The sequence below is a fragment of the Plectropomus leopardus genome, chromosome 1, assembly GCF_008729295.1.
Source record: "Plectropomus leopardus isolate mb chromosome 1, YSFRI_Pleo_2.0, whole genome shotgun sequence".
Lineage (NCBI taxonomy): Eukaryota > Metazoa > Chordata > Actinopteri > Perciformes > Serranidae > Plectropomus > Plectropomus leopardus.
This window is the reverse complement of record NC_056463.1, coordinates 11,173,203-11,225,995: the sequence shown is the minus strand read 5'-3', so window position 1 is coordinate 11,225,995 and position 52,793 is coordinate 11,173,203. Positions and strand designations below refer to the sequence as shown.

The 52,793-nt window shown below is 38.6% G+C and overlaps 5 protein-coding genes across 8 annotated transcripts; 2 read left to right on the top strand and 3 right to left on the bottom strand.

Annotated features, from left to right (window-relative positions):
* Positions 1 to 238: 238 nt before the first annotated feature.
* phka2 (phosphorylase kinase, alpha 2 (liver)) lies at positions 239 to 18,323 on the bottom strand. 3 transcript variants are annotated; one of them, XM_042492396.1, is made up of 33 exons: positions 18,032 to 18,323; positions 17,810 to 17,899; positions 15,661 to 15,819; positions 14,503 to 14,550; positions 13,812 to 13,980; positions 13,484 to 13,566; positions 12,847 to 12,927; positions 12,644 to 12,742; positions 12,412 to 12,558; positions 12,230 to 12,283; positions 11,856 to 11,978; positions 11,646 to 11,741; positions 10,816 to 10,923; positions 10,496 to 10,574; positions 9,924 to 10,058; positions 9,728 to 9,837; positions 9,275 to 9,419; positions 8,849 to 8,927; positions 8,536 to 8,690; positions 8,285 to 8,455; positions 7,468 to 7,571; positions 7,245 to 7,381; positions 6,982 to 7,144; positions 5,168 to 5,247; positions 4,992 to 5,070; positions 4,790 to 4,919; positions 4,609 to 4,710; positions 3,773 to 3,891; positions 3,612 to 3,635; positions 3,035 to 3,088; positions 1,249 to 1,482; positions 978 to 1,178; positions 239 to 896 (listed from the first exon to the last, which is right to left on the bottom strand). In XM_042492396.1, the coding sequence occupies exons 2-33, from the start codon at positions 17,885 to 17,887 to the stop codon at positions 723 to 725; spliced, it is 3,720 nt and encodes a 1,239-aa protein (XP_042348330.1). In that variant the 5' UTR covers positions 17,888 to 17,899; positions 18,032 to 18,323; the 3' UTR covers positions 239 to 722. The 3 variants fall into 3 exon arrangements, with proteins under 3 accessions (XP_042348330.1, XP_042348347.1, XP_042348339.1); XM_042492413.1 differs by lacking the exon at positions 3,035 to 3,088; XM_042492405.1 differs by lacking the exon at positions 3,612 to 3,635.
* Positions 18,324 to 19,771: 1,448 nt separating this feature from the next.
* Positions 19,772 to 27,583, top strand: LOC121947387 (AP-1 complex subunit sigma-2-like). The gene is made up of 5 exons (XM_042492424.1): positions 19,772 to 19,922; positions 20,961 to 21,139; positions 23,070 to 23,178; positions 23,910 to 24,047; positions 25,555 to 27,583. Exons 2-5 carry the CDS (start codon positions 20,961 to 20,963, stop codon positions 25,600 to 25,602), a joined length of 474 nt encoding a protein of 157 aa, XP_042348358.1. The 5' UTR covers positions 19,772 to 19,922; the 3' UTR covers positions 25,603 to 27,583.
* A 375-nt stretch (positions 27,584 to 27,958) lies between these two features.
* zrsr2 (zinc finger (CCCH type), RNA-binding motif and serine/arginine rich 2) lies at positions 27,959 to 33,303 on the bottom strand. Its single transcript, XM_042492383.1, has 11 exons — positions 33,170 to 33,303; positions 32,202 to 32,278; positions 32,030 to 32,114; positions 31,807 to 31,915; positions 31,336 to 31,422; positions 30,861 to 30,899; positions 30,481 to 30,611; positions 30,119 to 30,332; positions 29,702 to 29,757; positions 29,476 to 29,585; positions 27,959 to 29,182 (listed from the first exon to the last, which is right to left on the bottom strand). Exons 1-11 carry the CDS (start codon positions 33,208 to 33,210, stop codon positions 28,287 to 28,289), a joined length of 1,845 nt encoding a protein of 614 aa, XP_042348317.1. The 5' UTR covers positions 33,211 to 33,303; the 3' UTR covers positions 27,959 to 28,286.
* Positions 33,304 to 34,667: 1,364 nt separating this feature from the next.
* On the bottom strand, positions 34,668 to 41,271 carry LOC121945310 (transmembrane 6 superfamily member 1-like). Of its 2 annotated transcripts, none has more exons than XM_042489434.1 (10): positions 41,022 to 41,271; positions 40,730 to 40,833; positions 40,482 to 40,579; positions 40,293 to 40,396; positions 39,183 to 39,265; positions 38,296 to 38,408; positions 37,687 to 37,791; positions 37,508 to 37,600; positions 37,296 to 37,415; positions 34,668 to 34,999 (listed from the first exon to the last, which is right to left on the bottom strand). In XM_042489434.1, exons 1-10 carry the CDS (start codon positions 41,111 to 41,113, stop codon positions 34,808 to 34,810), a joined length of 1,104 nt encoding a protein of 367 aa, XP_042345368.1. In that variant the 5' UTR covers positions 41,114 to 41,271; the 3' UTR covers positions 34,668 to 34,807. The 2 variants fall into 2 exon arrangements, with proteins under 2 accessions (XP_042345368.1, XP_042345374.1); XM_042489440.1 differs by having other exon boundaries at positions 40,730 to 40,798; positions 41,022 to 41,104.
* A 1,299-nt stretch (positions 41,272 to 42,570) lies between these two features.
* Positions 42,571 to 52,340, top strand: LOC121947355 (BTB/POZ domain-containing protein 1-like). The gene is given in 9 exon segments (XM_042492371.1): positions 42,571 to 43,154; positions 45,981 to 46,137; positions 49,078 to 49,183; positions 49,274 to 49,471; positions 49,618 to 49,810; positions 49,912 to 49,957; positions 49,959 to 50,000; positions 51,338 to 51,484; positions 52,122 to 52,340. Coding segments are annotated over 9 exon segments (1,464 nt in total). The 5' UTR covers positions 42,571 to 42,738; the 3' UTR covers positions 52,281 to 52,340.
* The last annotated feature ends 453 nt before the right edge of the window (positions 52,341 to 52,793 follow it).

Below are 52,793 nucleotides of genomic sequence, written 5' to 3'. Positions count from 1 at the left end.
CTGGAAGCTATCAGAGATAATAACAATAATAATGATAATATAGTGAAGTTAATAAAAACTTTTAATTTGTGGCTGAAAAAAAAGTGATTTTACGGTTCAAGTTAATTTTATGACTTATATTTGATTTTTTTCACCGCATATTTACAGTCAGTGATTACAGTCAAACAATATATTATTATTAAATAAAATAATAAAAATTACTAAAGAAAATCTAAAAATACAAAAGTAACAGGCAGGAAATAAAAGTACAAATGGCTGACTTCCGGTAAATAATAATTTTTGTGCACAAATTTTCAAAATGTTTTCTCTGATAACCACCAGGTTCTTCAGAATTAAAATGTATGACAAATTCAATCATGAGACAGATAATTGTTTATAATTTCACACACAACACCAAGAGCACGGAGATGTGCATATATCTTGTTAAGCATGTTAGTAAGTCCTGAAAATGCACATTTGAGAAGCATGTTTAGGTAATAAATAACTTCACAGTCAAGACTGACAAAAAGAAAAAAATAACATAATTCTTATAAAGTGGTTTGAAATCAGCTGCCAAGGCTACGATGTTACATCAGTGTATGAGAGCTACAGAGATTATTGGAGGGTAAATACTCACGAGCACCACGTGAATGTTATGAGCTGATAATGAACGGCTTTCCTGCCTTTGGTCAGATGATCCTTTAGTTTTAAAACCCATCTCTTCAGGTGTTTAGTTTGCTTTTTCACTGCATCAGGCAGCTGGTGCTTGGCAGGAAGTCCTGGAGGTAAGTGACGGCCGCCTTCGACAGGTAAGTCATGGTGCCATAGCTGCCACTGGGGGCGCTATCGTAGAAAAAGTTGCAGATTCCGGTCGCTGGGTCCTTCTCGAGGAAATAATCACTGGCACTGAGGGACTTCTGTAGAGGCAGAAGAGAGTAAACCCACATGCATAAACACAGCCTTTCCAAAAAAAAAAAGTAAATCTTGCCCTCAGCTACCTGGTCGTTAAGGAATAGATCATTGGCCAGATGTAGGATGTGGTCCACGTGGATAATGCCACCGATGCTGTCCACGTCCACATCAGCTACCAGGCCGATAACCATCACAGTCTCCACTAGCAGCTGCCGGTACTCTGGCTGAGGGACGTGGTTCAGGACAGACTCCACCTGCACTGCAAACTTGATCTCTCCCTCTGTCATCTACACGGAAAAACCAGAGTTAAACACACACGCAAGAAGTCCAAGGTCAAGCAAGTCCGCAAGATGCTACCTCTCTGGTGGTAGATGACGGCAGCACATAGCCATCGATGGACAGGCCGTGGCACTTCTGCAGGATCTTCCACACCTTCTGGTAGAAACCCATCGGCACTCTGTTGATAGCTCCATCCAGCCTGCGTCTCCTCAGCCACTGGCCTTGCCTGTCCTCCCAGTGCAGCTGTCCATCTCCTGGACCAGTGCCCACTGGGGACAGGATCCCGCTCGGGGTGGAGGGGCTGCTGCAGCGCTGTGGTGAGAAAACAGGAAGATACAGTAAGAATATATTAAATAAACCACTTTACTGATTTCAGACCTTATCTCCATGTACTTTAAGGCTCAAGTAGGCAGTTTAATGTGGATCATTGGGCAAAAATCCCATTATCAGGGTTCCCATGGTCATGGAATACCTGGAAAAGTCATAGAATTTCACAATTACATTTTCCAGGCCTTGAAAAGTCATGGGTTTTTAGAATAATTGAAAGTTTTGGTAAAGTTATGGGATTTTGTTGTGTGTAATAAAATTGTTACAGTAATCTTCTGTGGACAATCTCCCACATAATGAAACATGACAGAAAATTTGTTCTGCAGCTGTAAACGCAATGCAGCTCTGATATGCGCTGATGTATAATAGCGATCGTTTACCATCACGTACTTAAATTTATTTTCTCCCTGCGTTTAGCATTCCCTCCATGTATGGAATTAAACATTACAGGCAAGTAAGGTTAGAGAAAAAAATGGTACCTTGAAAATTTTTGAAATTTCACCTATGAAAATGAGTGGGAACCCTGCATTAGAGGCTTAAAATAAATTTATTATTCATTTTTATTAATATCAATGTCAATTTCTGTTTCATTTGTTAGCAGGGCAAGGAGGGACTGAGTGAATAAGCTGCTTGTAACTCTACAATAAAACAGGATTAAATAAATCTCTATGTTAAACACTGTGAACAGTGCACTGACAAGAGTAATAGCATATACATGTTTGTTATACTGTAACATATGTATACATGTAAATAAGGTTGAAACATTTACCATAGAGATCGTCTTTCTCTTCACACACACAAAGTGACAGGTTTAACACTTAAGCTATACTATCCATGCAGTCATTCATGCATATTGATATCATGCTCTTACCACTTGGCAACAAGACACTTCAGCGAAGCATTACAAGACAGTAAATGTATTAAAGGATTAGGCTGGTGTACTGTATGTTTTAAGTTGTTAGTGGCAAAAACTAATGAATTTAACTCTTTACTAAGGGAACATTATTTAGGGTTCCTAAGACCAATTTACAATAGTCAAAATCGAATTAAAAAAACAACCTGACTATGTGGGTTGGGGAGACTTTTGGTAACTTTTTTTAAGTTACCAATTATTTTGAGCTTTTACAATGGAAGTCAGAAAACAAAATCATTCACAAAATTCTGTATCCCATGTTTTGGCATGTTCAGACTTCTGAAAGATCAACTTAAGACATTTTCATACCAATTAAGGCCATATTTTTATATTAACAAATGTAATGCCTTTTAACACTTTTTAAGGCTCTTCGGTAACCCTGATAATAAGAGGTTTTGATCTGATTAGGGCATTTGTTCTCAATAATAAAAACATAAAATATGCCAGCCTTATCTTTAAATGCAGTGAGACACATGGAATCTTTTAGTGTCTACAGAAAATACAAATCTGATTAAGAAATGCTTTTCGGGTGAGTTTGCTCTGTTTGCACATATATTCAAACTACAGCAGCCCTGCGGAGGACAAACCAAGTTAATTTAAAGCAGATGAGGTGAAATGGTTTACCGTGGAGCGAGGAGAAGTGACATTGCTACTCAAGGAAACACCACCGCTGAGGATCTAAACATGGATATGGATGACAGATGACAAAGAACAGTTTATATGGTTCACATGGTTCTCACACATGATGATACTGCAGCCACACGGAGCACAATGCTACTGAAGATGTTTGATCTGTAAAGTGCAATTCAGAAATATTCTTGTGGGAAAGAATGACCTGTGGACCGAAAGACCATTTGAAAAAACACAAGATGCCACTCCATGCTATCACAAAATAACCCATGAGTGTGTGTTACTTGAATGCAGCTTAATTAATGTCTGGATAAATTCAAGAGCTCATGCATTTGTAGAAATGTTACTCATAATGTAATACTCTTCTGCAAAGACAAGACAGACAAGTGCTGTGCGACACCTGGAAAAGTTATGTTCTTCCACTGAAATGTGATGAAGATGATGAGAGTCGTTCCAGCTATGGAGGACGCTGTGGTTCACACAATGTTAAGAGCCGGCGAGGTTTGTGAGTAGGATTTAGCTGCTTAGACTAACGTAAGAAACATGCTAAATATTGTCAAACCCAACCCACACTGAGAGGACGAGAGTCATCCAGCTGCAACCAAAAGCAAGAACACTGTTAGATAGATAGATAGATAGATAGATAGACAAAAAGATGGATTAGATAATTCTGCATCCTATTTAGAAAGATGTACCCTGATTATCATCCATATTTCCATTTATGCTTCCCACCTGTTTTATCTCACTCTTCAGCTTGTGTATTCCTGAGCGTTCGGTCTTGGTGGCTCCGGTGTGACCGAGTTCGTGGATGGAGATGGCAGGACTGGTGGCTGTTGACTGGATTGGGCGCACTGATGAACAGTGACAAAAACAAACAGAAAAAGCCAATGAAGGCTTAACCTATAGTCTGGTTATTGGTGCCAACATTTTTTGTCCGGATTAAAGAACAACACGGCTGAGCAGAACTAATGCGGCGATCTGCTGTACTTTGAACTTGGAAAAAAATAACCTCCAACACAGAAAAGAGCAATGTAAAGGTCATTCACGTCAAAATTGCAAGCACAAAGCTCCATCTAGCCCGAATTCGCCAACATACACACACATACCGTCAGAGCAACATTACAGTGCATGCAGTGAGCTAAGCAGAATGACATTTTCTATCTATTATCTATATTACTTTATGTAGTACTTCATGTCCTGTTTGTGTTGTGAAACATGCTGTAACAACATTGTAGCTGATGTTTTCATTCAGATGATTTTTGTATGACGTTTTTGTGAGCTTGTGTACCTCTTTCAGTCCACAGCAAAACAAATGCACACAACAACTTCATGCTACTAACTGTGCCCCCCCGAGGTGTTCCCAGGCCAGACGAGATATGTAATCCCTCCAGCGTGTTCTAGGTCTGGAGGGATTACATATCTGCTCTGAAATAATAATTTTAAAAAAGTAATTTCTCAGTCAAACTAAGGCTGTAACACACATCCTTAAATAAACACTCACATTTACTGTAAAGACTGTAGCACACTTTCATACTGTACATGAGACACTGAAAAAGCGAAACACTCACTGCTCCTCTCAACTCCAAACTCTTTGCCACTGAGGATGTGATGCAGCAGGTTTTTCATGCCAAAAGGACTCAGGCTCATCAAGCTCTCAGACGCCTCCTCCCCTACAAAGATGACACTGTTTTTATTTTCACTGTGCAGTGTAGCTTGTTTATGTATTACAGTGTTTTGCAGTTTTCCTACCGGAGCAGTGCAGACTGCGTGCCAGCTCAGTGGCCATCACTTGCATGATGAGTCCTATCCTGAGCCGCAGCATGTCCCCAAACAGAGCAGGCTGGGAGCGCACGTACATGGCGAGATAGACCATGATTTCCTGTATGACAAACACACAGCTGTCAGGTTAGGGTCTGAAAAACTCCTGAGGCATCCAGATGGTTAGAGTTACCTGTGTGAGTACAGCCACACTGATGTCCTGACCGCTGGCCTCGTAGATTAGAGTGTTCAGCTCCTCGGGAGGAAGTGGACTGAAAAGAAACAGTGAGGAGGAAGAGTTGGTTTATTATGTGGAAATGAATAAAGCCTAAATGTGGGCAAAAATTCTCTAAGGAAACACCAGCTCACACTGTGATGACTTGTTCTCTGGGCTCAGGAGGCAGACCTACAGTCAGCTGCTTGTGATGGGAAATCAGATCTGTGCAGGCCTGAGGAATACACAAATCCAGATTTTATGAGAATGAAATTATTAAAAGTATTGATAACACTTTCTATGAAGATGCTAAGATTTGACTTGTATTGAATTATAAGTCTCAAGTGTCTTATTGATGCTCTGGACTAATTATTAAGTGTACCAATAGGGCTTATAATACATTATGACTATACTTAGCTAAACAATCAACTGTAGTCAGGACTCATAGTGTGCGACAGAAAGCAAAGAGTATATTAACTTCCTCTGGACATGTTCTTGCAGGCAAATTTTCTCTGTTGCCCCCAGGCCATCGTTATGTTTTACCTGCTTGTAAGACTAACCGCCATCTTTTATTCCCTCGACAATTTGTCTTTTAAATTCTCTGTAAATATTTTTTAATTGATTGTATTTATTTTATTGATAATAAAACCATTTTTTTCTAGTTTAGATTCCTTTATTCCACGGAACTCCTTGTAATATTTTTATTTTTACTTAGTACTAATCTGTTTATGTGTCTACAAGTTTCTGTATGTGTGCAGAGCAAGCTGTGTTATAAACTGAATTTATGCTGTAGTAGCTCATGCAGTATCATAAGCTATCACCATATCAGTTAAGTAAAGAAGAAATTAATGCATATATAATAATGTATGCTTCATCAAAACATTTCATTGTTGTTGGTAAGAAAAGAATAACGCGTTCTTCATGTATTTTTTGAAAAAATGCTGCAACAAAAGGGATCTGACATGATCCTTGGGATTCAGTTATATGTGGACTTTGTTTGGGGGTTTCATGTTTCTCATGTTCTGTTTCCTGTTTTATTTTGTAGTATCACTCCTTGTGTGTCTTGTCTAGTAGTACTTCCTGTCTTTGTGTGTTTTCCCGCCTTAGTGTTTCCCTAATTAGTTTCACCTGTCCCTCACTAGTTGAACAGGACTCACCTGTTCTCACTTTCCCATATGGTTTTCCTGTGTCCTTAGTTCCTCCTACCTTTGTCTGTTTCCCTCCTGTTTTCTGTCACACCTGTCTTGTATCATTCTCGTTTGTCCTTTCCTGCTACCAGTCACCCCTGCACACCTGTTCTGTCTTGTTTGCCTTGTGTTCCCTGCCACACCTTGATTGTTAGTCAGTCCCTCCGTTTTCCTCCTTTTACCTGTGTCCTCCTACCCCAGCTGTGTGTCATTCTCCTCATTAGTTCCCTGTGTATATATACCTGTGTTTCCCTTTGCTCCTTGTCATTTTTGTCTGCTATCCTCCCTGTTGTCTGTGTTTGCTGTTTTCTCCTTTCCTGAGTTCCATCTTTTGCTCCTTGCTGGTTTCTGTTAGTTTTTGATTTGTGTTTCATTTGGACTTTCTGGTTTAGTTGTCTGCTTGTTTTTTGGACATTTTCATTTGAACCCCGTTGCCCTTTTTGTACTGCATTTGGGTCGTCATCTGAACTCATCCATGGCATGATAAGAATGTAATACCCACCATACACTACAATAATTTGAAAATACTTAAAAATACTAAAGTCTGACCCCCTCTAGTATCAAAACGCTATTTGTCATAAGTCACAGGGTTATTAGTGGCAGACTGTAAGATTTTGCAAAGACCGGGTATCTTGCAGGGTCACTATTTGTAACATTGTGTCACAGACAACTGTGTCAAGTAAAGGGCCATGTCCAATGGTTGGTCAAAGGTCGGTTTTGTGTAAGGTCTAACATTTTAGGGCTATCTCAAGCCAACTGTATGTTGCTGACTTCTCACTGACCTCAGCGAGGACCTCCACTCTCTTGCGTAGTATCCCAGAGATGTATCTGATGAGTCCCCACTCTTTGCAGGCTCCAGCTTGTACATATAGCTCCTCCAGCAGGGAACGCACACTGACCCCGCCCTGCCCGGGACCTGACAACTCCACCAGCCAATCAGCTCCTCTGGGCATCAGTAGAAAACACAGCAAAGATCATTATAAAAAGTTTTTTTAAAAAAAAAAAAGACACTGTGACTCAATGCTGTCAATCTTTATATCCATACTTCATGACATAAAGGATGTAGAGTATATCGGCTTGGTCCTGCAGAGTCGGACACTCTTTCAGCTGCCTCACCAAAGCTGCAAAATCCATGTTGCCCTGAGAGTCTCGAGGCAGGTGCAGATCAGCAGCACTGTGGGGCTTGTGAAGGATGTCAGTGTTAGTCGAATACACTTCACAACAATATGAAGTCACAAGAGAAACACGGCTCTGCTGCACCTGCATACCTTGTGCTGCTTTGCATGTTGAGGATGAGGAGGGACTTCAAGTAGGTTAAGAGCTTTGCGGCGTTTGCTCTTAACAGGAGTCACAGGGAGATACATGGAAGACTCTGAAACATAAATTAAAATAACATGTTACAATGTGAAAGAGGACTTTTTGAGATGCCAGTTATCTTCCGTTTTGGTGCACTTAGTTTAACAGGATCATTATATTCCTTATGGCTGAATCCAATTCTCCAGACTTCACTGCACTTGCAGACGCGTGAACTTTGTGGCCGCACTTACAGGAAGTCTACAAGTACTGAGGGCTGTCCAAATTAACTATTCATCTGGTCCACTAGGGGCATCAAGCAGACTTTGTGCACACTTCCAGAGACTTAACCCGACTTTACAGGTTTAATTACCCAAAATTCATATAAATATTGACATGATGCTCTCATTTTTTTCCAAGTGCTGACAAAAAAACTAAAACAAACGTCCGATAAATTATTGTATGAAACGTTACTTGAATTTGACCCCATCATATGTTGTAGCATTTTGTTATGTCACAAAAAAACCTATACATTGGATTTTTATTTTGTTATCTCCTGCGAAAGATGAGCAGAAAGAATATGACAGCAGCGATCACTGTGGACTTGAAAGTAGTCACTCAAATGTTTCCATGGCAACACGTGAAACAGACTTGAGGCCTGTCTATCAGCGACTTGTCCTCGCAGACTTAACATGACGAAAAAGAACATATCAAAGTACGTATGACTTAAGTCTGCAAGAGCTCAGTCCACAAGTCCAGAAGGTGGACATTTGGATTCAGCCCACGACTCACTGGGGATGTTCAGGCCCTGGACCTGAGCCATGAAAGACAGGATGTCTCTGGTGGTGTGTTCAGCACTGAACACGTGGTGCTGCCCTGTCTGGATGGGAGGAAGATGGCACTTAGTGGTGGTGCTGTGAAGCAGCTGGGTGAGGTACTGGTCGAACATGTCTTTTGAGCTGTCTGGAGTTAAAAACATACACTCTGTTACTTACAGCTCATAATATGACTGAAAGCTAAATACACTTTTCATCAGTAACTACCTGAGGGCCCATAGGAGTTATATTGCTCTCCATATTCATCATCATCATCATCATCATCATCCTCAGGTAAGCTGTCATCATTCTCTTCATCCAGGAAGCTGAGGTGAGTATGGAAGGAAGTGGTCTGGACACTGGAGAGGTCTGACATCTGCACTCTGTCTTAGCAGTCACCAAAAAATACCCGCACATGCAAGAGAAGTCACATATGCTGTTATGTTACAGACATTTCAACACAAAACAGTCAGAGACACAGAAAAAAACAGACTTTTAACAGTATTTACAGTAAAAACTGGATGTTTTTTTTTTTACAGACCTCGCTCCAGCAAAGTAGCCATCCTGTAGCTTCCTGAGGGTTGATAGGATACACGGATCAATCACATCTCCATCTTCAACTGGACATAAGAAGTAAATAAATGCTGTCATGCATGGTAAAATAACAAAATAGCAGCATGGAAATTGAGAGCATGCACATTTAAGATCACAACTACATCCTTAGAAACAAAATATAAACTGAAAACTAGATTACAAAGTTTGCAGTGGTGTAACTTTTAATTATTCATTGTTCCACCTTTATTATATCTAGATTATCCCTCAGTCTTGTTTTGGATGAGATTTCTGCAAGCTGCTGGGATATAAAATGCTATTTAAAACTGAAAGCCAGAAGGTTTCACACATCAAAACTTCCATAATCAAAGAAAATCTGCAAGACTGATTTGCTCTGGGTTGAGAGTCTTGTTACCCAGCATGCTGCGGGTGATGGGGAAGGTGAGTGTGGGCCGTCCTGTCATCCTCCAGCAGGAGGAGAGATAGGCCAGCTCTGTCCGTAACATTTCCACAATCATCTGGTTGTCCAGAGCCAGGTAGAAATGATGCTGATCCAGAAACTGGTGGACAAAAAAGAGGGAAACAAACAGACAGAAAAAAAGAAAATAAGAAAGAGAGAAAAAAGCAGCTCCAGCTGTTTAACTTTTCTATATTTTGTGTCATGACAGACAACATGTTAGGGCATGTTAATCAGAGTATGCACAGCTGCATGTTAAAAGCAATACAGAATATTTATTTTCATTAGCTATGTAAAAAACTTAGTCGGAACATTGTTTTCCTTAAAACAAGTGTAGGAAATTAAGTAGTTCATACATGTAAGCATAGTGATTGTGATTATGAACATCACATTATCTCCAGCTAGTTTTACCTGGGGTGTGAATATATAAGAGCGATTTCTGATCTCGTAGAATTTGGATGTTCCCAGAACTCCGATGTGTCTGTAGGGCCTCCCGCTCAAATTCAGTTTCTTGCAGTTCCCTGTGGCAATGACACACACAGGATGTTACTCTTATTATTATTATACACACACACACCTGCACATGAAGGAAAGAGTGCTTTTTTACCCAGTCTGACATAGACGTGGCTCAGGATGCGAGCAGGCATGACCCTGATGGGCAGAACTTCTGAGATTGTCTGGACTGCGACCCCATAATCACTCAACAACTCCTGGATCTCCTCCGACTCGGCTAGGACACAAACTGACACACACATATAAAAAAATACATTAGAATCTGCCATCTGTACGGAAATCTTCATATAAACGTATGCTAATATCATGCATAAGAAATAAGTCTTTGACATTCTTGATATTTTTGGAGTCCTGTGTGATCTATGTAAGTCTTCTCATTTTGTCAAATAAAGAAAATTAACCGAAAAAGGCACATCGGGGCCAAAGTACAAGTCTGACCATGTAAAATATGCCCGAGTAAAACGTACACTTTTCAGAGCATAAAGCCTGTTGGTTTAGCAACATTAAGCTGAGCAAGGCTTTTGATGCAGCACACGGAGGAGTGTTGATTTATCTTCATCCTTACTTTTAAGGATCTTATTTTCCTATTTTTTTCTGAGATTTAACCAATTTTTTAATCCAACTTCTTGCCTGATCTTTCCCTAACACTAATGATCCATCACCAACCTTGTACCACAACATCTGGCTTGAAGGTCGTAGAGAATCTCCTGTTGAGAGGATCGATCTCTCCTGGGGCTAAAAAACCCTTAAGACAGAAAGAAGAAGAGAGACAAACCGAGAGGGTGAATTGTTCCTGAGGAAAAAAAAGACAGTTTTACTTTTTGCTTATGTTTCCAAAAGAAATGTGGTTTGCATAGTTCAATTGTCTACTGTGGACATTGTGTAACAGTGTTTTTTAGTTCCTCATTTACAACATAAAATCCGCATTATTCCTGATTTGGTCTGCTGCAGTGACAGTTGCAGCTGTCCAGGAGCCCTGTGAATACCTCGGCCAAAAGGCAGCTCAAGATGTAGAGTGACTGTCCCCACATGTGCGGCAGCTGTCCCATGGCCACTCTGTCCACTGAGTGAGGATTGCTGTACTCCTCCTCCACCTGTGAGATGCAAAAAATGTCTTCATTCTTCTATATCAACGTTAGAATCTGAAGTGATGACTGCAATTAGACCATCCAGTAGTTCAAGAGGAGCTGAAAGGCTGACTGATTACTATGCTATAATTTATACTGTAATGTGTACAAAATGATATGTGGACAGACCTAAAATAAATTAAATAGACCAATAAATGATGGATTAACTAGTTAATTAATTTTTTCTACTATCTAAAAATTAATCTACTGTAGGTAAGTACAAGCAAACAAAAAAAAACAGTAAAAAAAATAAAACAGCCAAAAAAATATTTACATGAAAAATGTTTAAAAAGCAGAAACAGAAGGACAGAAAATAGACTGTGATATGGAAAACTTAACACAGCCACTGAAATTATATAATTTATTATTTACACCCCCCACCCCAAAAAACAGAAATAAAACAGCCAGGTTCAATGCCACTTAAGTATTTTATCTCTTTCACGTTTGTGCTTATATATTTCCAAAAATAAATGAAAGAGTCATGATAAAGATGGTCTATGTTGTACAAACAGGATTTCTTTTTTTATAATCAATGTTCTTGTTGAGCTTTTTTGACTCTAACAAAAGAAAAGAAAATTATATAACTGAATATTTTCATCTGATCTGGGAGGAACAAACATTTTGAGAGATAAAAAGACCAGTCCTGACATCTTCATGAAGTATCTTAAGGCTGGTTTGCAGTGGGATACCTTGTCACGGGGAACAGCGTAAAGTTCGGGCAACAGTTTGATGCCGTTCTTCCCCCTGATCAAAATGCCCTCCAGTGCCTCACGGTACTCCTGCACCTGTGCAAAGCCCACAGTCTTTTGTTCAATGTGATGTCTGCAGCACAGGCCATTCAAAGTGACTCCACGACTGTGTAGATACTGGAGAAACTGCAGTGTGTTTGGTTTTATTACCTGCACTTGATCTCCAGCAAAGATGCCATCCAGGATGAGATAAGTCCAGAACACGGGCCACTCACATTCAATATTCTCAAACAGCTTGAGCTCTGCAGGATCGTAGTGCAGCCGAGATGGGTCCTGGTGAGAGAACAGCAGGGAGCCTTCAAGCTCAAATTATACTACATACAACTATCCTACAAATGAAAACCAACATCATGCTAAAGCACACACACAATCTCCAATCAAGAGGTGCATATCTGCTCTTGTTCCTTACTTTAGGTGTTATTATGCAACACAACACTTATTCTGTCCCTGATGCATTTTTTCTACACCATTTTAATACATTATAAAACCCAGCATCTATATTTTCAGTATGATGAATATTTTACCTCTCTGGGGCAACGATATCCATCTCTGATGAAGCGGCAGCAGCCGTATCGACCCTGAAATTACACCAAAGAGTGAAACCGTTGGCATAATAAGTGACTTAAATGTACAAGAAAAAGTGGAGGGTAAAATGCTGAATTGTGTTGTATTTCTGTGCAGAGTTTTTGTCTTGCTCAGACTGTACCTGCAGTTTACTTATGATTTCAGACTTAGTGATTGCCACCAGGTCAGGGTCCTCAACAGCAAAAGCAGGGAAGGAGATAACAGACAGAAGGCCGGCGTCGATCTCCTTTGAAGTGGAAGCTCTTGGCAGCATGGAGCACAGGATGGACTGAGGGAAAACACACAGGGAGACTCAGCAGGACAAAGATGAGCAGAGACGATGTCGTGATGGCAGAAGGTGAAGCCAACTGTACCTGACAATGTTCCACTTCATCCGGCAACACATGGATGACTGACTTCGGACCGCCGTGGGCTCCGAAAAGATCCAGCTCATCTATGGCCTCTAGAGCTGCCTGCAACCAACACAAAAATCAACACACACACACACATTTGTGAACTAATACGCATTTTACACTTTCCAGTTAAAATCATAAATGCTGATAATAATAATCTGTACCTTCGCAATTCCTACAGAGCTGCCGTTGAGCTCAGGGATGCCCTGGTTCGTCTTGTCACCTCGCTCCCACATCCCATAATCCTATGAGGGAATAAAAGGTAATGACAACATTTCTTTTACACATTCCTCCGTCTCTAAAACTCTGCGCATTTCTGTCCACTGTGGCTGTGGGCATCACACTAATGAGGGCGGGTCGATTTATTTATTTGTCTGTTTATTTAACCTTGATTTAGCCAGGTTGGTCCCATTGAGATTATGAATCTCTTTTTCAATGGAGACCTGGCCAAGATATTCAGCAGTGAAAACACAGATTTGCAGACAGAGACACAAAGGGAGACAAAATACAATTCACAAGCACTAAAATTTGCAACTATCCATGAGTCAAACGAGAACTTTCTGGCAGTCAATTGTACAATCAGGCAGCTTAAAGAATCTGCTTCTAAGTCTTTCATTTTAGATTTAAAAACATAATCAGAACAGAAGACTCAGAGACATAGAGCCTTTCCCAAACTGCTCCCTACCCAATGTACAAAATCCCCCTTTAACTTTTACAATAGCATCTATTCAGTTATGTCCCCTGTGTGTCAGCTGCGACCTCCTCCTTTCCACAAACCAAACCTCTGAAAATGCTACTCACCGCCACTTTGTAGGCAGCCTCAATGTAGAAGACCAAATTTTGGATAAAGGCCACCTCATCAAGGTTTGAGATGATGCGTAGACCTGTGTGATAACGTGACACACTCATCAAATAACTCATGGTTAGGCACTTTAATTGTCTCTCTCGAGGACCTTTTGCGCTTTTCAGAAGGGAAGCAGACCAAACCTGTGTGCATTGCTGTTTGCTACAGTGTCTTTTTGATATTATGACAGGAACTTTACATTTTAAATATTTTTTTGTCTTTATGCCACAGATCTTCTGGGTTAAAGCACACTTCCAAATAATGTCCTGAGCATCAGCACCGTACCTGACGCTGTCATCTGTGCCAGCATCAGCAGGTAAATGGACGTGGCGTCCACCTGGAGATGACCCCACTGGTCGTCCCCGACCACCGTGGCACAGGTAGGAGTATCGTATTTAGCATGCAGGCAATCTTTTGTACTCTGGGTGTGTTTGAACTTCTCCACCTTGGCCACCTGAAACCCAAACAATGATTTGGTTATTTATATGTCTTCTTACAACATAACAATATTACAAGTGTTTCTGATTGCTGTCTGCTTCTCAATATCCCTGTGAGTCTCTACAGTAATTTGTTTTAGGCCTGCTAATGATAATGATATCTCAGCAGCACTTTGGCTTTCCGAGCACTGAAGTGAGCTCTGTGCTGCAAATTTGGCATCTTCATCTTATTTCCAGTAATGGAAGACGAGAGTAACAAACAAAATACAAAATTACTGCTGCCAGGCTTTCACTGCCACTTTTACTGTGTGTAAAAAGCATGTATAAAAAAATAACATATTGTTTTCTAATTATTAGTTTGTTTATCTTTCTGGCTAAACTACCAATGTCACTAAAGTTTGATTCGCTGGAACAGATAGACTGCGGTCAGAAAATATCTGTTTAAATACAACAGTGCCCCACATAACATGTTGCGATTTCCCCAAATCAGAGTACATAATTTTCTGATTTACTGCCCCCTGAGCCGTGATGTGTCTTACCTGTCTCATCATGCACTGCAGAAGTCCCTGCATCAGTTTCACCACACTCTGCCAACAAACAGCAACATAGTCAACGACAAAAAAAAATCAAACAAAACGTTGCTCCGATCCAAATTATTTTCTGTTTCTATTAGAAGCTAAAGATCACAAACAGCTCGTTTCATAGATTCATAATCACTGACTGATGTTTGACAGCAAGTACATTTAAACAGTGAAGTATCAGGTTCTTCAGCCAAAAACCTGAAACTATATACTATCTGTGGTATTGAAACACTAATCCAATGTAAAGTCACACTTACTTTGATTGGTAGAGACCTTATACTATGATCATGTTTTGTTTAAATGCACTTCAGTTTCCATTACTGATTCGATATCTCAAACATTGTATTAAATGTATTGACATATTGTATTGACTGATAATCAGAACTCAATAAAAAGCTGCACGATGGGGTGCCTGGTGGCTTAGTTGGTAGAGCAGGCGGGCCCCATGTACAGAGGTTGTGTACTCGCCGCAGCGGCTGCATCCCCATCATCCCCTCTATCTCCTCTATCTCCTCTATCTCTCTACCTTTCAAGTCTGTCTGTCCTATCAAATACAGACAATAAAAGCCCTAATAAAAAATATGTAATTTGTTATAAAAATGATATATACAGTATAGCCTACATGTGTGTAAACTGGTCCAATCAAAATGCGACACAGCACACATCAAAAGCTTGCTACTCTAAAATAATTAACCCACCATAACAGGTAGAACAAACAGGCACCGGTGTGAACATTAACCCTCTCTCTCTCTGTCTGCCTCTGATAATACTGACTGTATTTATGTATAATTGATCTATGGTCAAAGTTATGGTACTTTTAAGGGTGTCTGAGGGTTAAGATATTTCAAGGTCAAGACCTTGTAGATGTTTAGACCCTAACGCTAGACACAGCTGAATGATGTGTGAATTACACTTTGCTGTTTCTTTAACTTTTCGGTGTGTCATTGTCCATGTCCGTGCTGTACCAAGAGCTTCTCTGATTTGATTTATGTTGTCGTTAAACTCATAAATTCATATAGGATCAACTGTGGCTCATCGAGTTCATTCTATTATTCATCAAAATGAAGACTGACCTAGAGTTTTTTCCACATCACTCTCTCTCTGTCATAAACACACCTGCTCCAGTTCGTAGGCCTTGGCCTTGTCTTCATCGCGGTCTGCGTTCTTGCGGTAGGCCATGCCCAGCCCCCACACGGCCAGGACGCTGTACACATTATCTCTCACCCAAGCGTCTTTCTTCTGGGCACTGGCGGGCAGGAGTCCTGTCACTGGGTTCTGTAAATGAACACGCAGGGGAGTCATTAACAGAAAAGACAGGGCTGACATAAAAGAAAAGCCACAAATCCGTGAAGCTGAGGCCTGTTTGCAAAAAGTGTTTGGAGAATGCTTCAAACTTTACGCATATTTCAAAAAAAGTTGCCAATTATTATCATTATTATTATTTCTTTATTGTTCACCTGAAAATAACTCCACTAGCAGCTGCAACTCTAAAATTATTTAATGTGTGGTATATGTTATTATTATATAGCCCTAAAATTACGAGCATTGAACATTAATGAAGTATAATGAAGAAATGAGACAAAGTATGAGGACCCTATTAATCAGAGTGAATCTGACTTTAAATTGGGTTTGTGCTTTAATCATACAAAAATATATATTGTTTTAGTTTTTGTCTGAAGAACCTAAGAGTTCATTGTGTCCCAGTTCCTCTGAAACCTTCACCCTTGTATATGCATTCTTTGTAGAGAAAGTTGGCACAGTTTCAGCTGCGAGCCCTGTGGGTCACACTTTAAACTTCGACAGCTGTTGACTGTTGACGTGCTGAGAGATAAAGGTGCTTAGTTTTGCGGTCCTCAGCCTACTGCAGGGCTGACCTTTGCTCTCAACTTGTTTATTTCTATGCAGCACAGCCTGGTTGAACCTGAACCTATACAGGCAACAAAACAACCACATGCCCAACATATTTCTGAGGGAAAAAAACAGAGGCTGAGATGACGAAAACATCAAATTATAGCAAAAACTATACACTGTGTTCATGAATGGAAAAGAAGTGGTGGGATGTAAGTAAGTACAATTATTCAAGTACAGTGTTGAGGTGTTTGTACGTTACTTATTTCATGTTGCTTTATTCTTCAACACCACTACATTTTGCAGACAAATATTGGACTTTTCACGGCACAGCATTTATTAGGCAGCTCTACAAAGTAGTTTGCACAGTCAGACTGTTATAATATATACCGCATGTATAATTTTCAAATCAACTGAATGATATGGGGTGCCTCATAAACTAGTCCAGAGTCAATAAGTAATGTTTGCTGCACACAACCAACACATTCCTCTGAGTAATTTCCAAGCGCATACAGTCAAAGAGGAGCTACTTCACCAATTACATGACTATTGCATTTAACACCCTTCTTCCAGAATCATGTATCATCTATTAAGATAATCAACACAAACTATTTATGATGTATTTTTGCAGATTAAGTTACCCATTACTATATAAAGTAGTTAAAATTAGCCTCATCTTAAGCAGCTGCAACATTACAATGACGCTTAAATGCAGGGCTTTAATTTTTGGTCCACCTTTGGGGAGGGTCACATATGAAAAAGGGGTTTCACCAGAGAACTTTGAGCATCAAACGCTCGTTTCTGGTATTTTTTTATATTTTAAATGTCTTTAATTGTGTCGAAATAAACGTCCTCTGCTACACTTGCATGTTTTGATGCACGTTATAAATATTTAGGAGGACATTTCCACTGCGCACCCCTCCAAAATCGTGTCTTATGTTTACATAGTAATGCACCAATAATTACAATCCAATTGTATAATAGGCTACATATTCTGAAATAGCCCATGCAGGATAATACGAAATTATGAAATTAAGTATATTTTAATGCAAATACATGTACATGTCCATCAGTAATTTTAATAATTCATCAATAATTATAATATAATTACATAATACACATTCATTTGAAATGGGCCATGCAGGATAATAAGTACTTTTGAAACTATTTTGATGCAAATACATGCACATTTCCATAAGTACTTATAGTAATGTGGTAATACATCAATAATCCAACAATCCAATTATATAATACTTATTATTCTGATATGGGTCATGCAAGATAAAAAGTACTCTTGAAACTAAGAACGCTTTGATGCAAATTCATGTACATTTCCATTCGTAATTGCAGGACTTTTTCTTGTAACACAATATTTCCACACTGTGGCTACTTTTCTCCATTGTGCTGCTGGACTCACCTGGTGGCGCAGGATAGTCTCTTGGACCAGCCTGGCATAACCATCCAGCCTCACTCCAGAGTTACTGCGGCTCCTCATCCTCACTGCTCACTGCGCACACATCACAACAAGTTACCACTGAACAAGTATTAGCCTATAGGCTACAGCACCAAATGCTTGGCTGTCTCTGCCTATAACTTTACGATCAATAAAACCACTAATTATAGCTTTAATCTTATTTACCATTCAGTCGTGAGTCATCCTCTCAGAGCTGCTGCGCGGATTTGATCTGCAGCTCCACCGCTCTGCAGAGGCTACAGTTTGCTAGCTAACTAGCAGCCAGCTGTTTTTCACGGCACACACATTTAACATTTAACTCACGCGCCTGTATTCACACACACACACATACACGTACACACAGTCGTGTGCGCCGGTCACACTTCTGGATGTGGGGAGTCAGGCCTGACAGGTAACATAAGCGTGGATCCCCTGATAAAGACACGCGAGCAGAGTAGCTTAAACACGAGAGCAGCTACAGTACATCCATTCTGAAAAAATACATTATGTTCCTGTTGTTTGATTATTTGACGACAGGGGGCGCCACGTGATCTCTACTGCCTCACTGTCCAATGTTTCAAAATCACTGACTGTTTACAGGCGGAAACTTTCCCAAAAAGTTTATTTCTGTAGCACCTTTTCATACACATTATGTGCTACAGTATTAAAAGAAGACTAGAAAAAAGTAAACGTTATAAGAAGAGAAAACAACTTGAATTTGATTTATTAAAAATGCATTTACTGCATTTTCAGACTGGGAGTTATATAATTCCTCATGTCATATGTGTTCGTGTGTGCAGATGTATTTATGTAAAACTATTTACTTTTATGTATACTAGTTCAGTATTTTACTGTTATATTTGCTATGGCTTATTTGCACTGCTCTGTTTTGTTAGTTTATTGGTCTATTGCCTAATGTATCTCGATTAATTGCCGTGTGAAGCACTTTGTACAATTTGTTTCAAAAACTGCTGAATAACTAATTTTTTTTTTAAAATAACAACATCAAGCTTTGTAAATGATTATTACTATATTATTATTATTATTATTATTATTATTATTATTTCGACCAGGCCTTCGAGTTAGTCACTTGGACGTCTGGTAACTTCAGTAAATTCAAGCGAGACACATAACCAAAGTCAGTGGACAGATATCCCTGCGTCTCTGGTTAGCGTCTCATCCAGCTAGATGCTAAAATAGCTAGCGGATGGTGGTTGCTGGTGAGACAACGATTATATTTGCGGCGCTGTGATTGGCTGAAAGAGACACAGCTGTGGAATTTGATTGGCTGAGAGATTCCGTTATTCGTTGCGTTTTTCCCTGCACACAGCTTCCTGTGTCTGAAAGTTTTCCATCCAGTCATTTTATTTTTGTTAAATTATCTAAAAATCATGGGATACAGCTGAGAAAATGCAAAAAGAAATGTTTTTTATCCTTCAAAATTGTGAACATGACTGTATACATTACTAAAACTGAAATAAAAACTAAGTTAAAAAATTACTCATTATGTTTGTGTGTTTTTAATCTTAATATGCAAAGTTACTAGCATATTAAATTATCAAATAAATGCAGTGAAGTCAATACAACATTTTCAAAATACTCAAGTGAAGTACAAGTTCCTCAAAATTATATTTAAAACAGAACACAGTGCAATAAATAAAACAAAATAAAATAAAATACTTTTTCCACGTCTGGCTCTCTGTTTATCTGTGTGCATGAAAAAATCCACTTTGGTCAGATACACTGTTGTTTTTTTCAGATTATTTCCAAAGTGAAAATGACTGGATGGAAAACTTTCAGACACAGGAAGCTGTGTGCAGGGAAAAACGCAACGAATAACGGAATCTCTCAGCCAATCAAATTCCACAGCTGTGTCTCTTTCAGCCAATCACAGCGCCGCAAATATAATCGTTGTCTCACCAGCAACCACCATCCGCTAGCTATTTTAGCATCTAGCTGGATGAGACGCTAACCAGAGACGCAGGGATATCTGTCCACTGACTTTGGTTATGTGTCTCGCTTGAATTTACTGAAGTTACCAGACGTCCAAGTGACTAACTCGAAGGCCTGGTCGAAGGTAAAGAGCCGTGTTTACTCCTCGTGTTTGCTGTAGCTAGCTGGGCGTCGCGGGAGGGGGCGCAACTGACACATAACCGTGTTGTTGATGTTAATATGTAGCTATCTAGCAAGGTTAGCTAACATGAGCTAATGGAAGTTTGTGTGAAAGCATCCTGAACGTGAAACTAACCAGATTTAATATACATTTGGTCACCCTGCTAGCTCGTGTTATCTTCGAAAATAATGCGTCCTTTGTGGGTGTTTCTGATTTATTATTCTGTTAGATGTCACAGAGTTTTTATTTAGGACTGCACACAGGTACAGCCCAGTTTAAGATATTGTTATTTTTTACCCAAATATTAACAATAGATGCACTTTCTATAATTGTGAAGGAGAAACGATTGAGCATGTTTTGTAGATTGTTTTCATGTTACCTCCTTTTGGTCTGATTTTCAAAGGTACTTTGCAAAACTTTTTTAAAGAAGATGTCATACTAAAAAAATCAGATATAATACTCATTTTAAAAAATCCCAACTTCTCAGCTGATGATGTAATTAGATTATTGTTTTAGCCAAAATATGTAAATACAATTATTTGGCTAACATCTTTTATATTTGTAGATATACTGAATTTAAAGTTCACAACATCAACTGAAAATTTTAAATTCTTAATTTTAAATTATCAAAACACATTAGATTAGACATTTCAGTTTAATTCCATCTTTATAGCAGACTCAAAATGTTTTTTGTCTTTATTTTCTTTACATATTATTTATTAAACCATTGAAATTTATTTTTTATTCTGAAATATTGATATAGAAAATATCAAATTTATATATTTTGAATGTGTTAAAGTTTTAGAAAAAAAATCTCTTAGATGTAAGCTACTGAATTAATCTTTATCAACTTGGGAAAATAGTATCCATCATAATATTAACTGTAACATGGCTTCTGATTACTTACTACCAACCATTCTGTCCTCTTACCTTCACTCTCTTTAAATATAAGTTTAGCTCATTTCTACCATGAATAACTTGTAACTGAACTTCCTCCCTCAGATGCAGTTCATGCTGTTGTTCAGCCGGCAGGGAAAGCTGAGGTTACAGAAATGGTACGTGCCTCTCTCTGACAAGGAAAGGAAGAAGATCTCCAGAGACCTGGTCCAGACCATACTGGCCAGGAAGCCCAAGATGTGCAGCTTCTTGGAGTGGCGGGACCTCAAGATTGTGTACAAGAGGTCAGTGATAAGAGACGATATGCGGTACATACAGCAAACACGTGGATAAACATGCAGCAGAGATGCATTTCAAACCTTTTAAAATAATTTTCCTTCTTGTCATCTGCTCAAGGTTTCAGCACTTGAAATTTTTAATCAGGCTTGATTAATGTAATTTAAATTTGTCCATTCAAACCAAATCAGTTATGCAAAAGCTGCTGATCAGTTGCTTATCATGAGATGTTGCAGCTGGTCAAAGTTCATTCCTGCCTATGGGAACAGTAGTTTAAAATACTTTTCTTTTTTTCCAGAGCTCTCACATGCATCTCACTGTCTTTGTCGGCAGATGAAGTTTGCATAGTTGTAGTGGAGATAGTTTAGTTTTGGGATACTCAACTTGCTTTGCCTTGGGGCCACTAGTGAGTAAACAAACATTAATATTTAATATATAAGTAATGACCCTAGACCTTTTTTTTAAACAACAAGCTCTATTTTAATACTTTTTGTGCATGCTGATATCTTATTTACATTCAAAGTACAAAAAGGGCTTAGTGTGAATCAATTTATTGTCATTTTGAATTAGAAAATGGTCTGCAGGCTTCCCAGCACCCTATCATGAGCCCTATAACTTGAGTACCATTAGTTTGATTGATATAACTTGACACAAGTATGGCTCTTTAAAGACATGATAACAGATAGTTGTGTGTGGGGGAGACTGTGCAGATGGAGCTTCTCTGTAGGTGACGACTGTTAAATTTGGTTGAAATCCCTGGGAAAGAATAGGTGAACCTTGAGATTATTATTAAACCTTCAAACATTTCACAACAGGCTCAGTCCGATTTTTGTGGTATAGGTTGGTGTTTCAGAGGATGATCTTAGTAATAGAAAGTGTAAATGTTTGGTGCACTACATCATTTTTGTATCTGTGGTGGCACATTGGGGTGGTGTGAGTCAGTAAATTGTGTTGTCAAGCGCTGAGATTTCTGGCATTTAGATCTCACCTTCTGCTGTGTGATGAAAGCCAAAAGCACCCCCTTTCTAATAACAAGTAACAAACAATGGAGAAGAGTGACTCAGACATGTTGTGAGTGCCTGATGTACTGGACGTGACTTCTGAATCACAAAAATGCAAGACACATTTTCACGTTTTCAATATCATAAACACAAAACTAATAATCAAAACAAACAACATAACAGCCAGGACACTATATCACAATGATACACCTGTTCACACAATTTAATATTTCTGCAATATGGCTGAAAATTCCCTATGATTACTATTACCTTTTTTTCAGTTTTCAGTCATCAGTAAAACCGTGATTAATAACTGCTCTTTGTACTGAAAACTGTGGTAATTTTGGTCACTATAATATGTATATGAAATGTTCTCAACCCTGCAAATGCTGCAATAATTCCTTTCTTTGTTAAGATTACAATATTCTACTTCTGTTCAGAGGTAGATTTTATTTTAAGGGAATGGTAAAAGTGGCAGTATTGTTTGAAAACTGGTGGTTTTATTGGTTTAGTAATGGCAAGTTATTAAATAATATAGCCATAAAAGCAGAGTCATAAAACCTTAAATATACACTATTTTTGTTATTATTGAGGAAGTAAACCTGATTTGTTTAGAACGTTTTTTTTACATTATTTATTTATTTTTTTAATTTACAGGTAACTTATCTACATTGTAAAGTAATTTTTTGGTTTTAATGTGACTTTTAAGGATTCGGAAGAGCACCAAATACTTGCATATTGTAACATTTCCCTGTAAACGACCAGCTGTAGTGTGACTGCTGTTCTCCTTCAGTATACATTAGCAGACCTAACCTATTACTACCTGTGGTAATAAGACCAATACACTGATATGATGCATTTCTGCTGGAGGAACAAAACTAATATCTGTAGACCTCACTGTCTTGTTAATCTTTTATTTCCTTACTTTATGTTGTAGGTATGCAAGCTTGTATTTCTGCTGTGCAGTCGAGGATCAGGATAATGAGCTGATAACTCTGGAGATCATCCATCGATATGTGGAGCTGCTGGACAAATATTTTGGCAGTGTGAGTCTCTTTTTTTTATAATTGAAATTTTTATTTATTGATTTAGTCAAACATGAACTCAACTTATCCACAGGTCCCTGGTAGCCACACATTCTTAGACACGATAGTAATTTAAAAACCACAGCGGTACAACTAAACACCAAATCATTACAGTGCAGCAAACATATTACATACAAAAAAGCCTGCCCACGACCTGGTAAAGCTTTCAGACTTCATTGTTGACCCTTGCTAAGAATGTCCGTATGACACAATTCCTGACACTGATTCCTTCCATTTTTCAAAATCTGGCGGGAATGTATTTTTCCAAAATCGGAGGCTCACTCGAGCCCTACATTTATCACAACAAAGTCATATTTTGCTACATTTGGCACTTCTGTTTGGTGCCTCATAAGGCATAGCCATGGTGATTTAGGTACAGTCGTACTCAACCACTTCCCTATGTGATCCACAACTTTTTTTACCAAAATGGTTAAACATGTTTACATTCCCAGATTGCATGTAGAAATGTTCCTGTTTCTCTCTGACATTTCCAACATGAATTATTAGCTATTAAACCCATCCTGTGGAGCTTAGAAGGAGTAAAGTAAAACCTATGATTTAATTTGTTCTGAGTAACTTTCCCCCTTGCCTCCTTTATTTATTTCCCCAGAATTTGACACTATTTCAACCATTAGTGTGAGTCTGTTAAACATTGCACATCCAATATGGTTTGTGTTGTTGTGTCCTCACAGGTTTGCGAGTTGGATATTATCTTCAACTTTGAAAAGGCTTACTTTATCCTGGATGAGTTCCTGCTGGGCGGAGAGGCCCAGGAGACGTCCAAGAAAAACGTACTGAAGGCCATCGAGCAGGCTGACCTGCTGCAGGAGGTACGCACAGTCCTTCATCAGCAGATAGTTGAACAGACCAACTCTTGTGTCAGGTACCAGTCTGTTAAACTGCTGATGATTTTCTCAGTTCTTTAATTAAGTGTTTGGTCCGTAAAATCTCAGACAAATGGGGAAAAATGCTCATCCCAGGTTTTTAGAGCCCTAGATGATGTCTTCAAATAACTTGTTTTGCTCAACCAACAGTCCAAACCCAAATATATTCACCTTGCTGTTACTAAACACAAAGAAAAACAGCAAATGTTGACACATGAGAAGCTGGAATCAGCAACTTAATTGCACATATTCTTGAACAATTACTTCAACAACTCATTAGTTATTGAAATTATAGAATAGTTATAGTTTCAACTTTAACTTTTTAGAATTGGCCTAACGCTAAGCCCTACCCTCAAACGGCACGAGCCAATCACATTTCGGGCAGCTGCCTAATGCACACGGACATCCTGCCCGTTGACCTCCAGCATCAAATTTCTGATGCTTTTCCAGCAGAAAATTGTCGTTTTCTTGCGGTTTCATATACATTTATGCAGTTATAAGTTGGTCAAACGTTTCACATGGGATAAATGCGACGCTGATGCGAGGTATCCTGAGAGGCTGGAACATGGAGTGTATTTTATCCGGTCCCTAAACCTCACATAAACAGCGAAGTGTCTCCGCTGGATTAAGCTGTGTGGCAGACCACACAGGCAGCTCAGCGTGAAGAAGATAAACAAGGATGTCTACATTTGTTCTAAGGTAAGGCAACACAGTGCTAGCAAAATTTGCTGCAAAGTGACAAGTATATATAACCTCATACATTATGTTGGCAACATCTTAATGTCACCTTGCATCTTGTCATCTTTTCAACTAAGCAAAGGCTGGTGAAAGCTAATACCGGGGCATAGTGAAGACCGCTTTTTGATGGTTTCTGTGTGAAATATGGAGCTTCTGTCCCCAAAAGTCTGTATAGCATCTTTAGATATGTCTTTGTCACTGACAGCCGCCATTGTTAGACTAGGCAGCGCGTCGATTGTTTGTCCGGGGCTTAGGGACTGGTCAGTTTTTTTTCATTTGGTGATGCTAAAGTTAAACCAGAAGGAAGAGTAGTTCTACGATGTTGATGTATTGCTTTTTTTCACCTTGCGGTCCTCCACACCTGACGTCACTTGTTTATTTTAAGCCTGCAGCACTAGATTAATACCTCTCTCTCCCTTGTGTCAGTATGCGAAAGCAATTCCCATCCTGCATGCTTGCGTTTCTGTCCAGCTGTAGTCTTTTTCAGTCAACAGAATCGGTGCTCAGTGATTTATTTTTAGCAAAGCACGCAGTATTGTTGTTGTAAGAGCTCTCCTGACTGTGCAGGCCTTTTGAAGGTTTGGATCACTGGAAAGGCCTCCTGTTCTCTGTCACATATTCAGTAACTCTCAATTATGACTTATACTCTGAATAATAATTAGGAGGGGTGCTAAAAAATGAAAGTACAAAGAAAATTTCTTTTCTTCATCTGCAGGAGGCCGAGGCACCACGGAGCGTTTTAGAAGAAATCGGGCTGACATAAATGATCACGCTGCTGCCCCGCAGGTCGTGTTTCCAGATGCAGATCTGGCAACCTCCATGTCTCTCTCCTGTCTTCTCCTGTTCACTGTGTCAGTGTTGTATGTATATAATCACCATCTCTGTACTGTATTACTCTGTACTGTACTATCCAGTAATGTCCTTTTAATGTGGTGCCAACTGTGGTTTTAATGTGTCTCCTATGTACAATCTCCCTCACTGTATTCTGCAGTACTATTAGCATACTTCACACACTGAACTTCTTAAAACTCTACAGAGTACAATGTAGCGACGACATCAAAACTCCAGCATCATATTAAAATCATCCATCATCACTGATTGCAGAGCTGTGTATGCTGTTAGGCTTAAAGAACTTTTTTAAGGTGCTGTTGTAGCGGCAGCCAGTGCTTCGCTTGTATTACCATCACATTTAAATCACTGAGCTGAGCAACTGCTTTCATGAAAATTAATACTCTATTATCTCTGAAAAACCCACATGGTTGTTTAACAAAACTTACAGCTGTTGTGAAGGCATGCCCAAAATCCTTAGAGACTCTTCTGCCAGTTTGGTTGAAAAAAACAGTCTGTCCACCATGCAATTTAGAAAAAAAAAAACAAAAAACATCTTATTTCTCAAATTGACTTTTTCCTAATCCAGGTAGGTGGGAGTGACAGATATCTAAGGCTGCAACTAATGATTATTTTCATAGTCAATAATCTGTTGATTATTTTCTTGACTAATTGTTTTGTGTTTTTTTCAAAGATCATTGGGTATTAATGTTTTGAAAGATAGCTCTGTGACTCAAACGTAATTTGTACATGAGAAGCACCGACAGCGGCTAGTGCTGTTGTGGGAATCACTTACACTTACAATCACACACGGGTAAATTCAACCCTCCACTTAAGTGATATTAAAGCGTTTCCCATGATCAGTGTCTGTGAATATGTTAAGTAGGTTTGTACAAGTTTGTGTTTAGTGATTCCCCTTCAGAAATCAATCATCTCATCTTTACTTTTCAAGACTTAATCATTTACCTTTTGGTCAACATGAGCTGTTTGTTTGTAATCAGTGTCATGTTTGTTAAGATTGTCACCTTGTTGTCTTTATTTTTCCGACGATTGACTTAAATGAAAACATTTGTTTAACATTGGAGCTTGTAACGGCCTCTGGGGGTAAATCTTAGGTCAGTCTCTCCCTTAGTCTTAGGTCAGGAGCAAAGCATAGTGACCCAAATAAAAGAAGCAGTATTTCATGTATTGTGATAGTTTGGCTTAAAGACTAACAAATGACCAAAGAACACTGTGTTTTACTCTCTCTATGGTGTCTATGGAAAGCTAATATGGCAAAAAAGGGATTTAGGACAGCAGCATGTTTGACAAAGAACAAATATGTGGTGGTTATTTGGTCACAATATACCAGTATTATGTAATTATTACAATCGGTTTAAAGACAGGTCTGCCCTTTCTTCATGTCAGAACGTAAGAAGATAAACTGCACATATCAGGATACATCATTAATATTCATCACTGTGGGCTCGTTCACTTGGGATACAGGAAATAAAAAAGCCAACAGTAATGAATCGATGCTCATCCCAGCTGTACGGCAGATTTTTATCTGCATTCTAGAAAGTGTTTTTGTTGAACATTTTAAGTAATTAATTTGAAACAGGTTCACCTTTGATTTGTGCAAAAGAAATCACTTTTTGTATTTGACACTGCCAACACATTGCCAACATTTTTTTCTTATATCTGAAAGTTATTAACAATAAATGTATGAAAGAAAGAAAAAAAACATTTGTTGATCTTTTGTTCTTTTTTTACTAAGCAACAATAACCATGTTCAATAATGAAACATTAACCATTTTCAAAATATTCAAATATGTACATATCTGTGCTAACTTACAGCATCACTGCTTAAAACATCAATTTATGCCTCTGTGTACACAAAATTAAAGGGAGAAGAGCCAGAGCAAATTCACAGATTTTGAAATGTTGGATCTAAAAAAAGCCTCATTTCCACCAAGCAGTCAAGTTCAGTTGAAGTCCTTACACATGAGAATGGTTATTTTTGCTTTTCTGATGTCAAGAGATGTGGATGGTACCAATAGCACTACTCCAGCTGTAACATTTGTTTGTTTGATTGACACATAAGTTAAATATAACTAGAAAATAAAAGTAAGTTTTGCCTCCTTCTCATCTTTATCTCTAGCAGCAGTTATAGGCTAAGGAAAAAATAATCAACTGTGCCGCTCAAAGGCTACCACAGGCAGCTACCAGCAACTTTTTTCAAGCGTTTTCTTGCATATACTCAATGCCTCAGTTGACGCTGTGAATAAATCAACACACTTTAAATGTCAATATAACTTTGACTTTCCTGTTTGTTTTTATTGACTCTCTTAATTGTCATATGCATGGCTCTAAACACTCCAGCCTGTTCTTCTTTAGTGCTGACGATGTTTCGTATCCCCGTTCTGTGGAATTTCAGGGAGGAGCAGATGTTCTTCTGAATTGTCAGTGATGAGTAAACACAGGGAGAGCTGAATGGAGCAGTTACACGGCTGTTACATCAGTCTGCTTACTGTCTGCGGTGGAGATGTACGGAAATCAGATCTAGGATTTAGGTACGTTTGTACGAGTTAGGTACAGTTGTGAGGGTAAGATACTGAAAGTGTTTGGTGGAAATGTGGCTTAAGAGGGACTCATGTCATTACTTCCAGCAGGCTCACTTGGTATTTCTGTGTGTGACTGTTCATCTTTCACCTCGGGACTAAACTTATTGTCAGCACATGAACTTTCATCCAAGTCATTGTTTTGCTGAATGATCTCTGTTTCATTTATCCCCTGACTCAGACTCGCTGCGGTGGGATTCTCCACCGTCTCGTCCTCTGACTCTTCCTCCTTCTCTGACTCTCCAGATGAGCTCATGTCTTCAGGCAAATGGCTTTTCTTCTTATGCTTCTTCTTGCTCTTCTTCTTACTCTTTTTAGATTGTCTGTGGCGGCGGCGTGTGTTAGTCTCCTTTTTATCTGCTTTCTTCAGGCTCCTTTCTCTACTTTTCTCGTTTCTCTCTTTGCTTGGGCTTCTTGACACTTCTCTCGATTTCCTGCGGGTGTCTGTGTCTCTGCTGTCTCTCTCTTCACTTCTATTCCTGTACTTGTGCTCCCTGTCTTTATCTCTACTCCTGTTTCTCGGCCTGTTTTGCTCTCTGTCTCTACTTCTACTCCTCGACCTGTCTCTGCTCCTGCTCAAATACCAGTCTTTCCTCCTGTCACTGTGCCTGGATGACCATTTGTCCTCTCTGTGCTGATGGGAGGCCCTCCTCTCTCTGCTCCTGCTTCTCCGCCTGTCGCTCTCTCGTCTGCTTTGGGACCTCTCAGATCTTGGCGGGCTTTTGCTGCTCTGACGTTGTCTCCACGATCGGTCTCCATATCGCTCTGAATGCCACCCGTCTCTGCGACTCCCCCTGCGGTCCGGTGACAAGTGCAGATCCCTGTCGGCCTCCCAGAATTCATTGCCAGGGTTTCGAAATACATGCAGGAAGTTGCAGTGCTTCCCTTTGGGGCACTTCTGTCTGTCAAACAAGCCTGAGAAGGGAAATACAAACACAACCAGTAAATACACTGAACTGAAGGCTGTCCTCAACAGTCCCCATCCAGGGATCACAGGGCTTCACCTGAGAGGGAGAAACAGATCAAGTGCTCCTGATTTAGAAGGACAGGCCCCTCTCAGGTGGAAACCCTTCAGCCTATCGGAGGCATTAAATACTGTCTACCTCCCATTGTTCAGTCTTTTCCATGACAGCCATGCTGTCTGTGTCCAAGCAAAAAAACAAACAAAAAACAAAAAAAAACCTCTCCTATCAATATGAATAACTCACCACATATAGCATTCTTCCACCGTGTAACAGGGCACATCTCACAATGAAGCTGCCGGCCTGCGTACCACCTCCCGTTGAACCTAATGATGGCCTCTCTACACTGCTCCTCTCTGGACAGTAAATAGACAGATAAGAAGACAAAGTATGGGAGTTTTATTAAAAAATTTAAACATCATACAGTTTATTTATTTGGGAAAAGTCATGGAGCGGTTGTGCGACAGCTTACGTGTCAAACTGAACATAAACATTTCCTCTCAGGTGTTGTTCGTAATTGCAGCTGACCTAAAAACAAAAGAAGCAAAATATGTACTTTTAGTGGTGATGATAATAATAAGGGAATCAGGGTCCACAATCTCCTACTTTGATGACAAGAATCGTGATTCTTTTATACATAACAGATGAAAAAGACCGTTTACAAAGCACTGCTCAACACGTCACGTCTCACACTAGATGCCAATGCTGTTGTGTTACATGCCATGCCATGCCGGCATGCTGTCTAAAAACCACACATTGTGGCGGCATTATTCTTGGGTTTTTTTTTGGTTTTGTATAAAAAAGCAAAGCCGGCGTCATGACGGGTCTTTGTCGAGGCAGTACTGTGGGATCTCTGTGTAAAAAGTGCTGCTGACTGATTTCATGTTACCTTGAACTGCAACACCTTGCCGACACTCTTTAACTCCGGCAGAACGTCATGGTAGAACTCCAGGAAAGACTCCTGCAGCTCCTCCTCGCTGTGCTCCAAACAGGCATCAATATCATAATCATCGCGGCGCGACTGCTCCATGCCAAACGTTGTAAACATACCACGGATCACCATAGTCGGGCTGGATGTGGGATAATTGTGTTTTCGAGAACATCTGGACTCACAGAGACAGAACAGAGGAGAAAACACAAAAATCTGAAGGAAAACGTATTAATGTGCCAGTACATCCATTCAGTTAACACTTAAATAGTAGGATTGTGAATTTAATGTAGCGAATGAGTCAAAAAAGAAACAAATAGTACCTGTCTCCAAATCGACATGACCCAGTCTTCAGGAAGAACGGACAGTTAGCGACATCGCGCTCTGTTCCAAAGTTCTCCGAGTTCTTCGTCACAGGAGCCTCAGGATTCATCCATGGTTCTCCATTTTCCAGCTGGAAATGAGAACACGACCAAAACGAAATATATATACTAGGTAGTTTTACTTTTAAAGGAAAATGAGTTGCTGTGCAAATTATACAGTTAACACCAGAGGGACTTTTAAAAAAGGGATTTGTGTATTTTAATAACACAGATAACATTTCTTGACAGTTTTTTTGCACAGATATCATATTAACTGTAGAGAAGCTAACAAGATTAGCATAGATTTATCTGTGTAACGTGACATTCATGTGTGTTTCTACCTGATTTTCAGCTTCATCCAACATTTTCTGAACGGCCTCCTACAAATGGTGTAAAGACACGGCTGGTGAAAATGTGTAGAGGTCAACATACTGCAGCAGATCTGTTACTGTGTGTTAAGACCACACTCATAAAGACCGGCATTTTCAAAATTTCCAGAGTTTTGGGGATGCAATTTCACAGATTGTTTTCACACAAAGTAAAAGATACATCCTTGCTGTGAGAGCTGAAGGTGCTGTTTGGGTTTTTCTCTTTGTTTGTATCTTAGTTGAGGAGTTGGACAGTTGCTTGTGCCACTAAGTCAAGGAAATATTTTAAGAAAGAACCACGTACAAAGCAAAAACACATTTTACAAAAGAAACACGATAACGGATTATCTTAACCTTCCTTCCCTTTTGGATGGAAAATATAAATAATCGTGATTAGTAGAAGAGGATATATTTCTCTTTGTTTCTATCATCCTGGGGCTCGTTTCACCTCTCTGTCTCGCTTGTCCTGCTGCTTCTTCTCTTTTTGTTCTTGTTCTTTCCTCTGTTGGGCCTCCCATTCCTCCTTTATCCTCCTCTGGGAACACACATACAAAACCACAAAGTCAAAGTCAGTAAATTTTAACTTTTTTGTTGCTTAGGTGTGCACATCAATTAGCCAAAGCCTTAAATGTTTAGATTTTCCCCCAGAATGTGTAAACATTTAATCAGTGTTAGTTCCTTTGGTCCAGGCTAAGTGAGTTGGTCCTTTTACATCTTCAGTAAAGCAGGACAAGACCAAGTCAAGTCTCTGTGTCCTAAACAAACATGCCACACTGATGGTACACTCCTGAATCAGGTAACCCCTGCAGCACTGAACACATAAACATCTGTGAAGCTGCTACAATTACAAAGCGTAAATATGCTTTCAAAACTGTCAAGTTACGCATGCTCCCTGTGATGAACACAAACAGTAGATTACCTCTTCCTCCTCTTTTCTTTTCCTTGCAGCTTCCTCCCTTTCGGCCTTCAGCCTGAATTCCTCCTGGGCAATCCTCTCTCTTTCTAACCACTCTTCATGTAGCCGCAGTCTGAGAAAACAAGTCAGAGACAAATCAAACCCAATGAGGGCTCAACAAAAAAAAAGTACAATCAGTGCTTCCTAAATGTGTAGCTACAGCAGAGTGAGATTATTATTGACCTACCTTTCTTCCTCGGCAGTAGCATTATCCTCATCATCTTCATCATTTATTTCTTCTTCGGGTGTACAACTTTCTCCATTTTCTAAACCTTTAACAGAGCAAATGCAATTAATCTGGCTTTTAGTGCAGCTACAAGTGTAGAAATGACAAATTATCAACATAACAGCTATCTTACATTCTCTGGCTTGGGCGAGAGCTTGGCGTTTCCGTTTTCGTCTCTCTTTCCTCTGAGCAGCCCTGCGTTGCTTTTGACTACATCGACAAAGATTAAAACAAAAATCAGATCAGAGGAGTAGAGGATCTAGGCTATATGGTTCTAGGTGTAGGTGACATGCAGAAAATCAAATACCACAATATTTTTAACCTATTTCTAGATATTAATGTCGTAGAGTTCACTATTGGTACCTGCACAAGATATACACACTATAAGATTTTGGATAAATAATCATCAGTAATGTGGATATAGTAACAATAATGATAAAGTGTTTTTACAACCTAAGCAAAGCAGAAATTGAATACATAGACGGTGATACAACAACAGAGCGCAAAACAGCCAAACTAGGGTAGAGTTAGGATACAATTAAAACCAGAGGACAAATAATGCAAGATGCAGGACGCACAATGTCGATATAAGATGATAGAAGAAATGGACAAAAAACAACAACAGAACCAATAAAATCAAACCACAAATAAAAGGAAATAAAATATATAAAACACACAATACAAAAGATAAACAAGAGCTATAACAGTCTGGTAAATTCAGAAAATTACGTCTCTTTTCAGTAATGTAGCCCTTAAAAGCAGAAAATGCAACGCTAACATTGATGTTATTGCCAAGCCCTAAACTGTACACCTTAGAAAACTGGTGTAAAGGTACTGTGATCATATAACATTCCGTGTACTATCTATACTGTAATATTGTGTAAAATCACCTGTATGCTAACTATTTTCTCTTAGACTCATAAAAACTTTAACTTTTGGTTTTAAACCTGTAGCGTTGTTAGCTAACGTTAATGCATTGACTTAATAACATTGTAATAGCAATCATAATCTCTTATTATGTTATTTGCGGTCCACTTCTCAGGCTGTATTAAATTGTTAAGCTACCTCATGATACATTGTGATAAAAAGAGAAACACAGACCTTACAACAGGAGCAGACATCGGTGGAGTTTGTGCTGCCATAACAGCTAACGATAGCTAACGCTAACGGTGCTAGGTAGTTAGCATATTGAGCTAACGTTAATCCTAATTATTACTTCAAATCCGTTTGGATAAAAAAAAAAAAAAGTTTTCAATCGGGGTGGTTATTTCTGAAATGGGTCTAGTTTTTGAGTGAAGCGATATAACCGAGTGAGTACTTCAAACTACAAGCGGTATTGTTTTGCAGAGGAAGAGCGTGGGGGAAGAAGTGGAGTGAACACAAAGTTCTTCCGGTTTTAAAAAATCGTCGTTTTTACGTCGTTTTTTTCAGTTTGAGAAATTTAGTGATTGGATATATATTTTTTTGTTCTCGTTTGTGTTCCTTGAAAATATGTAACAACAGCCTGAAAAATACAAAATCAAAAGGGAATAAATGTTCCTTGTAAAGTACAATAATGTGAATCTAGCCTATTTAGGCACTTTTTTTAAATTATAGTGGTTATTTATGTTTTTATTTTTATTTTTATTGTCTTTTACTTCTCGTTTTGCACGATCCCCTTTGCTACTTTAACAATGTAAATTTCCCTGCTCTGGGACCACCATGTGTGTAAAGATCATTTCAATACAGTTACATGTTATTGATACTATAGTGTATATTATCATTGTATACATTAATATATAGATATTTATATTATATATGGGGACTCATAAAGTATTATCTAATCTTGTCATGTCTTAACTGTGTAGTTGGTTTAAATTAAACCAAATGTATTTAAAACTTTTACTTTCCTTTTGCTGTAATACTATTAATGAACAACTTTATTCTAAATAGAGTGAGTGAGCAAATTCCTCTGAAGAAATACAGCGAATAGTGCAAAAAATAAATGAAAAAGGGTTTCTTTTTCAACATTATAAAAAGTCTTAGCAGTTTATATATATTCCCAAATCTTTCCAAGCTTTGTTTTATTGGATAACCTACATTCAATGCAATAGTTTGAACTTTTTTCTTCAAAAAAGTAAATAAATAAATGCAGTATTTATACTAGATACAGCAAACTTCTCCATGTTTTGCCATAGGAAATGACAGTATAACAATAACAGCCCACTTTTGTATATCAACTGTCCGTAAATAGTTTAAATGGTCTATGTGTGTATCTATTGTGTATACATGAAACACACATAAGGGAAATATTGTTTTATTTGCCAACCCATTAGCAAAAAGACACTGCACAGAAACCTCAGTGTCAACAAGAAAGCAATTTTTGTAACCAAAAACAATAAATATTGTCAAGTAGTTTCAATCCAATACACACATTTTAAAGCATTATTATCAGTAGTGTGACACAGTGTGTGCCTTCCTGATGCTTTACACACATGCAAACACACTTTCATACAAATGTATGTTCACATTTTCAAAATAAGCAGCAGAACATAAATGCTGGATGACACAAACTCGGTTTGATGTTGGAGTATTTCTGTCATGTTTCCATTATCTCCAATTAGCCCTCAGTAAGGTTAAAGGTGACCGCTCCCTCTCCAAGAATAGCAACTGCTAATAACTGCAAACACAGAGCAGTACTTTTCAAGAACTTCGGTCTTTTATTTAGGGATCCTTAACATTTCTGTCTGACACAGTCTGTTATTCAGTCTTTTTATCTGGTGTTGACCTGAGGAAGAAAGCAGGTCTGGTGCAGCAGCGGTAGCACAGAGCCTGAGGCACCAGAGCGTACAAGATATTAAGCAGCAGGAAGACAGCCTGGCTGCCGGTTGGCACTCTGTAGGAGAACGGCGTCCGTGTGTGGAGAGACGCGCCAATATGAGTGAACTGTGCCTGTGAGGTGAAGCACAGAGGGAGATATGGGAAAAAGGGCAGTAATGAGTAAAAGCTCACAGTTAACAAGAACATTGTTTTCTTTAATTACTTGCTAATAGAGTTCACATATTTTTCTTTAAAATGTATTTTCTGCTCCTGTTGTAACAGCTGCATGATGATGATGATGATGATGATGATGATGTCTTACTGTAATCTACATACAGACAAACTTTTCTTTTATTATACAAATGTTAAATTAAGTTTTTATGTTTTTTAATAAAATCTCACTGAAATTTAATTCAATTAAATTTAATTCAAAAACACTTTAATCGTCCCCAAGGGGCAATTTGAAAGGCACGCAGAGTAGTAAGGAAAAAAACTATACATAACGACAATGACATAAAAGACAGCAATGATGTCAAATAAAAAATGAATAAATAAATTATAATAAAAATATACCACATACCAAAAATTTACCACAAGAAAATTACAATTTTTCACGAAAGAAGATTATAATCTACAGACTTATATGTCATCACAGGTGGATCTTTAATCCAAAGATTTTTGTTTTGTATTGTTTTGTTGTATATTTCTGTTTGAGCCCTCCTCTGTGAAATATGGACCACATTCACTACAGAAATATCACATCAGGGGGTTCAACGGATAAGTTTTTGTAATAATCTAAAACTCAGTTGCTTTTTTTGGTATTTGTAAGAGTAAGCGAGGAAAGCCTTGAGTTGAAATTAATCAAGAAAAGATAAAAAGAGGGGTGCGAACCTAAAAAAAAATGTTGTTTGTGGGTAAAGAAGTTCCCCATAAAACCCTAACTCTAACCCATAAAAATAATAATTAAAAAAAAAACACAGTTCTAATATTTGTTACTTGTAGCATCATAATAACAAATTGTATTTATTTTTTCCAGCATAATATCACAATGAATTTATGGTCTCATTTAAGTTTTTATTACTCATGATTTTACCCGTAAAGATCATAGGAAAGAGTTCTGTGCAAAATATTTTCCCACGACATCATTAATCCAGGTAGATTAGAGAGTGTGCTTTTGGCCCAGCCTTGGCTGTTCCCTATTCCCCTCCGGCATATTGCATATTGGGCTCTGTTTAGGTTATTCCTTGAACAGTCAAACACAAGTGGCTCTGCATGAACAGATATGGTCTGAATCAGCGCCATATTACCCTCTCTGTTTACATCTAAAGATGGAAACTCTGTAGAGCGGTGGGAGCAGCCGATGCACCAATCACATCTCAACAATACAAAGCAGCTATTGTATTTGAGCTGCAGGCTGGCATGTCACTCACCGGTGGGATAAGGGCAGAAGATGACTTCAGAGCAAGAGGAATGGCAGTAATGGAGGTGTTCACTTAAATGTCAGCTGTTCAACTCAGCTATAAATAGGAACACTGATGCACCGACAGTCATGGTTGCTATGAGACGTGCCATGTGTCTTTTTTCATTGACTTTCTATGAAAAGGTAACGGGCAGGACTCTGTTAGTTTTTTAAAAATATATTACGAAGAGTGGCAGTGCAATAATTAGTCCAGGTCTTATGGGTCATCAGTGCATTAAAGCAAAAATCCACCATGAAACAATTATCCCCTGAGCTTATTTTGTTGTTTTCCTTTTGTTTTCCTTTACTTATTCTTTTGCATGAACTGTAAAATGTAAACAGTGTGATGCATCTGTAACTAAAGGCAATTTTCCCTCGGGGATCAATTAAGTATTTCTGATTTTCTGATTCTGAACATTGCAAGGAATTTAACAGCATACCTTTCAGCATTCAGGATTTGGTAGCAGAGGTTTACCTTCTAGATTCACAGTTTTGCTGTGATGCTGAACACAATAATCAAAGAAACCTAACCATAGAGGAGAATAAGGTAGTACCTTCTTCAAAAAAATTCAAAAGACTACACTGACATCCAATAACCTACATAAGAAAACAATAAATACATTATTTTTATGGGGGAGTGTGAGGTGGAGTTGATTTATTAAAAGGGTTAGAGACCAGCATTGTAGTGCTATCTTCAATACGGCTTGGTAATATGTTGCAAAATGAAAGACATTATATGTAGGTTAGGTTCCCTGGTTTAAATGTGAAGAATTCTGCTAAAAAGGACATAAATGCACCTTTAGACATATTGGTACGTGAAAAATGGCATTTGCATTTTCCCGTTGGCCACTGTAATTCTCCTACACGCTTGGCACATGGAAGGCATCTCAGTGCTGCAACTTCACAGCTAGATGCCGCTAAATGCTACATACTGAACCTCTAAAGTGAGGAATAACCTGCAGGACGTACCTGTGCCAGAGCTCCCGAGTGCACAAGAGTCACATCTGGCATCCACTCACATCCTGGGACCAGCAGCCCATACAGAGTGATGATGTAGTATGGGCCAGAGTACAGCATGTTCACCAGCATCTGACAAACATGGATGCAGTTTACTGATTCAGATATATGACTAATGACAGTTTTAGGGTGACAGTTTAGTGTTTATAGCTTTAGTGATTTACCTGTACTTTAGGATAGGCTGAAGGGTCTTTTAGGTACGGCTCAAACTGTTGTGTGTAGCCTTGACACCATTTGCCAGAACAGTCCAGAACAACCTAAAAAAATACAGAGGCACTGTACATTTATAAAGTATTATTCTACCTCAGTGCATTGGTCTGTTGATTATCTTCAGGGTTCTCACCAGGCCTCTGAAGACACAGAAAGCAAAAGCAGGGATGAGGTAGATGACAAACAGTAAGTCCAGAGGTCTCTGTAGTAAACTTTTTCTATCAGCCTCCTGGATGTTCTGAGAGAAAAGCAACAACATGTTTAACCCTTTGAAACCTGGATAGGCATCACTTTTTTTGTTCTTGTGCTGTGTTCAGATGCCTTTCGCAAGTGTTTAATCCTTTGAACCCTGAGCAAATTGGACTGAATTCTTAAAAAAAAAAAAAGAGGAGAAAAGATAATGGGCAACTTGACAGGAAATGTTCTGCATTTCTATAGAACTATATTGAAATGATCATGAATACACAATTAAAATTATTTTTGTAACTTTTAGTCCATTTTTACAGATCTTTTTTTTTTTACATTCTCTTTTTTCTTTGTTTTTTTGTGCTAATTAACAGGTAATTTTCTTGTACTTTTTACAATTTTTTTTGCTTGTTGCGTCCTTCCCATGTTTTTGAAAGAAATCAAGCCAATTTGCTCATTTTTCAAGGGATTAAACTGTGCCCTCTATCATATACATTCTCAATCTACATACAAGTTATTGTAATCACCACCAGTTTTGATCCTGATTTACAGTCACCTGAACATCCCGTGTAGAGGGCTGGCTAAAGATGCGGAAGCAGGCCCACACAGACACTGAGGTATAAAACATGTGGAGGAGGAAGAGAGGACTAACTTGGATCCCATATTTCCCTGAGAAAAGACAAACAAGAGAATATTGCACTGTGGGAAAGAGAAAAAGCCACTGTCTCTCTGTGCAACCTTAGAATGTAACATTGGTGCACTTTTCTCTATAAGACCATATTATATGAGCTGCCTCCTTATTTATCTTCTCCACTGACTCCTAAAACTGTCAGTAGCTGCACCCTTGGTCATGTGATCAAGTAATGTATGTCATTCCTTGAACCTGCACTGTATTTGGTGAAAGCGCTTTTTAAGTTTTTGTTCTGTCATCTTGGTGTGAACTGGTTAGCTGCAGTGTCTTCTTAAAATAGATATACATACATAGATATACATATAATAGATATATAGGTGGGATATACCTGGGAGGTTTTAAAAAAAGGGTTAAAGAACTTTTGAGCACTGAATGCACATGTGCGATTTCTTAATGCTGCTTAATTGGCTGTTTGTTTTAAGTTTGTTGCTTGTGTGTGAAGTTTTATGCAGTTTGTTTTCACTTTTGCTGTTGTTATTGTTCTTTTATGTGAAATTCTTCATGCTGCTGTCTTGGCCAGGACTTCCTTGAAAAAAAGAGCTTTTTAATCTCAATAGGACTATTCCTGGTTAAATAAAGGTTAAATAAATAAGAATTAACAAAAGCAAAATACTCAAAGTTGCAGCATTTACCGACAAATATGCATCTTTTTTAAATGTTAGACTGCATTGTAGTTTTCTCAGGGGTGGTATGTGCTGGGGTTACCCTACACTAGTCATCTAAAAGCATCCCATTATTTTTAGTGTACTTACCCACAGCATTCCCAAGAATGTAGACTATGGCACGCATGAGAAAAGATCCCACCCAGTAGAGTCCAATGGCTCGGTAACTGTCCCTGTGCAAACCATGAAACATGGCTACAGTCAAAACCAGATGAAGATGTAGATAGATAGATAGAACTGTTTTTACACAGAGATTGTGCTATAGGGCTGCTAGGAAGTCCCTTCTTTATGCCTCCTTTGCATTTTTTTCACAGAACAAAACAATGGCAGCATCAAGCTGCTCCAGTGTGTGATTTTAGATAGCATGCTGGCACTGCAGAATCAGAAGAGTGTAACATAAAACCTACATGACATAAAACATACATGCCAGCAGGTCTTTCTAATTAATAACAATGACATAACATGGCCATAAAAATCAGTTACTGTCTCTAATATACGGCAGCTGATCTCGTCATCTGCACAGAGGGTAAGGAGCTCATTGTATTTACGATTTGCGGACATTTACGGCTGCTGTTCTTCTTTTTTGAGTTAGCCGCTAGCTGCTAGCAGCTACTTTTTAATTGTCGTGTGGTGGATAATACACATAACATGCCATCAAAACACCCGCACATGATCCCGTCCTGCCGGCTGTTCCTCTTATACAGATACCACTTCGGCACTGTTACTACCTCCCAACGTGGCTGAAAAGCGAGACAACTCTGTCCTCTCATTCCACAATCGTAGCCTTTTATACAGAACGGTGTGGTGGCATAACAGCATGAAATTCTCACCTTGAAGAGGCAGTGTTAAGGGGGCCTTAGTGTTTGTTCAATATTGGTACGCAATCAACTATTGTATGGCATGAAATGGTAAAGATATCGACTATGGCAGAACACAAGTCGAATTATTCATTATGAGGATTCCACATTTAAATAAAACCTTAACATTTAAATATTAGAGGGTGAAGATCTTTAAAAACGTATACTTTCCACAATTCTTGAAGAACTTCTTTCAGAAAAGGGTTCTTCTGGAGCAAATAGTTTTGGCTAAAACCTCAGCTCTTCAGGAAAAACCCTTTTGAAACCCTAATTTGCGAGAGTGTAGGTAGACAGGCAGTTAGTTTGGTAAGTAGTGAGAGAGAGACAGATATGTAGATCTTACCCCCAAGTGATTGCAGCAATCATGAGCAAATACATGAGATAATGCACGCAGCCATCCCAATAGGAGATCATGTGCCCATGTGCTGTATTAATGTGTGGATCTGCCTGAAACACAGGGTTCATTTTATCAGTTAAAATGTGTACAGTACAGCAAGAAAACTCACAACAGGACTCACAACACCACACTTGCCTCTTTGAGGTAAAACGTCACAAATCCATCAATGATGTTGTCCTGCTCCAGCCCAATGATCAGATTCACCACACTGAGGAATGCATGCACTCCATACACTACACATAGAAATGCATACTTTTACATTTTTCAACTGGGCAACAAAACAACACCATACACGTTATGGTAATTTAATATTTTCCTACAAAGTGTACAACATTTCTTAATTGTTTGGCCTCAACAAGAAATGTGCATTTATGGGTTCATACCATAGAAAAGAGGATCTACTGGAGCCTTCTTCTTGAGCATGAAAAGCATCGAAATGGCCAGGATGATGACTGTTGAACATCCAGCGAATAAGAAAGCTTCAGCGCTAAATGCAATGTAAAAACAATGTGTATTTTTTAAAGGCAATCTTAAAAATAATCTTCGAAAGATGAAACTGCAAAATTAAAAAAAAAATCAAAAAGATTGCAAAAATATACAATTTCTTTTTTTAAAAAAGTAGATCATATAAGGGTAAAAAATAAAAATAAAACGAAAAGGCCCATAGTCACTCACCTGTTGTTGAAAATAAGGGAATTAAAGAAATAGCACATGGGGATGGACACCAGTGAGAGCACAAACACTCCCGTCCCTGCAGACGCGCTCATTGCGGACCAGATTTGAGCGATTTCTCTTGCGCGATGATTGAGAATTTAAAGCAAATCAGCCACTAAAGACTCTTGTTTTTATTCTGCGAGTCATATCTCAATGAAAGGGGAAGAGTCACAATGTGCCTGTCAGTGTAAACAAGGTTGCGTACCAACTATTTCAGCTCCTGCAGCCTGCATGCTCAGTCTTGTTCTTCTGGTCCTACTCGCTTCCACCCTCTCTCTCTACCCCTCTGCCTCCTACCTACTGTCACACACACACTGTCACACACACACACACACACACACACACACACACACACACACACACACACACACACAGCTGACTTGCTATAATGGAAGATCTGATCGCTGCTTTATCTGATAAAGGAGCTTCCTTTATAGAGGTAAAGAGGTAATGTGACTGTTTAATTTGTCTACTTTTCATCATTATCACCAGTAAATCGGCCCTGAAGGTTTGTTTGTGCTCTTTTCGTGAAAGTGCACACTCTGTCATCTAGTGGCCGACTGGACAACTTCAAGTGGCAGAGGGATATTATTTAAATGTAATAAAAAGCAAATTATCTGCATTTGGCACGGCAATAAAGGTGCACACACAAAAATAATATGCGTTTGTTTATTGGCATATATGAGTACATATATATGTATATATAGTTTATCTATCTATCTATCTATCTATCTATCCATCTCTCCATCTCTCAGAATCCGTTTTATTTGCCAGGTACCTTTACATATACAAGGAATTTGACATGGTGTTTTAATGCAAAACAGTTAACATAAAGGAAGAATAAAAATATATAATTTAGTATATAGTATAAGAAATAAAAATATAGAAGCAATTTAAAAATCTAAAAAAAAAAAATAGAATATAAAGAACACAAATGCATGTACACAAGGTGCAATGGAGGAAGTAACAGATGTGCAGAAGTTAGTTTTACAGGGCAAATATCTACAGTCTGAATAAATAAGTTAACTGACAGTGTGCATACATATATGGTTTTTTATATATATAGCTATGTGTGTGTCTGTTATGAATTATTATCATTAATAATAATAATAATAATAATAATAATAACAACAATAATAATCATGGTAGTAACTATTTCTTCTTCTTCTTCTTCTTCTTCTTATTATTAATTATTATTATTTAAAATTACCATTATTTATTTATTCAAAAAATATTTTTTATTTTTAGTGTTAGTTCCCTTTTTAATCTTATCCTTGTCATCTCATATCATATGGTTGTGTCTCTTGCACCGAGTTTATGTTGGCATACCAGTGTTAAAATTCCTCCACGCCTTTGGCCTTTATGTGAGAATATAGGTTGAATTGCAACTTTTCGCCTATGGACAGCAGCATTACGCTCTAGTGCTGTACCGCCTGCGGGTTTCTGTTTTACAAAAGAGGGGCTGGTTGGGGGGTGGAGGAAGTGTGCGTCTCTGCGTCATTTCTGGAGAGACGCAGGCTAGCACGTATCGCTAGCCAGCTAAACATCAAAGAATGATGGCGTCCACCGCGATGGACACCACGTAAATAAATACCGACACATAAGGTACTGTCGCTGCATTCTCGTGTGTCACACGGTGCACTGCAGGAAAGTAGTAAAACAATAGTAGCGTGACGTTATGGCGACCGGGAGCAGCGGCGGCGGCTTAACGTCAAACCATGACGGTCAGGAGGCAGCATCCAACTCGGTTCAGTCTGGAGCCGCAGCGGTGCTCTCCAACGTGCCAGCCTCCGGTCCTGCCCGGTCCGCCTCCCCGCCTGTCGTCGGCCTCCACCGGGAGCCCATGTACAACTGGCAGGCGACGAAGAGCTCCCTGAAGGAGCGCTTTGCCTTCCTCTTTAACAACGAGCTGCTGAGCGACGTCCGTTTCATCGTGGGGAAGGGCAGACAGGCCCAGAGGATACCGGCCCACAAGTTCGTCCTGGCCGCTGGCAGCGCCGTGTTTGATGCCATGTTTAACGGGGGGATGGCCACAACCTCGGCTGAAATAGAGCTGCCCGATGTGGAGCCAGCGGCCTTCCTCGCCCTGCTCAGGTAGGACAGATGCACTTTAGCAGGTGGAGTCATCCTATTGTTCCCAGTATCCTATGGTCATGATATAAACTAACATTGTAAGACATGGATGTTTCAAATGCAGTTTGGATGGTACAATTATAAAGAGTCCCCCACTGCAAACTCAACCGTGTAGTCTAATATGTGTTAAGTGCAATGTATGCGCAGTATTGCGTGAGGTGTAACAGGGATTACATGCAAAGGTACATCTGATGTTGTTTTTGTTTAGACTGTTGTGTTTTAAAAGTAATGGTGTGATTATTGTTTTTGTTGTAACTGTGGAGGCATTACCTGTCATTATCTATCTATCCCGAGACGAATTTCGAGGGGGACAAAGAAACAAACAAACAAAAAAAATAATCAAAGACGTAACAAAAGAAGCAGAATGGATATGCCAGTAAATTTAATGGCATAGGTTTGGGGTGCTTTAAAAAAATCTTGAAATGTCTTTAATTCAGTTTTATATTAGGCCTTTAAAAATCAGAGTCACAATAATTTTATTGTCATTGTACAAGTGTTAGGGGTCGACAGATTATTGGCTTGGCCGATTATTGGGGAATTAAAAAGTGCACAGAAAGTGCCAGCATGGGAGGAACTTTTACTTTGTAAAACCTCAGGGAGCTATTTTTATTTATTCATTTTTTCATTTACATTATGTCTTGAATTTATAAAAAAAAAAAGTTGCTATGAACTTGATGTATATGATGTTGAACATTTTGGTTTTGATTAAACGTTTGTTAAAGGCATTTAAACAAAGTTTTGTGTTGGAGTTTGTTATATTCCAAATTCTAAATATTTACAGAAATATTTCCATTTTTCAAAGTAAATCAATATCGGTTCCAAATATCAGTTATCAGTCTCATTATCAACTAATAATGGCTATCAGCCAATACCGATCAACCCCTAACAGGTACAAACAACAAAATTTAACAGCTCTAACCGAGCAGCGCTCAATAAAAGAAGAATAAAAGACTATAATAGGTAGTGAAAGGTAAAAGGTGATACGTTTGAAAAAACTCGAGCTCACACACCAGCTCATTCATACATGCTCAGTGCCAGTCATTTTTCTTATGTCAAACATCTTTAGGCCTACCACTAAACATAATACTGTTTTTTAATTCATACTTGCACGTACCTGATGGCAAAATGTAAATTAATTTAACTCACCCTAATAACACATTCGTCTGCACAGGGCCACATACAGTATTAATTGTGATTTTGAAAGGGTCTTAAAAAGCATTAAATTGAAGTGTCAAGCAGTATAATATCAGCAGGCTATAAGGCTGTAAGCTGCATTCACAACCCCTGGATTAAGGAGGTGAAATCTTTATTTTGTGTTATTGATTCAGTTTTTATTTTTTCCTAACAGAATACAGTGTAATATTGATGATACTCGGCACACACAGTTCCTGATGTACAAAAGAAGAACGGTCTGTTAAATTCCAAACATATTGTCTGATAAAAAACAAGCGTAGAGCTTTACGTGAAGCAGAGTTGAGCCAAAAGTCAGATACATGAGCAATAGCTTTAGAAACAGACAGATTTACTGGTTCTGTTGTGATTAGTTTTATGTACATTAAGAAATGTGTGTTTTAGGAAGGGAGCCTTTTATTTTGCTGATTTTATTTGTAGAGAAAAGGAGAGGAGACACAACTCTTTGTTTGCAATGTAATGCAAAAAGTTCTGTTCATTTCTAACAAATGTTTCTCCACTTCAGCAGCATTTTTTATTTTGGTATTTTGTGAGTCCGTGTCGGCTGGGCGCTTGTATGTGTGCATGACTAATTTGCAGCCCCAGTGCACCGCATTTTCAGAATATTATTCACACATGCTTTTGAGAGGCAGGTGTCCTTTGAAATGTTTAAATATTAAATGGACTGCTTTTATATAGCACCTTTCTAGTCTAGCAACCACTCAAAGTGCTTCACAACAAAAGCACAATTTACACACACATTCATACACTGGTGGTCTAAGCTACCACGCAAGATAAACATTCACATGCAAACTCATAAGCAGGAAGTAATTCAGAGTTTTGTATCTTACCCAAGGACACTTTGACATGGGACTGGGCAATATGAATTGCATTATTATATTATATAGTCATTCCTTCAATATTTTCACATCAAAGAGGGAATTTGGAAAATTATATTTGTAATGTTCGATTCTGTCTCCCAGTTCTAGAGTCAATTAAGTGCTTTTGAGGAGATTTAAAAATATCGAGATATATATTGTGTATCGAGATATAGCCTAAAATATCACAATATAATTTTCAGCCCATATCGCCCAGCCCTGCTTTGACATATAGGCTGCAGGAGCCGGGGATTAACCCATCAACTTGATGGTTCAACTCTGATTAGTAGACGACCTCCCTTGGCACAGACACCCCAGTTATTAGAGCCGAGATAATGCCCGGTCTCCACACGAAAACACAGTCTTTTTTAGATAATAACATGTTTTTGTACAAACACCCTTTAAAAGAAGTGAAATATCTAAAATGTAAAATACACTGAAGATGATCCGCTGTATTCCTAAAAGAAATGCAGTCTTAAATTAGCAAAGTAAACAAGTATAGTCTATAAACCTTTTGGACAGTTTTAGATTTTCAGTGCGACGGACAGATTCACTACAAAGAAGTACTGTGGTTTGATACCCAGCTGCAGGGCTTTTTAAAGAGCACAGATTTCTTTCTACATGCACACTGCAAATTCATTTCAGTTTTCAGATTTGTCAGTCTAAAATGTGATTAAACTGCAGATAGCAGCATAAATACCTGACATGACCGCAAACATGTTTTGTGTCCTCTGTGCAGGTTCCTGTATTCTGATGAGGTCCACATTGGTCCAGAGACTGTGATGACGACTCTGTATACAGCCAAGAAGTACGCTGTCCCCGCTCTGGAGAGTCACTGTGTCGAGTTTCTCACCAAACACCTCCGAGCTGACAACGCGTTCATGCTCCTCACTCAGGTTATTGACACATCTGCTGCATAGTACATCAAGGTTATTATAGTTACCAAACAGTCAACTAAAAATGAAAAAAAATTGTGTGAAGAAATGTTTTAGTTCATTGAAAAAGTTTTAGTGTTTCTCAATTTGGTCAAATTTGTAAACAAAAGCAGCACGAGGAGGCATTATTGCATATGTTTATTGAGAATGGCATTTTTTTGTGACTGTTAGTTAACTGCCTTCACACACTGTTGTGTTTGTATCATAACACCAACTCTTAACTTTTAAAATCTAAAAAACTTATACTGAAACTAATAAAAATAAACTAAAACTAAACATTTTTAAGAATAAAAACAAACCGATATGAGCAAGTCCACTCTGGAAACGAACTGAAACAAAATGGATTTGAAAAGGAAAATGACAAGCAAAATAAAAGTAATCTAATAAATAATACGAAACAATAATAAGTCTACAATACATACTACATGGCATTAACCTTTGGTCTGCCACCTTAAATATTACTTAATCCGATATGACAAAATACATATTTATCTTGTCAGCCCCAGAAATAGCAGATATTATACAGATATTCTACACACCAGGAGTTATCTGTTGTTGAGATTCTTGAATTTTATTTGTGTTGCTTAAAGTCTTAAAACTTGACATTTGACAGTAACTTCCAGAAAGCCTTTGAGGTGGTGTGGATAATTCACAGACCTCACTTGATCTACCCTATACCAAAGAAATAGTCCCTGAGAAAACCATCAACACTGATTTCTGGTGATTGTCCAGTCTAACTGGGACAGTCTGTCTGGAAACACACATTGCTGTTGAGTAATATTTTGATGTTTTGAGCAGCACAAACGAAATGCCAATCAACCTCTGCTGTGTTGGAATGGGAAAGTGAGAAAATATGTTCCCAATATTTTAGGTGATCTCACCATTTCTAGACATAAGAGACCAAATTAAGAGATTCTGACAGCTTAGCAAGAAAACAAGGTAGCAGTAACAGTTTGGTCTGGGTTGTAAGGGTGTTTCCTTGGGCAATATATGAAATAATGTAATAACAATTTTGCGTTTTTCATTCCTTGTGTTAGAAACTGTCTGACAGCAGCCCTTAAAGTGGAGGATGGTGCCATTTTACTTTCTTTCTACCTCCATCAGACCATCTTCCAGCCATCGATGGCTGAGTTTTCATGACATTGGCGGTTCTATTTTTGGTTTATGCTGTCGTTTGTTGAGCTTCAGCATTCTGTGCTGATGCTTCAGGCTGCAAGCTCAGCTGCTTTCTCATCAAAAACCCTTCCTTTTTTCTCTTAAATGCAGCAACGTGACGAACAGTCATCTGTCAACCGCCTAAAGCGTCCCAGAGAAAAGACACATTCCCAGCAGTGTATTCTTAATTATCAGTGTCATTACTCTGTTAGTCATTTTAGTTTTATTAAAATTTCATGAAGTTCGTTTGAAGGTATCCTAAAAAGCTTAGTTTATTTGACTGTAGCTCACTGGGTAGAGTGGGCCCCATATAGTCCTTGACAAGGCCTGGGTTTGTGTCCAACCTGTGGCCCTCTGCTGCATGTCACTCCAATTCTTGACCCTGTGAGGTATTGATTGTTAGAATACAAGATATTGGAAAATCTACTTAAAGTATTTTCATTAAAATTAACACAGTGTTTAGCAAAGAAGGCAATATTTACCTTTTTCAAACATCTTTTCACTGTACATGTTGTGCTCATAACTTTAAATACACCTGGGCATTTTTTTGATTGTATGACTGGTCATGCTGCCCTCTTACAATTTAAAGTTAAATTAGACCAAAATGTGACTCTTTGGTCACAACCATAAATGCTATCTTGAGTCAGAATCGAGCCACAAATTTAATGACTTTAAGACTTGACAAAATCAAAAAAGACTTGCAACTTGACTTGGACTTTAAAAACCAAGGCCTTGTGCCCTCAGTTGAACTTTAGCCTTTCGATTTGAAAATATTTGATACCTTATCCCAAGCCCAATGATGAAAAAGTATGTTATGTAAAAACTGTGCCACGAATCAAATCTTTTCCACTAATTTCTTGAATCAACTAACATTGACGCTACCCATTTCCAGCAAGTCGACACTGAATTCTCCAGATCCACTTTGTTTGAACCAATCTGGCAACAACCAGCCAAGCTGCAGAAAAGACCCATAAAGAACTAACATGACATTACACTAAGTGCCACTTGGAAAAAAATACTAGATATTGATTTGTTTGTAAGCAGTAACTATACCACTGTCAGCAAAAAATAAATTATAATATAAATTACAAACATTTTTTTATTTTTTTGTGTGTTTTATTTGATTTAACAAAAATAGACAGTTGACAGTTCATTATACAATTATGCCCACTTTTCCTCTACCCACTCCAGCCTACCCTCCAAAACCACCCTCTACCTCATGGTGCAAATAATTAAAAAAAATAATAAATAAAAAATTATGTCATTTTTATGAGACAAAATAAAAACATTAGAAAAAATAAACAAAACAAAATAAACAAACAACCAAAAAAAAAAAACCAACTTCCAACTAGGTTTGACATTTGATGCTGCACTAAAAAACGTAAGTCGCAGCAAATATTATGAGCCAATGTTTGCATAACAGCTCAAAGTAACTTAAATAACAAACTTGTTTTAACAAATAAATACACATTTTTAAAAGCATCTATACATTTTTGTAAATTTATTATATTATTATTTTCTTGTTAAAATAACATTACATCTATGGAAGATTGCATTAGTAATTGTTTAGGAATTGAAAATCTACCTATAGGACTTGATTATTGACTCGGAACTTGCCTGACTTGACGTGGGATTTTATTGCAAGACTTGAGACTTTCTTGTGACTTGCAAATCAGTGACTTTACCCATCTCTGGTATCAACTAAAAGACATGAATAAATGTGGCTTTTTTGTGCTTTCATTACAGGCGAGATTATTTGATGAGCCTCAGCTTGCCAGTCTCTGCTTGGACACAATAGACAAAAGCACTGCGGACGCAATAAACGCAGAGGGCTTTACAGATATTGACCTCGGTATGTGAGTCTTCTTCAACAAATATTTCCTTTTCTGCGTCTTTTTTGGATATTCAATGATGAATATTCTGTGTATTTTTGTGTGTGTAGACACCTTATGTGCAGTGCTACAAAGAGACACACTCAGCATCAGGGAGAACCGCTTGTTTGGGGCAGTGGTACGCTGGGCAGAGGCCGAGTGTTACAGACAACAGCTTCCCCCGACCTCGGAGAACAAACAGAAAGTTCTTGGGAAAGCCCTCCCGCTCATCCGCTTCCCACTCATGACTGTTGAGGAGTTTGCTGCAGGTAAGTGCACCACGGAAATACAACTCTTACTGCAATGGTGCTTTTTTTTTCAACACTATACTGACCATTGCAGCCAAACATATTCGTCATGTGTCCATGCAATTTAAACCACAGAAACCAGCTTGATATTCTTTCTTGTGCAACAGGGCCTGCCCAGTCTGGAATATTGTTCGATCGGGAGGTGGTAAATCTGTTTTTACACTTTACAGTAAACCCCAAACCACGGGTCGACTACATCGACAGGCCCCGCTGCTGCCTCAGGGGGGAGGAGTGCAGCATTAATAGATTCCAGCAGGTTGAGAGTCGATGGGGGTACAGTGGTACCAGCGACAGAATCAGGTGAGATGATGAATATCGGTGGTCACTTGTTATCTGAGCTTGACTAAAGTTACTTTTTCTTTTCTAATTTTCTCTTTGTGTCTGTCTTTCTTCCTCCATAGATTCAATGTTAACAGAAGAATATCTATAGTGGGTTTTGGCTTGTATGGGTTCAATACATGGACCCACTGACTATCAGGTCAACATACAGGTAACTTCATATAATCCTCACTGTGTCTGTGATGGAGAGTTATCATTTTGCAAATGAAAAAAACCCAAAACACTTCGGTTGACATGGGGCATAAGCCCTCAAAGTCATCACTTATGATTAAGCTTTTTGAAGTTTTTGGTGATGCATAAATCGAGGGACGTCAACGATTGACCAATTGGTCACATGCTATACAATTAGAGCACAGTGCAATACATAGGGCATAATAATGGATTTCAGGCCCAGCCAAATACCTTCAGTTAAAAAAACAGAAATACTCAGAAACATTAAGTAGCCAGTCAGCTGTGTTTTGGTTGCTATGACGACGACAGTGCATGCAGATGCAGCAGCCAGTAGCTCCTCAAATTCTTGCTACTGTTGCTATATTTTCCTATTTTTTCAACTCCATGCCCCCCTTGCTGTAGCACAACTTTCCTACGATAGAGAAGCACTCATCAGCATCGGGAAAAGTTGCGTTGGTCTTGGTGCAAAGATGTCGTCCATATTATCTGGCCAGAGAATTCACCAGTGTTTTTATTGTTGCTGTATACATACCCTCAGATGCAAATTCAAAAAATGCACTGCAGGAATTGTATGATGCCATCTGTAGCAACATCACCAAGCAATTGGATGGCATCTTCATAGTAGCTGGTGACTTTAATCAAACAGACCTCAAATCCGTCTTACCTAAATTCCACCAGCATGTCCAGATCCCCACCAGAGGAAGAAATATCCTGGACCACCTGTATACAAATATTCCTGACAGCTACAAAGCCATCCCACGCCCTCACTTTGGCCTGTCAGACCATACTTCTCTGCTCCTTCTGCCGACGTGTTGTCAGCTGATAAAAAGGGTCAAACGGACAGTTAAAGCTCTACGGGACTGTTTTGAGCGTACAGATTGGCAAATGTTCAGAGTTGCTGCCACTCAAGATAAAAGGTCATATTTATTGAAGAATATGCATCTTCTGTGACATCATATATCAGCAAATGTGTTGATGGCGTGGTGATCACGAAAACGTTGAGATCATTCCGCAATTAGAAGGCCTGGATGAATGGGGAGGTGAAGACTCTTCTCAGAGCAATTGGGGAAAAAGATACAGAAGTATTGCTGCCAAACCACTACGGAGCAGCTTCTTTCCTCAGGCTGTGAGGAACTCCTTCAATGCCAAAAAGATGTAGCAGAATTTAGGATCAACTTTAATTTAATTTCTTCTTAAACCATGTTAAAGAAAAATGGCAATAAATCTACTTTGTACCTTGTGTTTTATCAGTTTAAAGTTGTTTTGTTTTGGTGCACCTTGTTGTTCCTTCACTGAAGTCCTTGTATTGTTCTGCAGATCTTGGAAAGTGACAAACGCATTACACTGGGGCAGAACGACACAGGTTTCAACTGTGACGGCACCGCAAACACATTCAGAGTGATGTTCAAAGAGCCTGTGGAAATCCTACCCAATGTCAGCTACACTGCATGTGCCACCTTAAAGGTCAGTCTGAGCCTGCTGTTTTTTGACCCCTTGAAACCTGAAATTGGCTTGATTAAAAACATGGAAAACACGCAATGAGCAGCTTAAAAAAATGACCAAAAAATTAGCAAGAAATTATAAAAAGTTAGAAGAAAATTATCTGAAGTTAGCCAAACAAAAATAAAAAGATAAGTAAGTGAACCAGCAGAGGAAATTACCTAAAAAGGTTAATATTATATATATATATATATATATATATATATATATATATATATATATATATATATATATATATATATATAGCTTTTTTGTATTTTGCCTTAGTTATTTGAAAAGTTTCTAATGATTCTCTTGCTCTTGTTTGGCTAATCTTTTAGGTAATTTTAACAATTTTCCTGTCACCTTTTACTAATTTTTTTTTTCAATTTGCAAGACATTTCATGCATAGTTGCTTATTACCTTTTATCCCATGTCTTTGAAAGAAATCAAACAATTTGGTCAATGTTTCAAAGATTCAAACTCTTGGGAAAGACACAGGAAAATTGATGGTGATCCAGGTTTCAAAGGGTTAATATTTGTTTAAAATTGTATAAATAATCTGTTTAAACCCATATTAGTATTACTCAAATGCCTGTTTTTTTTCAATTGTACATCTCAGGGCCCAGATTCCCATTATGGCACCAAAGGGTTGAAGAAAGTGACAAAGGAATCAGCAACAGGGACCAAGACAACGTTTTTCTTTTTTAGCTCACCAGGAAATAACAACGGTACATCTGTGGAGGACGGGCAGATACCAGAGATCATCTACTACACTTAGACTTAACACAGTGTCAAGCAGGTACACTGAACCAGAGAGACCTCAGACTGCTGCAAGACTGGACTGCTGAGAGATTAACGTAGTGCCTCATGATCCCTCAGAATGAAGAATGTGTGTGTTTGAGAGTGTGTATATATGTTGTATGTGCGTATCTGTCGATACATTAGTGGTGTACAGATTGAGCACGAATGTGGAAACAAGCAGAGTTGTGAACAAATTGCAGCTCTGGTGTGAAACAAAGTTTTAGGGCATAAACTGCATCATCAGTTGTAAATGATGTCCATACTGACGGACCTGTCTGTGTGTTGTTGTCATTTAGCTGCCAGTGCCAGAGTTAATCCTGCACAAGTCAAACTACAGAGACAGGTACCAGTTGTCGGTCGGCGCCATTTCATTTTATTTTCTCAGTTTTTGCGGATGCATCTACTGAAAGTATAATAATTGCATATTTTTTATTGTGCACTTTTATCATTTATTCAGCAGGTGTCTTTTGTTTTTGCATTGTATTAAGGA

Coding starts and splice junctions, on each gene's coding strand:
- LOC121947387 (XM_042492424.1), top strand. CDS start 20,961: ATGCAGTTCATGCTGTTGTTCAGCCGGCAGGGAAAGCTGAGGTTACAG. Junction 21,140..23,069: donor CTCAAGATTGTGTACAAGAG/GTCAGTGATAAG, acceptor TTTATGTTGTAG/GTATGCAAGCTTGTATTTCT. Junction 24,048..25,554: donor AGGCTGACCTGCTGCAGGAG/GTACGCACAGTC, acceptor CTTCATCTGCAG/GAGGCCGAGGCACCACGGAG.
- phka2 (XM_042492396.1), bottom strand. CDS start 17,887: ATGAGGAGCCGCAGTAACTCTGGAGTGAGGCTGGATGGTTATGCCAGG. Junction 10,575..10,815: donor TGAGCTGCCTTTTGGCCGAG/GTATTCACAGGG, acceptor TTCTGTCTTAAG/GGTTTTTTAGCCCCAGGAGA. Junction 3,892..4,608: donor GTTTGGAGTTGAGAGGAGCA/GTGAGTGTTTCG, acceptor ACTGTTCATCAG/TGCGCCCAATCCAGTCAACA.
- LOC121945310 (XM_042489434.1), bottom strand. CDS start 41,113: ATGAGCGCGTCTGCAGGGACGGGAGTGTTTGTGCTCTCACTGGTGTCC. Junction 39,266..40,292: donor ATTGCTGCAATCACTTGGGG/GTAAGATCTACA, acceptor TGGTTTGCACAG/GGACAGTTACCGAGCCATTG. Junction 37,601..37,686: donor TCTGTGTCTTCAGAGGCCTG/GTGAGAACCCTG, acceptor GTATTTTTTTAG/GTTGTTCTGGACTGTTCTGG.
- zrsr2 (XM_042492383.1), bottom strand. CDS start 33,210: ATGGCAGCACAAACTCCACCGATGTCTGCTCCTGTTGTAAG. Junction 30,333..30,480: donor TCATGTCGATTTGGAGACAG/GTACTATTTGTT, acceptor CTGTGAGTCCAG/ATGTTCTCGAAAACACAATT. Junction 29,183..29,475: donor GTGGAAGAATGCTATATGTG/GTGAGTTATTCA, acceptor TTCCCTTCTCAG/GCTTGTTTGACAGACAGAAG.